Raw genomic sequence first — 63068 nt, forward strand, 5'->3', positions numbered from 1 at the left:
GGCAAAATCTAGCCAAAATTGGCCCGAAAAGATTGAATTGACACAAAATAAAAAGATTTAGAACTAAATTAACAAAAAATTGTTTAGGACTAAATTGACACAAATACAAAAGATTTAAGACTTTTTAAACATTTTTCCCTATAATTTCTTCAAGCAACAGAGCATTGCTTTCTCGGCAAATGCAACAAAGGGACTGAAGAAAAGCGAACCGAATAGTTGAGCATAACGGCACGAATGAAGGAAGTGTCGGTTTCTTATCTGCAGATGGGAGTGGGCGACTGTTAAGGTTCGATGCAGACAATCCCTTCAGCTCGTGAAAAGGACGTGCACGGGAGTTCAACCGCTTATCAATGAATGAACCATGAACCAGCTCAGTAAGTGCATTGACCAAGTGTTCGAGCAGGACTATTGATTTTTCTGTGCATTTGTGGTCAGTCGCATCTCATTGTTTGGATATTTTATGATATGATTGTAAAACTTGTTTCATTTCTTTCTGTAAGAACAATTTTATCCCATCGGATCGGACTTGCGTTGCGGGTGCTCGACACCCTCTATGACAATGATGCATAAAAAAGACTGGTTTCTCTCCTATGGCATCGATTTTTCATCATCTAGTAGGAGTTTGCACATGCTGCCTGCCCCGAATCATTTGCTTTTGATCTTTTCCCCATTCTGCACAAGTGAACAATCAGATCGTCCAGACCTAATGCAGTATGTAGTGATCAGGTGTTCCCCGGTGTCCTCTAGTGAAAGAATGGAGATGAGCGAAGTCTCCTGATTACGACAATGCGAATGATTGAAATATATGAAGGCTCCTTATCACAAATGTTGACCGTTACAAGAAAAGGGTTCCCTTCCCTCTTCCAAATCTGGGCTCATATATACACGATAAGCAAAAATGATAAAAAGAAGCCTATCATAATATTTCGCCCCTCCATTATCTAACATTGAGAAAAAAAATGCGGGAACCACAATCGAAAGGCTGGAAACCGAATGGTGATCAAATAAGCAACCACTATATGTCATCAACCAGGTCCAATGTTTCCACATTCGCCGAATTCTTCAGGCGAGTTGCAGCTTTTTCGACCTGAGACAAGCAGAGAATTAGGTATCAGTGTCCATGTATGACATGAAACCAGATGAGATGAACCATTCAGAACTACAGCTACCTCAGCAGTCCAATTTGTTCTGGCAGTTAATATTATAAGGGCTCCTGTCTGTAGAAGAACCCCAACAATCATTCCCCACCAGATACCCTGAAATGAAGAACACTTACCATGAGCATGTGTGATTATATGAGAGAGAGAGAGAGAGAGAGAGAGATGATTTTACCGCTGCTCCTAAACTAGTTTTGAAACCAAGAACGCATCCGATGGGGAGACCAATTATATAGTAAGTGGCTAGATTGATGTAGGCCACCACGGCTTGCCACCCGCTTCCAATTGCCACACCTGCAAATCAAGTGCAATAGCAGTTAAATACCATTTACTTAATGAGAGATCATTGACTGCTTCGCTAACAGCTATTACAGCATTCATAGCAATAGTTACCTGAGAGTATGGGCTGAATGCCATTGAGGAAAACAGAGATGGCCAACAGAGGAGTTATCTCGGAAACTGCTTCGATAACTTCAGTATCGGATGTGAAGAGTGTGCTCAATCCTACCTTGAATATCAGGATAATCGCTGAAAACACTATACTAATGAGAATGCTGGTTCCAGTTACAACCAAAACCGAAAACTTTGCCACACTAGGATGACCTGCCCCAAGCTCATTGCTTACACGGACACTGCAATGGACAGCCGAATTCATTAGCAAGCCGACATAGTTACTGGAAGTTTATATGAAGATGCACTGTTGTATTGCTTATTGTCGCAGAATGTGCAAATCTGATGGTCATAATTGTTGCAAAAGCATCTCCATATCATTACTACTATTTGGAGCTATGTTTGGAGTGACAAACCTGGCGGCCGCAGCTAGCCCTAGCATAAATTGCATGTCCCAGTTCAAGTAGTTCATACTGAAAGCGAGAAGCATCATCGAGTCAATAAAAAAGCAAATTCGGATTACCGCAACAAAAGAAGAAACAGTTTTGCCAGCATTACCAAATTGATATGGAGTCCAACGCTATGGTGGGATTGGGAAGGAGACCTGAAATGAGCACAAGACCTTGGAAGTACCATATTTCCAAGCTACATGAAGAAGAAAAAAACGTCAGGTCATGGTGGATCAAAGACTTAATGAACATGGTGACCAGTCCTACTCACATACCACAGCATGATGGCAGAAGCAACAGTGAGCTTGAAATAAGGCCAGATTCCCTTAAATGCCCTCATTGACAGGCCGGTCCATGTCTCTTTACAAGAAGGGCTCAGGACAATGTAGAGGCCGCTTAAGATCACGAGGAGCCACCAGGAGAAGCTCAAGGTCAGAGCCGCCCCAATGAGGCCGTAGTCCAACACATAGACCACAATCCACGTGAGAAGGATGTGCAAAGGAATACCCCAACAGACATGTAAGCCAGAGGGTTTACTATGTTCTGTGCCTGGAGGAACCTCTGCATTGGGCACGCAATAGCAAACGCATACAGCTGGGGGATTAGGCCCCGCGCGAAAATCTGGCCTTGCTCTGCAATGCTCTCTGATTGGCCTATCGCTACCAGTGCATCACCGGAAAACCAGTACAAGAATGTGAGCAGGAAAGCCGCTCCCACGTGCAGGACTATGGCTCTTTGGCAAATGATGCCCATCGAGGCTAACTTCTTCGCACCATAGGCTTGCCCACAGACGGTTTGCACGGCACTAGCCATTCCCAACTGTCCATTGGAATCACAAACAAACCTGGGTAAGTGTTCCATAAATGGGAGAGATTATTGCCAGTGAAACAGAGCATAGACAAGGCTCAGTGACCATTGCCAAGATTTTTACTGAATTAACCTATCGTAAATGGCTTGGCACTAGGTCTATTTCGTCACTACATTCCGTGAATGAGTCTAACTCGATAACTTCTCGGCATGTCTCTGCCTGATATTCACACAATCGTTTACTATATTCACGGCATCAAGTCATTTCTATCTATGGACTTTCCCAAAGAAGGCATAGAAAGGCAGAGCATTACAAAATGGTGTACATGCCAGATATGTGCAGGCACAAGAGTTGATACAGCATCATCATCCTAGTACATAACCCAAGAACAAACAACAGGATTTAAACTTGAGATTGTTGCCAACTAAAGAATTGGAACTCGAATCGTGATATCACGAGCAGACATGGATTTCCATCACCGTAACTCCGGTACATACAGCGCGGCAAGTTAAAACAATGAAAGGACACATATGCCTTACCATAATCCCGTAGGCAAGGCCTTGAATGCCCACGCTGGCAATGGAAGCCCCCGCAAGCTCCAGCGAACCCAAGTGCCCAGTGAACATGAGGGTCACAAAGCTGAGCATGTAGTTGAAGATGGACGTCACGATAGACGAGCCCGAGAGCAGCCAGAGCAGCCTCGACTCCCACGCCACGAGGCGCGGCCACCACCGGAGCGCGATGGGGCGGTGCTCGAGGAACTCCTCGATCGCCACCGACGACAGGTCCGGTATCCGGCTGTGAGAGTCGAGCCCGAGCAGCAACGGCTGATACTCCGCCGACCCCATGTCCCTCCGTTTCCGTTTCCTTAGAACTGTTCTAGATGATGCTATGGGACAATTCAGTGGACCACGGGCGCACACACAAGCCTCAAGCGAGAGCGTTTAATGCGAGCGCTCGAGTTTAAGGAGCAAGCGAGTGTACGCGGGTAGTGTGGTTTTGATCTGATACGAGGGCAGTTATTAAGGAACGTAATCTTACTCTCTAACTACCATTCCAGCTCTTGGACCAGACAGGCTACTGCAGTCGGCATTCGCATGTAGGTCTCTGAGAGGGAATATTGGGGATTGTGTTAGATAAATCTAACCCCCCACGAGGCCAACCTAACACCTCGGTTGGGATCTTCAAACGAACCATCTGGACTACTACAATATGCTATAAAGGACAGAATTTTTTATTGCTTTTTATATGGGTTGCATTAAAGAATTGTGAACTTTGCTCTTTCTTTCTTTTTATTGATGGAATTTTCTCAGGGCACGTGATTCCTGCCAGTGCTGGTAATCTGTGCAGATTAGGATATAATTATTTTACTTCATTTATTTAGTATTTCTATAATCCTGGGTAGTCTGTGATTATACATATACATATACAAATACATATATATATATATATATATATATATAATTGAAAGATGGAATTGCCAACTCAACTGTTTTTGCAATCTGACAAAAGAAATTCTCGGTAAGTTTGTGCGGACATAGAATATCAAAATTTCCATAATCCCCCTTTCCTTACAGTTTTGGATCAATTTTTTCGTTCAATTTTTTTATTTCGAATGCGAGCGTGTGCGCTTTGGCTAGTGCAATTGAAGGGTCCTTAGCGAAAAATAAAAAGAAGAAGGAGGAGGAGGAGGAGGAGAGACAAGCCAGACATGGGCCAATGCTCCAACTAAATCTCCGTCGTTGGATTTCCGTCGGATGAAGTGCAGAGCAAATCTCTCGTGGTCCTTGCAACGCACAAGTCAAGAGGAGTGTTCCGCACATTTCACAGCATTCGTGGAGCTACCAACGTCAACGGATTGCACTGAATCGTAGTCCTCTATTTGGAGAAAAAAAAAAAAAAACTAATCAGAAGAAGATAGCCTAGAGATCATCGCAAGTCGAGCGACATTTATGACCATGATCATTGAAGTAAACGTAGCGTGGGTTTGACAACGTTTTCAAACGATGAATTAACAACGACTATTGCCAGCCGTGGAAGGGACGTAGTTCAGCAAAGGTTCCGGCCCCTTTCTTGATTCGAAAAAACAGCGGGGTTTTTAAGGTCGGGGGTCCTTTTCGATTCGACCGTCGAGTCCATCGAAGGCGAGGAAGGATAGAAGAGGAGGAGGGCTCGTTTTTTCTGCTGTTGTGGGGAAGGGGGGCGCGTTAGGTGAAAGCACGTGTAAAGCTAATCTCCCATCTTCGGTACGGTGGCACCGCTCGCTCGATTTAGCATTGACGCCAGGCAAACGAAGAGCTTCGTTAGGGCAAATGGAGGGGTAGCTCTCTCGGGCATCCCGTCCAACAAATCATTGTGATGCCCCCACAACAGGTTGACAATTCAGTAGACTTTGGTAGTTTGAAACTCATGCAAATCTGTGTCTCTCTATCTGCCCGCACGAGAAGCCCGACTTCTTCGCGTAAGACATTAACTCGTAGGATGCAAGCAACCCTTTGTTTGAAACATATCATGTCGGTTTTGACCCCTGGAAAGCTGTCTGTTGCGAGACTCGTGTTCGATCTTTATGAAAGGGCCCCGACTTTACATATTCTTTGTTTTTTATTGTGATTGTTTCCACTTGTCTAAATGAACGGCGGAAAAATCCTATATATGGTATCTTTTCGGTCTCTGCAAGTGCGGAAGGATGACTAATTAGTGCATGCAAAGCACGTGAATGAAGATACTCGCAAAAGGTAAATTCAGCGAGTGGCGCTTGTTAGCAACTTCGTCCGTTTATTTTAATACTTCCTTGTTAAGGGAAAAAAGCAAAAAAAAAAAAAAAAAAAAAGGGCAAAAAAAAAAAAGTCGAAAGAATATTAGAATATTATTAAAAATTGTCCAGTCATGCCACGTATAATGGTTAGCATCTTCCTTGGTGATTTCTAGTTAAAATTGACCGGATAAACTTAATTGACAAAACGTGAAAATGTTTATGATTCAATTGGAAAATTGAAAGGTTTAGTCATTCTAATTGTTCAAATTATAAATCAGACGTTATTTGATAACATTGATTATTATATGCTACATCGGACTTTTAAATATGCTGACTTGACATACCCATCTTTTTATCCGTCTATATTAGAAAAGGAAAAGAAAGTAGATGAGGGACTTTAAATATCTAACGTGGAAATTTTATTTTCTAATTTGAGACGAATTTCTTCTATGGATAATTTATGTGTAACTTTTTTTGGTCTACCATTCAAACTTGAATTAAGAGGTTAAAGGTCATATCGGTAGATTTATCAATGCAATAATGACATTAAGTACTTTCATACAACAAATTGAACAAATAAAAAATTCAAGGACTATATTAAACATTTGCTAATAGTTCAAAGATCATATTGAACAAATTAAAAGTTCAGAGATAATATCGTATATTTAATCAAATTTTATAGACTATTTGTATAATTTTTCTTTCAATATTTTATTTTAGAGTGTTCTATTAAATTTTGAACCCAAGATCATAGGAAAAGAAGCAAACTTCCTTGCAATTTAAGTCAACACTTTATTATCACGTGGGTGGCGCGCACAATACAAGCGTACATTATGGGAGAAAAGACCGGCAACTCTTCATTTCAAATCATCTCGGCACCAAATTTTCCCCAGAGGTTGTTGAATGTAATCATCATATTTTCAAATAATGTTTAATTTTCATTGCGATCAAAATATTGTTAAATAATTTTGCTTACTTTATGTAAATATAGTATGTCTTATACTTGATCATTATCACACTAATAGTAACCTAAAGTGCATAATCCATAAGTAACTATCATACTTATTAAACAAGAGTTCATAAATAATCATCTGAACATCAGTAAAACCATTATAATGTTTGCGACTTATCAACCACGCCAGTACAGTGTCAAAGAAATTGACATGTTGATATATTCTTGACATGCATATAAAGTTAGATTAGTTACGGATGTTGGCAAATAACTACTAAATTTTAAAAGAAGTCCATCAATAACCAATTGAGCGTTAGTATTTTCATCATAATGCTATTTAATTTACAAACAACATTTATCAAGTTTGTGATGCATTAATTCTTTTGCACGTTGGTAAATTCATCATGATATACTAACCATACTTGTAATAAATTTCTAATAAATGGTACTTTGCTAATCACACTTAATAAATTTCAAGGAAACCAGTAGCTTACTAACTGATTGAGATGCCGGGGCAAATTCTTCCTAGCGTCGGTAGTTTAGCGACCACAAGTGTAAATGTGAAAGGAGCTGGTAACTTATTAATTTATCGAGATGTAGGTAAACTCATTGCAGGTTCGTAATTTATGAGCTACACACTCGAAAAATTTGGAAAGGATCCGATACTTTGCTAATTTATTTAAAATGTCGGTAGATTCTCTATAGTGTGGGTGGTCTACTGACCAGACTCATAAAATTCCAAGGAAGTTAGTGATTCACTAATTGAAGGACCAGTCGCAAGCATGTACAATTTTTCTACGACTCAATGCCTTAGGAGAGACAGGGAAACCCACCTCTCTTCGACCAAAATTCCATGATCACACCCCGTTGGGTCGATCAGCCCTGGGTTGAAGAAGCCATTAAGCATCTTCTCTGATATGACCCGCACGAACACTGTGACGCGCAACTCCATGGCCTCTGTTTATGCCGAAAACGGGAAACCCGAGATGCGCGGGAGCTGTTTGACGGAATGCCGCATCGGGAGATGGTTTCTTGGAACACCGTGATTGCTGGGTACCTGCATGACGATCGGATCGAGGGGGCTTATCCGTTGTTTGAGAAAATGCCTAAAAGGAACCGTCATTCCGTGGACTTTGATTATAAGGTGCTCTATAAGGAGTGGGCAGCTTGAGGGAGCAAGGAAGCTGTTTGATTTGGTTCCTGATGAACAAGATGTAGCATTGTGGAATGCCGTGATAGTGGGTTATGCAAAGAAGGGCAAATTCGACATAGCCAAGGTACTTTTTCATGAGATGCCGGTTAAGAATTTAGGCTCCGTCTGTTTCGCGAAAAATGTGACGTTTCTGGAAAATATTTTCCAGAAAAATATAATTATTTTCGATATACGGATGAAACTTAAAAATGAAGTGAAAAATATTTTTCTCTATTCAAAGTAAGGAAAATATTTTCCTTCATATACTCTTTTTCATTTTAATTATTTTTAAAATGGATTTTTCATATTTTTTAAAGATTGATTTTTAATTTTTAAAATCTATATATATTTTTTTTTCATTTTTACTTTATTTTCTTTGTTTTCCATCTCCTTCTTTTTTGGTCGGTCGCCGGCTATAGCGATGGCTTGTGACCAGCCACCGGTGAGCCTCGAGCTTGCCGACGAGCATGAAGCTTGCCGCTCACTAGATTTGTGACGCGAGCGTTGAGCTTGAGGCTCGCCCCGATCGACGAGCGCGAGCTTGAGATCGATGAGCTCGAGATTTGCCTAGTGACGGCCGACGACTAGCCAAGAAAGAAGAAGATAAGAAACAAAGAAAAAAAAAAGAAATTCAAAATAATTCAAATTAAAAAGGAAAAGAAAATTAAAAAAATCATTCAAATAAAAAAAGAAAAGAAGAAGAAGAAATGAGATGAGGAAGTGAGGATTTATAAAAGTGCAAGATAAGAGAGATTAAGTAAGGAAAATGTTTTTCACTTTTCAAAAGTGAAAAATATTTTCCTCAAGGAATTCATTTTCTGTGAAACGAACACCAGAAAATTCGAAAAATGTTTTTTTGAAAATTATTTTCCGCGAAACGAACGAAGCTTAGTTTCATGAAATTCAATGCTTTCGCTTGCAGGGAATACAAACTCAGAAAGTACGTTCGGCATTCTTAATGGGAAATAGTGGGCCGCGACATTGTGTCATGGAAATTAATGCTAGATAAATTTGTTCAGCTGGGTGAAGTGGACTCTGCTAGGGACTTAGAAGGATTCTGGACCCCAATGTTGTTTCTTGGGGGAGTACTTTTTGTGTGGGTTGATGCCAGATGGAAGCTTCCTGGAGGCCAGAAGACTCTTTGACGAGAAGCCTAGTAGAAATACAGTTTCATGAAGCGCATTGATTGCAGGGTATATTAATAACTGCCAAATGGATGAGGCCATCGGCCTGTTTATGGAAATGCCAGCGGCCTGTTTATGGAAATGCCAGAAAGGAATTCCGTGTCACGGACTACTGTGATTAATGGACAGGTTATATATCACGAGGAATATATATCACGAGGAATAGGGTGGAGGGAGTACCTATAAATATAATGATGGGTTTGGCCTGCATTCTTCTAGTAAATCTGCAATGGTAACTCTCCTGTATATCTTGACTGTCGCGACCAATTTTTTCGAAGTGTAAACCACTTAGAGTTTGGCTAATGGATTGTTAAGTCTAGACTTAACTCGGGCTCTCCCAAGCTCATACCAACTTGCGACTTAGAATTAGATCTCTTAACATGCAATTGATTTTCAATTAGGAGTCGCCACTAATCTATTTTTGATGGGTCGATTAGAAATCCAAGTAAAGTAACGGGAGTTTTACTTTACTCCTACGAACCAGAGACTATGGGTACGGGGATTTGGTTACACTAGATTCCTCTAATGCCATTTTGGTACATTTCTTTTTATTTTGAAAAGTGTTTGGCAAGCTATTTGGATTGATTTTAAATTTATTTCCCTAACATGCGAGGTGATCATGCGGGTGCGCAATCCACCAATTTAATACCCAGATAAACAATAAATAAATTGCAAAAACTTACCTCAAAGCAACGAAAGCATCTGCAATGTTAAATTAAAATCCATATTAACAACCCTAGATATGGTTTCTAATTAACACGCAATTTTTATTTTCTTTTTTACTTAATTAATGAAAATCATGCAATATGCAATGCAATATTAATTAAATGACCTAATTCTAATGACATGTAATTTCTAATTAAATGGGCCTAGCGAAAATACTAAATGACATGCATCTCAATGAACCTAACGCTATATGACGTGCCCATGATTTTTTTTATTTTCTTAATAAGCATGCAATCTATCATAATATGTAATGACGTGCAAAGAATGCACTAATTCTATTTTTTTTTTTTTTTTTTATTTCGAAATTCGAAATTAAAATTGCCAAATAATTAAATGTGCAATTTAAGTTAATGAGAAGAAAATATGATATCCTAAATTAATGTTTTTGGTCTTTTTATTTAAGAAATTCGAAATAAATTTCCTATCCTAAACATGCAACATAACCTTAAAACCGGTAATATCCTAACATGCATTTAACCTAACTCAAATAAGTATTTTTGGGCTTTTCTTTTACGGGAGCAATCAAATAGAGGCATCAAGAAAGCACGGCACCAAATCAAGCAATATATCATCCATGTCCATTTAATTTAGGGAAATAAATTGACGAATCGTATTTAGCACATGAGATCGGATTGGCAATTTTTCCATGCGATTGTGAGTCGTATTTCGAACATGAAATCAGACTATCAATCATGTGCACGTTGTGAAATTAGGGAATAAATCCCTAATTTAAAAAGATTTTCGAGAAGATTTGGATTGGATGCATCATAGATTTGAATTTGAACGCAATATCAACAAATTAAGTAAGGAAATTATCAAATTAAATTTGGATAATATCTTTACCTATTTCGTAATATTGTTCCCAAATTTGGACTCATCGGATGATGGGATTGGTGATGGCTTATGGTGAGCTTGATGCAGTGATTCGATTGGGTGTGTCCACGGCTACAGGGCACGCGAGAAGACTGCGTTGCTGGAGGAGTTTATGGTGCTTAATGGTCTTGGACCATAGGGAACACTAGAAAACCTTTTATTCCAAAGGAAGCACCTGCACCCACAGAATACACTTGAAGCTAATCAGACTTTTTACCACTTGTAGTCTCCTTGTTCGCATATGGTCCACGTGCACTCCTCTAGGAAATTTTCACCACTTCATTCATGAATCACACCTGCACGCAAAAAGAAATTTCTTATTTCTTTCTTCTATTTTAACAAAAACCTCCGGTGGACATAACGTGCGAGAATTTCTGCCACAGCTACACACAATCGGAACTTGTCCTAGCGATTGATCGGGTGAACGCAGAGGACCTCAGTCACCAACGGCATGAAGGAACTGCTGGGTCAAGCGAGACATTGACGTCGATCGTGTCGATGGGGCTCGCCAAGGCAGAACCACGGCAAGTGGACTCAAGGATGAACGGCGAAGGGGCTGTTTGCCAATATGGCTCGGCTCAAGAATCGGCAAGTGAATCTCACTTGACAACCTGCAAAACAGAAACTCAACGTTGCTAGTTCGATGGTTGCTGCTTGTGGCACTTGTGGCGAGGATTGTCGTTTGAAGGTTCACGGCTTGGCTGTATAAGAACTCCTCGGCAGCAGTTGGTCATCGGCTAGAAACAATGGCGCTGGGATTGCGAAGTTGGAGGAACCCATGGATTGGGAATCGTGGTGATGGACTCGGCTATGCACCTCCTAATTCTCACCTGTTGCCAAGAAGAGAGTTCCTTCTCTTGTTTCTGAATTTCATGGCCGTATATTCTCCATTGCGTGGCTCCCTTTGAAGCCTCGTGTTGAATACGATGGTGGGTGGTTGCCTTGACTGAGTTGTCTTCTTCCTCTCGGTTCCTTCTCTTTTCACGAATTGTGGCCGTGTATATCAATATGTGTGGCCTTTTTCTTCAAACCCTACGAATCTAATCTATTTATAGGCCACAAGTTAGGGTTTTAATTTTTCCAAATCCGTATCCACGAAAATTCCTTTTTTCAAATGCAATATTTGCTTTTAATTAGGATTGCAAGAGGATTCTTCTAAAATTTGAAATCTCGCACAAATAAATCCGTAAAATCTTTCGAGGACACGAGCTTGGGCCGATTTACTCCCTTCGTGGGTTTAGTCCAATTCACCAAATTAAAGTCCTAAACCATTAATTTGAACCAATTTTTTACCGGCCCAATGTAAATGCAAATAAAAAATAAATGCGCCTAAAACTATATGCTATGCGATTAACTATTTTTTCAGGGATAAAATTAACCTCTAATTTTTTAATACGATAAATGACTAAACGGGTCATCAAAATTTAGATGTTAACATTGACACACTCACTCCCGCGCAGTAATTATGGTCTTCACATTCATTTACATCTGATAGACAGTGACAGGATAACTCAACAAATGTCTAAAAGATGGTGAATAGGTGGATTATAGTGCCATAAAAAGGCTCCAAACGATTCTCTAACTGCTTCAAAACATCTGCTATCACTTTGAAATGATATGTTTCACCGATAATGTCTCTTTAAACAATTTTTGTCATCTTTTAATGTGAAGGATATACAAGTACCGGAGAAGATTACCTTGGCATCCATCTGTAAGGTATGGAAATCCCCTACAGCCATAGCGGCAGGCACATTGAGCGGTCAAGATTTCAGCGAACAGATAAGATAGGGAGTCAGATGGAAAGCCGCAATGGTAATCCAGGGAAGGGTAATCCAATTTAGGATAGTATGTCAATCCAAGCGCGTGGAGAATAGTTGTGTTCAATCCCCAGTCCTGAACAACGAGGTCCAGAACAACAGGGACATATTCCAAGTCCGGTCATAATGTCAGTGGGTTTGTCATTTTGGCCACGAGCCACTGTCTGTCGATGGGAAAAGCATATTTGCAACCCTTTTCTCACCTTTACTGGAATTGCTCCTCCCTATACTCATATTGAACGTGGTGAATTTTATGCAATGAGTTTACATCCAATTTAGTTGTTTTACTTATAAATACTGTAAGTGATTAATATTTTTTGATTCTGCAATTATTCATTATTGACTCTCTCTAACCACGGTGTTCTTTATTTTTATTATTATTTATTTCTCTAGTGATTTTGTATTTATTTAATTACAAGATCCGGTTAGCTTTTCCGTGTTATATTACAACTTGTCTATGTTGTGTGTGATCTGCTCGTTGCTCATGGCACTACAGTTTGTGCAGAGAAAGTTCTTTCTCTAGCACCGTTTTCTAGAAAAGGGACAATAAATATTATACTCTCGGTTTTCCTGGATTCCTTGCAGATGTCACAATGAAATTAGCAAATTGTGGCCAGATGTTGAGGAGCTTCTGCTGTCAAATCTTTTATATCAATACATCATGCTTCACAACAAAAGGTAAAAGACATGAATGGATTGAATTCAATCAGACAAGACATGAGGTTGTTCATACTTCAATACTAAAATCTGATTTCGAATATTTTCAGAAATGACTCTCGTTCTGTGTATGATATCACGTTCTTCATTTAAAAAATAAAGTGTTAGAAGAGCTGAGGCGAGAAGCCCATGAACTCGAATTTCAGATTCAATCTATGTCATTTACCAAAACACCATGGCAGCGCTTGTTTAGGAGAATACTTGGTTTCTGTTGTTATCGCGTTTCATTCATCAAGTGACGATCCTCTGACCATTTCTTCATGGTTTGTCTCTCATCTCAAATGATGTAGAATAATAGAGTTCTGTGGCCTCATCACGAAAGATGCCAATAACCTGTTGTTTATAAGTGGATTCATAGCTATCGCTGCAAGGTAGCTCAGTTGAAGCATGCAAAAATGTCACACAGGGAGATTTTCTGCTTCTACTATGGAAGATAATGAAAGTTCAAATTTATGCGCAGTGTTCTTTCACGTTTTTGTCAATAGCTGTCATAAGTTCGACTCATTCACCAAGATCACGAGGTTTAGCTAAATGACTAATTTCCTTTCTTCACTCGCTTCTGGTATTTCAATGTGCTGATTCCTATGAGTGCTAACCTTGCTTTGCAGGTTAGTGTGCCCCTTATTGCAACAAGAAGGAAAAATTCGGCAGGCAATCAAATGGTTCAAGGTGGAAGCTAAGTCAGGAGCTTGAAAGCTCTGATACCATGAAAGAAGACAAGTGAGAATCAAAGAAGGAGAGGATGACGGAATTTTAGGGAAAATTTTTGTATCTCTCTTTTCTTATTCCCTAAATGTACAATGCTTTGCAAATATAGTACAAGGTGTATAAAATGAAAGGAAAGAATATATCCTATGAATAAATTCTAATATCGTATTGATCCAGTCTAATCCTTGATTGATTTAATAGATCAATCTCAATCTGAATGGATTCTCCCATCTCGGGCATATCTTCCAACAAACTCGCATTTGATGTCGAACCACTTGTTGGAATAACAGTTTTCTCCTATTACAAATGGGAAAGGAATGGCAACGTTTCCACAGTACTAGGAGCAACCGGGCTTTGCTAGAGGCGCCATGGGTTGTTCTGGTGCGTTGTGCAGTAGGAATGTCAGCAAGAGAATGGAGTGGAAAAGCCAAGGGAACACCATTGCCAAAGGCACGTACATGACTTACTTCTTCAGCACCATCATGCAGAAAGAAGGGACTGCAAATAATACTCGTGCAGTTATGAGCTCGAAGACAGGATTCAGGTGGCAGACCAACAGAGTAAGATTACGAGATTGAACTAATCAAATGGATGTTTAATTTTCAGACCTTGAACCAGATGTCTTTTGCTGGACTAATAGAAGATCGACAAAGGATATTATCTGAGTTGTGGCCAGACACTCTTGAGTTTTCAACATTAGTCCGTAAATATACTAAGAATTTCTTGCTCCGCTACAAGAGGAGGGGACTTTAATGGGTGGGGACTTCCATGGGGCAAGGGACAAGATCACTGATATTTTATATACTTAATTCTTTTCTAAAGAAAATTCAGAAAATTTTGAGTAGATGATGACTGACATTATGTGTATAATATTCTCTGTACTTCATGTTGACAAAAAGAAAAGGCTGAAGTCTTGGAAGATTAAGAAGGAGAAGCCCATGAACTTCCATTTGTGGTGTTAACCAAGACGCCATGGATGACCTAGTGACAGGTTATAGTGGAGAAGCTAGGAATTGAGTGCCATATCAGAGGGAAAAAGCAAAAGACAAATGAGGAAACAAAGGGAAAAGTGCCAAAAAAATCTTAAACATTTTGTCATTGTACCAATTTAATCCTAAACATTTTTTTGATGCTGATTTAGTCCTAAATATTTTTTACGTTATGTCAATTCAATCCTTTCCAGTCAATTTTGGCCGGATTTTTCCGACTAGACGCTGGCCGGTTGACGTGGCCTGATTGGCATTGACGTTGACAACTTTTAATAATAATTTAATTTAATTTAATTTAATTTAATTTATTTATTTTCTTTTTCTTTTTCTTCTCCTCTTCTTCCTCCAACCGGTCGTTGGACCTCGGCGACGGCCGGTGAGGTTAAGGTTGACCTCGCCGGCCACCTTGCCAATGGCCGTGAGGGTGGCCTCGCGCGGGGCGATAAGGGCGAGCCCCGCCAGCTCGATGCGAGGAGGCCAGCTCAATTCGATCAGCTCCCGAAGCCGATTCCCGATGGAGTCGACAGTTCTAACCCTAGTTAGATCCACGCGACGCTGCGGGCTGAGTCGATGCTCCCGGAGGATCTCCGACACCTGATGACTCCACCCTCGGAGAGCGCCAGTTCCTTCACAGTGCTCCTCGGGCTTGCCTTGACCCGAGCTATCGAGCTCCTCCACTCGCCTCGCGGCGGCAGGGGTAGCTTCGCTTTTGTCGCAGATTTTGACCTTGAGGCGACGTACCCCGCCTTCTTTGGAGAGAAGAACGACTCCGGAGACAAGTTCGCAGAAGGTGAAGAGCGAGCTGTTGACGAGTCCGACTCGAACTCCAACTCATCATCAAATCCGGCGAGGACGAGCCTTGCCGCCCAAGCCTTGAGGGCGGCCTTGCATCGAGCGGGCGAGGCTCGCCCTCGCTAGCCATGGGCGAGGCCGCCCTCTGGCGAGGTGGCTGGTGAGGTCAACCTAGACCTCACTGGCCGTCGCCTCTGGCCGGTCGCCGAGATTCGGCGATCAGCTAGAGGAAGAAGAGGAGAAAAAGAAAAATATTATTAAAAGTTATCCACGTATCAGCCACGTCAGCCGACGGCGTTAAGTTAGCAAAATCCAGCCAAAATTGGTCGGAAAAGACTGAATTGGCACAATGTAAATATGTTTAGGACTAAATTGACATGAAAAAAGGTTTAGGATTAAATCGGCATAAAGACAAAAGATTTAGGACTTTTTTGACACTTTTCCCAAAAACATATGTCCCGGAAGATGGCAAATACTAGAAATCAATTCTTCTGATCAAGTACAAGATGGCCCTCACTTTTCAGCACCTAAGTTTCACCTCATTAGCCATGGATAGGACGTCCGACAAAAAGAAGATTCCGAATCAATGGAATACATCTGAATCTGTAATTTCGACCAATAATAGAACTTTATTTCTTCCTAAAACTAACAATAACAAACTCAACGCTGGGAAAAGGGCAACCTAGGCATGCAGCCCGCATGTGCATTTGTGCGATGATTCCTCATCAAGATTCAATATCTAGAAGTGGATGAACATCCGGAAATGATATTAGATCCACATCTAGATCTGACCTCATGGATGTCCAAACATCATCCCAGCTGGTTTTGTTGCTTGAAATGTCCACGTCGCCGCAATTTTGTACATCAGGGGAAGGATTTCGCGACATTCTTATCCTTTCCAGCTCCATGGCTACTTCCTTCATTGAAGGTCGTCTCTTCCCCTTGAGGTCTAAGCATCTCTTTGCAACGAAAGCAACTGCCATGATCCCTTCTTCCTTGCCTTGCTTCGAGACGTCAGAATCAACAATATCAACTAAATGGTTCTCCTCCATGGAAAGTATAAAGTATGTTGCCAAACCTCTGTACTCTTCAGGCCTAACCATGGAGATTGGCATTTGACCGGTGAAGAGCTCCGCAAGGACGACATCAAAACTGTAAACATCACTTTTATCAGTAAATTGACATGATTGGAAGTATTCTGGATCAAGGTACCCGAAGGTTCCTTGCACTTGTGTCGTCACATGGGTTTGGTCGATAGCAACAAATTTGGAAATCCCAATGTCCGCTATATTTGCCCTGTACTTCTCATCCAACATTATATTGGTCGACTTGATGTCTCAACAGTAAATTGGTATTGATGCAGAAGAATGCAAGTAAGAAAGAGCCCCAGCAACTTCAGCAGCAATTCTTAAGCGCATCTCCCAGGAGAGCACGAGCTCCTTTTCTGGGTCATGGATTGTGAAAAAGTGTCTTGTTGGGGATAAATTCATAGACAAGCATAGGTAGTTGCATCTCCAGACAATACCCCAATAGCTTGACCACATTTCGATGATTAATCTATGATAGGATGACTAGTTCATTAATGAACTACTCCACTTTCCCACATTGGTGACTATTCCACAAGATTTCTTGAATGCAACAATTCTTCCATCCTCTAGCATTCCATTGTAAACAGTTCCTTGACCACCTTGTCCAAGTATCCTCGCTTTACTAAAATTGTTGATGGCCTTCTTTAATTCCTTAGAGTCGAGCAGTTTTCCTTCCCCTACATGATTGCCTTCACTGGAAGAAAGTTGCTGTTTGAGCAACCATTTCGGTTGAAGAATTTTTCCTTTTACTTTCGCCTCTTCCTCCTCTTCATTACTCTGCATGACCTCCATAGAAGAAGAAGCAAAGCTATTGCAGCAAGGCCAACGCCTATGCCTTATTTGTAGCAAAAAAACCGTTAGTCAGTCAAAATCCTCAGCTGCCCCAAATGTAGTGTGCATTCTGAGATTAAAAAGTCTTCTACATTTCATTATTGTCAAAATTTTCAAAATTCACGAAATCTATATTTATTTATTTATTTATTTATTACTCAGCTATTTCATCATTTTGAGTAATGCACAAAATCACGAATAATTCCATGTCCATCTCAATTTAGTTTAAACTTGGAAAACTTTTCCTATTATTTTTACATTTTTAGAAAGAGCCTATGTTTTCCTTGTTCTCCTGTTGTCCATTGAAGCGTGCCAGAATTTTGTTCTATTTACGTGACAAATTGCAATGCCCTATTAAAGGACTACATGGAACATTAATAGGTAGGGAAAATTGTTCAAAAAATCCAAAATCTATTGCACATTTACCAATTCAGTCCTAAACATTTTCACTTCTTACCAATTGAGTCAATTTAGTCAATTTTGGAAGGAAATTATTGATGTGGACAGCCGGCACCGACCTGATAATCTAGGCGTGCAGCCCAGCCCACGTGCACATTGGTGGGATGATTCCTCACCAAGATTCAATATCTAGAAGTGGATGAACATCCGGAAAAGATATCAGATCCACATCTAGATCTGACCTCATGGATGTCCAAGCATCATCCCAGCCGATGCTGTTGCTTGAAAAGTCTATGTCGCTGTGGTTTTGTACACCACAGGAAGGATTTCGCAACATTCTTATCCTCTCCAGCTCCATAGCTGCTTCCTTCATTGATGGTCGTCTCTTCCCCTTGAGGTCTAACCATCTCTTTGCAAGGAAAACAACTGCCATGATTTCTTCTTCCTTACCTTCAAGAATATCAACTAAATGGTACTCCTCCATGGAAAGTATATAGTATGTTGCCAAACCTCTGTACTCTTCAGGCCTAACCATGGAGATTGGCTTTTGACTGGTCAAGAGCTCCGTAAGGACGACACTAGAACTGTAAACATCACTTTTGTCGGTAAACTGACATGATCGGAAGTTTTTTGGATCAAGGTACCCGAAGGTTCCTTGCACTTGCGTCGTCGCGTGGGTTTGGTCTATGGCAACAAATTTGGAAATCCCAAAGTCCGCTATCTTTGCCTTGTACTTCTCGTCCAACATTATACTGGTCGACTTGATGTCTTGATTGTAAATCGGTATTGATGCAGAAGAATGCATATAAGAAAGAGCCCCGGCAACTTCAGCAGCAATTCTCAAGCGCATCTCCCATGAAAGCATGAGCTCTTTCTTTGGGTCATGGAGATAGTGACTAAGTGTCTTGTTGGGGATAAATTCATGGACAAGTAAGGGGTAGTTGCCTCTTGAGACAATACCCCAATAACTTGACCACATTTCAATATTAACCTGCCACAGGATGATCTGTTCATTAATGAACTACTCCACTTTCCGCACATTTGGCGACTGTTCTGCTAGATTTCTTGACGGCAATAATTTAGCCATGATCTACACATTCGTAGGATCCTGGCCGATTCTCACACATCCAAGGGCAATTGTTCAGTGCTGGATCTTTGCATACGTCGACATCTGCACGGAAGACAATGAAAATTCTGGTCACTCATCAACATGCCTTAACAGGACAACATTTTTGCTAACAAAAATTTAGGCCAATAGAAGACCACATATTTTTAAAGGTAGCTTAGCGGAATGTCGATTCTCTGGCTGGTTAAAACTTTGCAAATACGCTATCCTCCATGCCGTCTTAAGAGTTAACTGAAGACCAACTCTTGAAAACCATGCATCGGTTGGGGCAAAAGCCGACAGGAACACCATCGACATGATTCACAAAATTGTTGTTTGGTCTGCAGAAGATACATCAAGATACATCAAGATACATCTACTAGTAGTGGCCCCTTGCACCGCAACTTCTATGCAGCAACCTTCATTGATCGTTTCAACCGGACCATTGAAAAAGACAAAGCTAATCGCTTACAAACCAAGAAATTTTATCGAGTGAACAATGGAATTTGCGTGTCAGGGATGGAGTCAAGTCAATTCTAAGATCAACTCTCTTCAACAGAAAATTCTCTTCTATTTCGCTGGGTTGGAACACTAAACTCTTCCAATTCCAAGCGAAATCAAAATCTCGTGATGAAGTCTTCAAACTTGATAACGGGTAATCTTCACCAGACAACAGCCTAGGGAGCAGAAGATCAGTTGCAAGCGATCGGAGACAATGTAGATTCAATGACGCACGACGTATCAACAATCAAAGTTGCTTTACCCTGACAATCTGCAAGGTACGCATTCCCGACGTAACCTGGCCTGCAACAACACCTGTGTAATCTCGGCATCGATTCGCCATAATACTCGCAACCGTACGAATCACTTCCGCTCAATCCGATCTCACTCACCATCTCTTTCGAATCCCCCACTCCAGCACTCCAGGCACGAACTCCATCTCTCTCGGCACCCTCAGATCCTTCGAGTCGTTAAACGCTAACCATTCCTTATCCGCCAGGAAAGCGAGCCTGCACTTCTCTCCGACGGCGACAGGGTCGGCGACGCTGATCCGCTTGAACTTCACACCCAACGCCCGGAGCCCCGACGGGATCGAGGTCCTGCAGTAGCCGACGCCGGAGCAGTCGCTGAAGTTCCCGAGGCCGCCTCCGTCGCAGCGCGAGGCGGCCTCCGCCGTCACGGCGAGGTTGTTGCATCCGACAGCGAGCGAAGAAGTTGACGGGCTGGAGCGCAAGCCTCACGTTAGGAGAAGAAAGCCTGGTGCCATCCCATTGGTGGCGGACGACCGGGAGGTGGGTTTTGACCGCGCAGTCGTGGAAGCCGGAGGTGGTCTCCATGGCGGCGGTGGGGTTGACGGAGTAGTGAGCCGGGATGGAAACGTTGAGGACCTGCAAGCGGAGGCTCCGGAGGACCAGGACGGCGGCGCTCCGGCCGCGGACGATCGCGTACCCCGTGTCGAGGGAGCATCGGCCAGGATGGGCCGGGCCGGGCCCAGCCCAAAGGGGAAGGGTAGGGACGTGTTCCCCGCTTGGGTCATACCCGGGCTTTTGCGGTTCGAAATGTGGGCGAGAGAAACAAACAAACGATGTTGGCGGGAGTTCATCGATGGGGTATGTTTATTTTGTGTTCCCATGGAGACAACGGTTGGTGTCAATGGTTGTGTTTACATATGAATTTTTGGAGGTTGATCAGACAGTTCAAACGATAAGGATTTGGCACTGTTAACAAGTACGTCACGAATAATTCATCAAAAATCTTCTAATCTTGGCGTATGTGCCCTTGAAATCAATTAATTCGATTTGATTTATGAGAGTTGATTTTATATGTCATCTCATAAAAAATAAAAACGACATGTCTAGAAAGCTCAAGCCAAAGAAAGTCCCCTTGTGAATGGGGACATTGATTGACCGAGACCCAATTGAGGTATCATTTATTGACATCTTTTGAGGACTAGCACGTCGATAGTTTAACGTTGGAGACTTGGAGAATTATTGTCATTAGCCATAGTCAAGCCAGTTAAGAAAAGGGTGCCCAGAAAAGAAGTTCCGAGCACTTGCATTCGTATACGACAACATAGAAAGAGAATATTTCTAAAACAACTTATTAGGAGTATTCTGGTAAGGGGGCTATTTTCTTGATATAATAGTAAAGCCCAGTGAAGTGTTAAAGCAAACTAATAAGAAATCAAGAGGAGATAATACGGTCAGAACATTATCCAAAATGTCTTAAATTTATTTTATTTTTATTAATTTAGTTCTGAATATTTTCATATTTTACTAATTGAGTCCATTTAGCCGTTCTCACGGCCTTGCCACATAAAATGGTTGACGTCCACGTTAGTGATTTATAATCAAAATTAGCTGGATAAACTCAATTGGTAAAACGTGAAAATGTTTAAGACTTGATTCGCAAAATTAATATAAAGTGCAATAAATTTAGGATTTTGTAGACAATTTTCACAATCTATCACTCATACGAGACATACAAAGAGTAAATCAAAAGGGTTCATGAATCTAGTATATTGTTTCTGGGCACTTCTTAGCATATTAACATTGTTTTGCAACTCAAGTGCAAAAGCAAATAAAGAGATTGCAATACCTCATATTACTGAAATTTGGACAAAGACAACCGAATGCATTTTCATCTCGGTGATAAGAGTGATTGATCCTCCTCCATTGAAGTCAGCTCCACTTCTGCTCCCGATCGCATCAACATGGGAATTGCACCCGAAGCATGGATAGATCCAGTTCTAATGTGATCGATCTCTTCTTCATTTTGCCGAAAGTCCGTGGGATTCCGTTGTGATTGTACTTGCTCCAATTCCATCGCCACTTCCTTCATTGTAGGCCTGTACCTTCCATTAGGGTTTAAGCATCTTTTTGCCAAATTAGACACCACAATAATTTCTTCTTGTTCGCCATGGTCTAATACCTCCTTATCAAGAACATCAAACAAGCGGTTCTCCTCCATCGAAATGACAAAGTACGAGGCTAAATTTCTGTCCTCTTCTGCCCTCAATTGAGAAATTGGCTTTTCTCCGGTTAGTAGCTCAGCAAGGACTACCCCAAACTATAGACATCACTTTTGTCTGTAAATTGACTTGTTTGGTAGTACTCGGGGTCCAAGTATCCAAAGGTTCCTCGCACCATTGTGGTCAAGTGTGTTTGGTCGATTGGAAGGGATTTGGAAGCTCCAAAATCTGCCACTTTGGCTTGATATTTTTCATCCAAAAGTATATTTGACGACTTAATGTCTCGATGATGAATCGGTATGGCAGCAGCAAAGTGCAAATATGAAAGTGCCCCAGCAACTTCGTTGGCAATTCTTAATCGTATTTCCCACAGAAGGGAAATTCCTCATCTGGATCATGGAGATAGTGATAGAGAGTTCCATTGGGAATGAATTCATATACTAGAAGAGGGACTTCACTCTCTAAACAGAAACCTAGTATCTTGACCACATTTCTGTGATTGATTTGAGAGAGAATAACCACCTCATTGACAAATTGTTGGACTTGCCCTACATCAACAGATTTTGATTTCTTGACTGCAATGATCATTCCATCTAATAACATTCCCTTATAAACAGTTCCTTGACCACCCCGACCTAGTATTCGGTTCTCATTAAAATGGTCTGTAGCCGTGTCTATCTCCATTGAGGTGAATAACTTGCCTTTGTCCACATGACTGTCTTCAATAGAAGATAGGTGTTGTTGCAATAGAAGTCCGCCGTTACGTTTGAAAATTGTCGTTTGAGCTTTGCCACTCGCCTTCTTACGATGTATTTGTATAACCCCCAAGAAAGCAAAGGTAATGCTATAGCTCCGATACCCGTGCTCACCCCTGTTTCAAAAAAGTCAACGGGAATTGTGCTAATAAATAATGTTGTGAAAGTTTTTATTCTCTTTGCTTCTCGGTAACCAATTTCACCTTATCGTCAACAAATTAGCTTCCACTAATTTGAACAAGTGCCTCCTTGCTTTGAAGAGAGAAAGACAAAAAGGAGGATTCGCTCAACAAAATAATTCGAAAAATACTTTGCATCATCGATGGGTGAGAAAACTAAAATAAAATCAAATTGTTGAATGCATTGATTAGGAAAACACGATTAAGTAAAAGAATTGTTCAAAGCACGGATTATGAATGTATAATTAAATGGTAATTTTTTTCAGGATCCATGCATATGAAATTGGTGTTTATATAGACAAAAAAAAAAGGAGCAGGCAGTGATGTACCTATAATGGTGATGATCTTATAGTCTATGCAGGTGTATGACCCCGGTCGATTCACACACTTCCCTCGGCAATTGATGTACGGATCTTCTTTGCACTCATCGACATCTAATCAAATATTAAATGATTCATGGGATCAAAGATTGAAGCAAAAAGGACAAGCAGTTAAATATATATAGCAGACTGAACATTTAGCATCCATCATCCGATTTGAACAATATAATTATTCAAATTATGGTCACGGGTTTTTTGTAGGTTAAGAGCTTGCATGTCAACCAACCTGGCTTTGGATAAAGATGAAGGCTAAGATTTAAAATAAAAGTGGACGTTCTAATCTCACCTTGGCATCCATCAGGAAGATAATAATTCCCTTTGTAGCCTTCATTGCAAGAACAATATACTGTCATAGGCGACAAGTCCCAAAAGCAGCCGCCGGAGTTTCCTGTGTGGTTTCTATTACTCAGCAGCTCAAAATCATCGGAGTTGATCCCCCATTCGAGCACCACCGGAACGGCCGAGGGTAGTAAACTGTAGAAATCTGTGTTAAACCACCATGCTTCCTCGACTAAGAAGGCGTAACTGCATCCTGCACCCCTTGTCGCTATGGCTCTGCCATAGGGAGTCTGGAATTCTACACTGTAGCTGGTGATTTGATTGGGGATTGAAGTAAAGCAGCAAGTGGTACCATTAAAGCACCGTGATGATTCGGATTTGCTGGAACAATTGCATCCTACGACCGCCTCGGCGCTGACCATTAAGGCTAGGCTGTCACAACCTTTGGCAACAAAATAATTTCGATGCCGGGAGTAAAAGAAAGTGCCGTTGTTGTGCACTAAGTCCACCGGGGGGTCGTTTTGCTGATTGGCCGTACAATTAGGATGGGAGTAAAATATCGGCTGGCTGACCTTAATGAGGCCTGGGGACAGTGGGGAGTATGAACTATGTGGTAGCGAGATGTCTAGCACCACCGCGCTCAGGTTCTTAAGCACTGGAGTATAGATGCCGCGGGTTTGCTGGCAATCGATCTCGTACTGGGGAGCTAAGAAGCAATTGGGTCCGATTCCAAAAGGAAACGGAATGTGAGTCAGATTGCCACATGTGTCCGGACAGCCCGGCAAGGCCAGACTTTGAGGAGATGATTCTGCTGCAGCAGCAAAAGCAAGCACAAGAATAACGAAAGGCATCTTGGATGCCGGTTTCAGCATCGTTAGGATCATTCTCTCCCGATTCATCCTTGACGGTCTGCTCCTACCGTTTGCTTTTGATTTCCGATTGATGCATCTCAGTCTGGGGTCTCTCTATTACCAATCGACTTGACTCTGCCGTTTGATTTTTTGCTATTAGTCTCTCTCTCTCTCTCTCTCTCTCTCTCTCTCTCTCTCTCTGATTGATGTCTCTCTCAGTTTAGGGTCTCCCTATTCCCGATGATTTTTTCTCCTTAGTGCCTCTCTCTCTCTCTCTCTCTCTGAGATTGATGCCTCTCAATCCGGGTTCCCCTATTACTGATTGACTTGACTCTGCCATTTGATTTTTCCCCCTTAATGCAACCATCGGTGGAGTTTGTATCCATTTCTCTTTATGCATTTCTTCTTGGAAAAATTTCAAAAAGGGATTTCGAATATCCTCATTTTCTCAAATAAATATTTGAAGTAGATCATGTTTCAAATAAAGGCCTAAAATTGTCATAATTATTTCAAATAAAAGTTTGAAATGGCAATATTTATTTCAAATAAAAGTCTTATCTCGTCGGTCATCGACTAGCTTAATTTTCTGATCGATTAAGGGTATTTTCGTCTCTTTTCTTCTTTTCCAACATCAGTTAGTTGCTGCCAGCAAAGGTTGGTAAGGGCTCTGCGACCCTCGTTGGTAGCGAGTGAGGGCTTGGAGACCATCGTCGGAAGTGGGCGAGGGCTGTCGAACCCTTGCTAGCCGCAAGTAAGGGCTTGCAAGCCGACGCTTGCTAGATCTGGCAGGGTGGCCTCGCCTGCGGCCAACGAGGGTTGTTGAGCCCTCGCCAAACTCTATTAATGGCCAACAACTACAAGGGGCAGCCTCCCCTAGGGCGAGGGTCACCTCGCTTAGGTGAGGCCATCCCTCACCGGATCAGGAGAGGGCGACCCTCACCCAGTCCTCTATAGGCATCGCCGATGACTGGTTGGCCACCAAAGAAGAAGGAAGAAGAACTAGAAAAAAAGAAAGAAAAAAGGAAAAATGACGAAAATGTTTTTGACCGCTGGAAAGTCAAGCCTTTATTCAAAACCAATATAACCATTTCGGGCCCTTATTTGAAACAAGATCCACTTCAGGCTTTTATTTAGGAAAGTGATGGCACTTCAAGTTTTTAGTTGGAACAAGATCCACTTTAGGCCTTTGTTTAAGAAAATGATGGCACTTGAAGTCATTTTTCAGAATTTTCTCTCTTTTTCTTTTCTATACATTTTACTATAGAATTGAACTTTTCCTTCTTATATCATTCTTTTACTATTGATCATTACTCATTAGGAATTTTTCGCGTGCTTTGCCTAATTATTTTCAAATGTTAAATGTTATATTAATATTGGAATTTCAACATGGAGTATCAGCCATTGAACCAAAACCAAATTGATCTCATGATACATAAGGGCGCATATATATATTTTTTCCCCAAATTTTAAAGCCTTTCAACAAATCTTCTTAAAAAATAAAAATGATACATTTTTGCCTCAGAAAAATATTAGTGGATGTAATTAAAAGACGAAAAAATCAAATTTGACGGGCACTTTTGTCATTGTATCACATAACTGGGATTTGTAAAACTCTATATAATAGTTCTCAACATTTTTTCCCATAAAAAAGGCAATCAGAAAATATATCATGCAATTCATGTGATCACCTAAAAAATTATCGATATCTCTGTGAAAGTAAAACCATGAACACAAAGTTAATTACAGTGGGTAAAACTCGCAGGGAATTGAGGTCGCATGTGCAAAGCTTTATCCATTAGTTTGCTTTTCAACGGTCACATTAGCAAAAATCAAATCTTTCTAATATTTACACATATTTTGAAATTAACTGTTTAAAAAAGATTATTTATGCATATATATTTTATTGAGGATTATTATGCGATTTTGAAAGATTTTTAATAATGTAGGGATACCTATTATAACATATCTTGTATTTGACCTAGGAGATATTTCTTCAAATATTTACATTTGAAAATTGCACATGAACAAGCACGTAATAATAAAATACTAAGGGCATGTTCTTTTAAATTGAAATATCAAAGATAATTTCCATCACTTTTGTAGTTCATGATGATACTTCTAATTCCAATCAATTTATGGTTGGCAAGGATAAACTTCGAACTAAGAGTTGCAATGAGTTTTTTTAATGAACTTTTGAAGGGGTCTCAACATAGTTTATCTCTTCTACAAGTCTTGAAGAAATTCTCAAAATGAAGTATTCTTCACAAATATCCATCATCAACAAAAGATAAATATCTTTGGTCGATAATGACGATAGGAGCGACCGTTTGGTCGCTAGAAGTCACCACGAGCATGCCTTCGGAGGCGTTCTGACGACCGTTTTCCACGCTTTCGCGGGTCTTCTAACTACCAGTTCCCTCTTCTAGCGACCGTTCTTATTAATATCTTCTACGAATCGTCCATTCTACTCATTCCTCCCAACCAAATAATGGCGCCCCTGGAAAGTCGCTTTCCAGTTTACCAAAGTCGCGATCAGAAGATGAAGGACTGCGGTCTCTACTTCTCAAGATATATCTTTAAATAGTGAGAAAATAAACGGCGAGGTTTGTTAGCTTTGCTTCGTAATTTGTAGTGGTCGCTTTAATTTATTGCGATGCTCGACGACCAGCATGGTCTGGCAACGAGTGTTGCGAAGCTCGTGAAAATCAGTGCAGCGTCATGTAGTAGCTCGAGAGATTCGAGGCAAATGCACTTCATCAATATCAGTACCGAGATGCCCCCAAAAAGCGATTCCACTACGAAGATGCCGTCAAAAATTTGTTGCTGTCTGAAGAGTGAAAAGCTTTTGCTCTGTGGTTGATGCTTTGGCGTTTCTTTATGTCTCTGTCCTTCAGTTCAACCTTTCTGAGAACAGTTTTTCAGAGCTTTCTGCCAGTTGGAGGACCTGGTGAGTTATCTTTAACAAATATGGTCCACAAAGGCTCATATGTGTACAGCTTTTATTCTCTCTAATATCCCCACGAATTCAAGGTGCATAAAAGATATTAACTTAATTTTGAATACAAATCTAAACCGTGTCAAGTGGCCGAGACAAGGCGTCTGGTGGTTGTTTGTGGCGAAACTTCCATATCTAGCTGGCGTGAGGACAGCGACTCTAGTGGTAGTGTCGGACTCCGTAAACGAGCAGTGAAAAAGTCAAGACTTGAAGGGGTAGCAGCAAGAGGCCAATGCAGCTAGCTTGGGAAAGAGTAATTGAGTGACTACCAATACAGCCGGTGTTGTAGCATCAAGCGAACTAGATGTCTAGCTTGTGAAAATAGTTATTGAGTGACACGTCCTATGAGGCTGGCATTGAAAGAAAGCCACCTCCATGAAAAAGCCTCGACTGGGCAACACGGCCGATGTCGTTGGTGTCCGAATATGACCATTGTGGAATAAACTCAACTAGATACTTCCTCATATGAGACTTGCGCGTATTGAGTAAACACTATTGAGCGGCGCAGATGGATTTATTTGGGTGTACACCGAGGTGCACGAATGTGCTTTTGGTACAATTTGGTTGTCGGGAACAGTGGTTCTCATACCAAGAAAACTTATAGGCTTGATACATAATCCGAAGAACAAAATATGATGTTAGTCGGCTACAACACACTTCCATCGTTGTAATATGACAAACCCATGATTATTGAGTTTCTTAACAATTTTGCTTCAACGCAAAGAAATACTAGGATTACTTTTCTCCAAAATGTCTTCTTTTTTTCAGCATGTAAGTGAACTCAATTCAATTAGTTAATTTTGTGTAAGTGCAGATTGGTAACATAAGTTATCTTCATGATATCTAGCAGGACATTAACAAAATAAAAATAAAATAAAAATCATTCCAGTTTGACTAACAATTTTGTAATCATCCAGCTCTTTAAATATTGTCCCAAAGTCCTTGCCACACAAAATATGGTAGAAAAGTAATACATTGGCAACAAAGAGAATGTTATTTCCACATTGTTTTTCGAAAACGTTTCTGAAAAGTGTAAATAGCCGTCCTACATTAATGCTAAGCACCAATTATTTTGTGGATAATAAATGTGAACAATAGAGAAGGACCAGGGTGTAAATGTGCTCGTTGACGAAAACCCGCATAAACAGATAATCCTACATCCATTGGCTGATTCTTATCAAAAGGTGTCGGGTGAGATTGATTTTTCCACAAATTATCTTAGCAGCAAATATATATGTATGGGGGTATAAATTCAGTCTGTCTCGAAGCTTCTAAATAAATTTCTGTTTGCCTTCAAAATCCGAAAACGAAGAAGTATTTTATATGTTCAAAGTTATGGAACAGTATTATGTGATTATCCACATTGATGGTTGCATGGTTTTAAAGATGTCAGGAACAAAAAAAAAAATGAAAATCCGCGTATTTCATTGTAAAAAAATGAGGGTGGGTGACAAATGAGGTCACGCGCCTGTAAAAAAAAAATTCAGATTCTTGCTAAGCCTGTATAATTTAATCATTTGAGCAGCTTGTTTCCAGAAAATGATTTGTTTTCTCCTTCCCCATCTCGATTGTTGGGAATAACGGATCCCCGAAAATCAGATTCGACACTAAATCGAACCCCTAAATCAATGCGGAAGACGAAGCCCGGGAAAAACACGTATCACCGATCGTAAAGCACACCACGGAATTGAGCGTACCTTGTTAGCCACAGATTAGACACCAATGCCGAAGATCGAGGAAGAAATTCTGATCCGATGATGTCAATTCGCCTTGAAAAGGGAAACCGGCGTCGCCTTAAGCGTAATGTTCTTGTTGGAGGGAGAGAGGGAGAGGAACGTACGTTCATTGTTCCAACCATTGTCATCTCTCTCTCTCCTCCCTTTTATACCTTCCCCATCCACAGACCCTATTCCCATGGGCCGGGTCTTTTGGGCCCGGCATGGGCGGACGGCCTTAAGCCCATCACCAATTAAAACCATCATCTCCCACTCGCACATGGTGGGCCGAACAGAGGATTCTCTTTACCTCTCTTCAACATTCATACCGGTGAATAATCCGTGCGACCAGCATACTTTGAGAGCTCGTTACTATACATCTGTTAGGAATATATAACAGCTTATAATGGGCGTCACACTCCGAGTAGATTTAGTATGCAGTACCCTAGATCGATTGATCACATTTATATATCTCTTAATCTTTTTTAAACAATGATATATATATATATATATATATATATATATATATATATATATATATTGTATTCATAATTATGATTATCCCAAAGACAGTCATAATTGGTTAACCGGTGAATACAAAACTACAATGTGATTCTCCAAAATCGATCTTCCTCTTTCCTTCAAACTCTCAATTTCAGTTCAGCTTGCTTTTCTAGAAATGCCCCATTAGATCGAATCAACTCATGACCATTGGCAACACCTAAGATAGCAAACACTAAATAGAAATCTTGAGAATAAGTAAGAGTCATGAGGGGACAAAAAAAATTGAGGAACTCTTTTCCTCAAGAGTCTCTCACACATCATAAAAAGTTGAGATCAAACTTTTTGCCACTCTTATTGGTCGTCTCATGCATACGTAGTATGAAATACGTATTACGGTATTAACTCCTTTCCCATGGAGCGTATGTCTACACTTTCAATACCGTACATATGATAGTTCAGACATACCCAATGTCTAACTTGAGTTCACGTATCTACTCAATCATAAAATTCATCGAACTCACATCGGCATCATAAACAGATAAAGTAAAATATGTGGTTATTTTACTTTCGGACATAGTAAGTATTATGTCCTCATCTTAACACCCATTAAGGCGACATACGTATTTTAAGCTTGAGCTCTCGATTATCACCTAGATAATAAGCTTAAAAACAGTCTCATCTCTATTTATCACACAGTAAATAGATGCGATTACCCGTGTGAGTGGGCTAATCTTATATCTGTCCGACATACTTTCTCAACTTAAAATAATACACTAAGCATTAAGATGCATAAAGATCAAACAAAGATTCATAGGCATTAATGATGAAAAACACAAATTCATCAAATGTGAACACTTTAGGGAAATTATAATCTAGTACATCATCCTCTACGCAATCCTAGATATTTCATATGGCCACAAAACACATCTCTAGGTATTGGCTTTTTCATAGGATCTGCTACCATTCTATGCGTAGTATGTACTCTAAGTTCACATCTTTTCGTGCAATCATATCTTTGACGAAAGTATACTTGGTATCTATATGTTTGGTCTTGACATGATATTTTGGATCTTTAGTGTACGCTTTTGCTGCTTGGTTATTACAGTTAACTAACAATGAATCTGCAGCACTTCAAATAACACCTAAATGATCCAATAATCTCTTAAGCCAAACATCTTCTTTTATTGCTGCTGATAATGCCACAAACTCAGTTTCCATCGTGGACAAGGCTATACACTTTTGTTTCTTACTGCTCCAACATATGGTGCCATTATTCGGTAAGAAAACAAATCCAGAGGTAGATTTTCTTTCATTTAAATCTCCTCCCCAATCAACATCAGAATAGCCTTAGAGTCGTAGATCCTTTCCTTAATAACTCAACGTATGATCATCAGTTCCTTTTAGATACCTTAGTATTCTCTTAATGGCTTTCAAACGTGCTTGACCTGGGTTGGATTGGTATCTACTCACCATTCCAACTGCATAACATATGTCAAGTCTTGTACACATCATAGCGTACATCAAGCTCCCAACAGCACTAGCATAAGGAACATGTTTCATTTCTTCATTCTCTTGTGGAGTCATTGGACACAGTCTATGGCTCAATCCTTCACCTTTTGCAATAGGAGTGTCAATGGGTTTACAATCCCATATCCTTCAATTCAAAATTGGAAGACAACCAACTCTTGACATTATTAACAAACTCAATATTACTTCCGGCAATTAGTATATCATAAACATATAATGATATGATCAAAAATTGATCATTGGATCTTTTGATATATATATACAATGATCCTTTTCTATCATTGTAAAGTCATATGCCATTATGGCATTATGAAAACATATATACCATTGTCTTGACGACTGCTTAAGGCCATATATCGACCCCTAAAGTCGACATACCTTTTCTTCTTGGCCTTTCACTATGAAACCAGCAGGTTGTTCCATATATATTTCTTCCTCTAATTCTCCATTGAGGAAAGCAGTCTTTACATCCATTTGATGTAACTCAAGATCCATACTAAACACTATTGCCAGAATTATGCGAATCAAGGTAAATCTCACTACAGGAGAAAATGTATCTTCATAATCAATATTTTCCTGTTGATTATACCCATTCGCCACAAGGCGAGCCTTATGCCTTCCTATTGAGCCATCAACCTTTCGCTTTATTTTGAGAACCCACTTGTTCCCAATAGCTTTGTGTCCTTTTGGAAGATCAACCAGTTCCCAGACTTGGTTTGACTTCATTGACTCCATCTCCTCTTTCATTGCATTAATCCATTTTTCCTTACTGAGGCAATTCAGAGCCTCATTAATATTTCTTGGCTCATCCTCATCTTGTGGAGCAACCATAAAAGTTTCATCTTCAATGTCGAAACGTCGACGGGGAATACTTTGGCAACTTGTTCGCTATATGGGAGAATGTACACTTAGCACATCATTCCCCATTATGCTCCCACTCGGATTAGATAATGACGATATCATCTCATCATGTGGTTGTAATTGAGAATGAGTTGAATTCAATTCATCACTTCTCATATTACTCCCACTTGGACGAACTCCACTAATATCATTATCTTGATCCAAGGTTTCAAATAGGGGTAATCTTCCCCTATTTCGTCATTCTTAGGAAATTCATCCACTAAGAATGTGACATCCCGCGATTCAAATTCAGTTATACTCCCACTTTCCTGCTCACCTACGAACACATACCCTTTCGAGTGTTCGGAGCATCTCATTAAAATACTCTTATTTCCTTTAGGACCCAATTTCCCAAACTTGTGAGAGGACTCATGAGTATAGACAGTACAATCCCATGGCTTAAGAAAACTTAAGTCCGATTTTCTACTTGTCCATAACTCATATGGAGTGGAACTAACTGATTAGGAAGGCACCCAGTTAAGTATATAGGCAGCAGTTAACAACGCATCACTCCAAAAAGTGATATGTAAGTTAGCATGCGCCATCATGGACCTAACCATTTCCAGTAGAGTTCTGTTTTTTTTCTCTACAACACCATTTTGTTGAGGAGTATATGGAATAGACAACTGTATTTCTATTCCTTTTCATCACATTATTTTCTGAACTCATCAAATAAATATTCTCGACCTCGATCGGATCTCAATGCTTTTATTTTCTTGTCTAATTGATTTTCTACCAAGTTCATAAACCTTTTGAAACAACATAATGCTTCAGATTTATGAGAAATCAAATAGACATATCCGAATCGAGTATAATCATCTATAAAAGTGATGAAGTAAACAGCCACATGCCTTCATCTCACATTCATTGAACCACAGACGTCAGAATGGATTAAATGCAGAGGAAATTAAGCTCTTTTACATTTTCCAAATGGTTTCCTTATCGTTTTCCCTACTAGGCAATGCTAACATCTGGGCAAATCGACTTTTTCAATGTTGCCCAACAAGCCATTTTTGGCTAGTCTATTCATACGTTGTTGGCCAATATGACCAAGTCTAGCATGCCACATAATCACATCATTATCATATGAATTAGGAGACGTGAAATAAATGAATAAAAAATATTGACATCACCACAGTCAACATATAGTACAATGAAACCATCCAGAAAGTGACCACAACTATAGTAGTTTGTATCCAAATACAAATCTACACCTCTATTATGGAAGTTCATATAAAAAACAAGTTTAACCAACACCAAAACAGACGTTAAATTTCGACGAATCTCTAGAGCATATGGAACGTCATGTAGGAACAAGATGCGTCCACCACGCATGTTCAATTGGCAGGTGCCAATCCCTTTAACTTCATTTCTGGAGTTATATCCCACATAGATCCACTTAATTCCAGTCGGTATCGTCGAAATTCCACGAATGATTCTCTATCATTCGCTACATGGTCTGTCGCTCCTGAATCTACAGTCAACAAAGGATTGGATTAAGCTAATAATGCAGAACTTGACACAAAAGTAAAGTTCTCAAATGTACAAGAGGTGTTTACCTTTTTTAGCTCACAACAATCGCGAGCATAGTGACCTTTCTTGTCACAATTGTAACACCTCACCCTTGACATTTTCTTCACTTGAGGACGTTTTCCTCTCTTGTGTTGGTTAACTCTTGATCTCTTGTAATAAGGACTTGATCCTTTGCATTCCCACATATTGAACGAATCAATACGCTTGCGCTTAGAGCTCAAAGCCCTTTCTAAGCTAGAACCAGCATTGCAAATTTCTATTTTCAGCTCACATGCCGTTAAGCGGTCCTCTACCAGCTCAAGGTGGCGCACATCATCCTCAAGATCTTCCATAACATGGTCAAGAGCTTCTAGTGCTTCTTGCTTTTCCAGCACATATTGAATCTTCATATTCAATATTTCACAGTTGTTGCCGTTCACATCAGCAATTACGTTATTAGTTTCTGAATCCATCAATCTGAACACATCAGACATATATGCACGAATAATTAATGCCTATCATTTATGCATCAACTTTGCACAGACCCATCATATCAATGAATAATTTCAAGTAAGGTTTCAGAATCAGAAGGTCACTACGTTTCCAATCATCCTCCAAAAATCCTAACTTAAAACTATTATTAATATAATTGTCTTATGCAAAATAAATTCTGTGAAGTTACAAAAACTTCTATGAACTACCCACACTAACTACCCACAGCAATCAGCAATTAATAGAAAGCAACATATAATTGACATCCAATTAAAATAATAATGCTTTCAATTAATATAACAATCCATTACACTAAGTAATATATCCAAAAAGAAATATCAACATAGAAAGAGATATTCAACACTAAAAAACATCTCAAACTAATCTAAGAAATAAATAGGAAAGTCCCTTCTAATCTATCAGTCAAATTATCTGAGAAATTTTTGAAGGCACATTTGCCAACCATGGAAAAATTTTTGGAGAGCTCTCATGTCGCCACCAAGGCGCATTCACTCTGCGCCATGTGGCGCTCAATCTAAGGGTTGAAGTTTTGGCCAACTCAATCCTATAGTACTCTCTTACAAAAGCTTCCACTAACCCCCTGTAATCCGGGACCACGTTGACCTCCCATAGCCGATCTAACATTGCTTGCCATTCAGGTGGAAGAGTGTTCATCAAAGCCGGCACCTTCTCAAAGTCCGGCATAAGATAACCATTCCAGATAATTTTCTGTATCATCTGATTGACCTTGACCATGTGTGATACTAAATCACCATCAAGCCACCAATAATCAGCTAACTCTTTCATCGGCCTTTTCGTCTAGCTCTTCCTTCGTCCGTTCTCGGGATTGCGGTATCCGTGCATAACGCATCATAATTCCCGCAACAAATGCAAAACTAAAATGGATCACTTTTAATCCATAATAAACAAAATGGAAAATACATAATTTTCCATGATTCATGCAACAAATGCAGAATAAAAAATGGATTACCTCTAACCCACACAGACATAATTGAAAAAGAAACAAATTCCTTTTTTTTTATTTTATTTTTTTTTTTTCGGGTCAACGGTCAAAGTCAACGGTCAACGGTCAAGTCGTCGGGCCGGTCGGGCCGGTTCGCTCGAACCGCCCGCACGTGCCGCGCGCGTGCGCGGGCGACGTCTGCGTGACGTCGCCGGCACGTGCCACGCGCGTGCGCGGGCTGACGTCACGCGGCCGTTAGCCCGCACGTGCGCGCGTGCGGGCGTCCGTGGTTCGGGTCGGGTCGGGTCGCCGGCTGGTGACCGCCCGGCCAACCGGCGTCATTGCGACGTCATCAATGACGTCACCCCGGTGGTACCGACCGTTGGGTGACGTCAGCACGCGTCGGTCCGCTGACCGGCCGCCGGCGCCCACGTGCCAGTTCGTCACCGGCGCGTGTGGCACACGCGCTGGGCGAGCCAGCGCTTCCGGGCGCGTCGCGCCCACACACATCGCCTTCGGCCGCGTGTGTGGGCGCGTGCGGCATCGCCCGGCGGCGCACGACATGTCGACGGACTCACCTCGACGACCACTTTCACCCAGTGCCTTCAGAATTCGATTTTGACTTACGAAAACTCAGAAAAATGGCCGAACAGCGCTCGGGTGTCGGGATTTCGTCCCGATTCGTATGGCCGAAAATTTTCGCGAAAATCAATCAAAAAGCATCAAACAGGTCGGGAAAACGTGAACTAGGGCTCTGATACCAATGTTGGGAATAACGGATCCCCGAAAATCAGATTCGACACTAAATCGAACCCCTAAATCAATGCGGAAGACGAAGCCCGGGAAAAACACGTATCACCGATCGTAAAGCACACCACGGAATTAAGCGTACCTTGTTAGCCACATATTAGACACCAATGCCGAAGATCGAGGAAGAAATTCTGATCCGATGATGTCAATTCGCCTTGAAAAGGGAAACCGGCGTCGCCTTAAGCGTCTTGTTCTTGTTGGAGGGAGAGAGGGAGAGGAACGTACGTTCATTGTTCCAACCATTGTCATCTCTCTCTCTCCTCCCTTTTATACCTTCCCCCATCCACAGGCCCTATTACCGTGGGCCGGGCCTTTTGGGCCCAGCATGGGCGGACGGGCCTTAAGCCCATCACCAATTAAAACCATCATCGATGTTGTATGTCGGATGCTCTCTGTGACTATGTGATAGTTTACGTGAAGGTGGAGTAACCTCTGAGTATTAGATTCTGAAACCAGTTTATTGTGTCAGTGCATTCCAATCTGCCTCGTTTTCAATACTTCTTGTCTGCTCCTCAAAGCCAAGCTGCTGCTACAAACCTTTTTGTGGAGATCTCTTGGACATTTTAGCCTAGGCTTAGCATCAGTTAACAGTATGAGTCCTGAATCTCAAGGGCCTTTTCCATCTTGCATATGCAGATGCATCTGTGGAAGGACAGAAGTTCTAGAAGATGAATCATAGTTCTTACTAATTTCGGACTACGATTATCAATAATCTATGAGGAAGACAGTTATCATTACCTTTCTTCTCTCCAAGTATGCTGATCTCTATATTTGGACCTCAGTTTGGTTTTTTAGATCTTGTTCCTGAAGAGTTAACTCTAGGTCTGGTTCCCATCATTAAGGAGACTGTCTTTCAAGTTCTCCTGAGTCTCTCTCTAACGAGAGGCTTGCTTGCACATGGATGTACAAGGCTCCCGGTCTAAGTTCCCATTTTTGAGGATGGGGTTATAGTGGTCATTGACGCATACAACAGAATACATGTTACAGTAGAAGGACAGGATCGGATCAATATCTACTGTAACTGTGAAAAAATAAATCCTATCTTCTCTGTCCTATTTGAGATAGTTTTACTTATTTGGCAAGAGATAGAACTGATCTACACACACGCAAATGTACGCACTGCACTATGCTTGCGGGCATTCCTGCGTTCCTTTCTTGTTCGTCTGCTTGGCGAAGGTTGAAATCATGTACTCAATTGTAACATTAGGCTAGTGGGCCCCAAAAGAAGTAATAGCAAAAGAAGTTGCAAATGCCCCAAAAGAAGAAACTGAAAAAGAAACCGAAAAGTCATTAAAGCAAAAAGGAGAGGGGGGAGGGTTCGGCTAAACAGAAACTGAGAGTTTCCTCGACCAAAAAGATAAGAAAAAGAAGGAGAAGAAGAAGAAGAGAAAGGGGAAGAAAGGAAAGAAGTTTTGGCACGTGCACGCCTCGGATGCCTGGCCAAGCCGACTCGACTCCATAACCCGGTAAGAGATCAAGCCCCTCATTCATCCAATTGAAGTAATTTTTGAATTTGGAACTCAAATTCGGAATTTTTGGAAAATCGAGCGGCGAAGTCCGATTTTGGAGTCGTTGAGCCACGTATTTTTGTAGGAATGATAGTTTAGGGTGTTGTGGAGCCATGAGATTTTACGGATTGTGATTTGAGCTTATGGTTTGTTCGAAACAAAATTTCAAAGTTGCCCGTGTGCAGTGAATAGTACGCGTCCAGCAGCTTTGGGCCGTATTTTTGTCATTTTTCGGCTTGATTTTGGGATGGCCAATTTGGGATTCTTGTAATATGTGTCAAGGGCTCTCTATTGACTATAACTACGTTCAGATCGGGGTTCGGAAGAGAAAGTTAAGGCTCAATCAAGTTTTGCGCTTAAACTTCATGTTGCGAATGGCTTAAACAATCGCTTTGGTTATGCGACTTGTTAGCGCACAGAAGTCCTTTTGTTAGGGTTAAGGCGTAACTGAGTCATTTTGTAGTCGAGATAGAATTTTATTAGATTTTAACATTATTCTTCGGTTATTTGATAGGGCCTTGAGTTCGACGATACAAGTATCGTTTGTCGTTTGATCGTAAACGACAAGGTGAGTGGTACTATATCTTATTTGGTTTTATAAAATCATGTCTTGAAGTATGTATGTATATATATTGAATCAAGAAGAGCATTTTTATTGCATAAAAGCCAGATCGAGCAATTGCTATCCTTTGGTTGATTGTGAATCTTTGAAAAGCACATTATACAAGGTTTGTGGAGAAACATATATGAAATTGCTTTGTGACTGATTTATAAAAAGGTTTATGATGATTTGAGAAACGGATATGAAATGGATGATGGGCTATGTTGCAAAATATTATTTGTTTGGTTTAAGATATTGATTTTTGGATTGAATTTCTGGTATTGGAGAATGGTCATTTATGCTCAATATGATTGTGAACCCAGTGAGGGGTTTTTTGGGTATGCATACCAGGTTTAGGATATCCTTCTAGGCCTAGCCACCGGCTTTGTAGGTGGAGACCTTACCAAGGGGAGAATCTTGGTCGCCTTGTCACAAGGCGTTGTGTCGTGACCATGGTTAGTTATTGAGCAAAAGATTGATCAATGGATAGACCATTGATATGTGTTTTTGATGGAGATTATTCAATGGATTCGATCATTGATACTTGACTTTTGATGGCGATTCAAATGAGTTTTCCATATTAGTATAAATTTTTGATGATAAGAAATAACGTTTATATGATTCGATATGTATTTTATATATTGAATTGGTGTTATGAAATTTGGTATTGCTTTGTATACATGCATAGTGGTTGTTTGATCTGCTTAGAAGATATGTACTACTCATTGAGCTGTGGTTGCTCATCCCATTCCTCCTTTGATCTTTTCAGGTTCCTCAGCTAGTGGCGAATAGAGCGAGTGCGCCGTCGTGGGAAACTTTTGGGGAGTTCTATTTTGTTTTTGGTATGGTTTAAGGAAGTGGTGCAAAATGATCCTTACTAGTGGTTGGATCGTCTGAGTTTTAAACGTATATCTCTTTTCTCTTTTTGATGGATTATAGAAACTCTGATGTTGCAATCAATTTGAAGGTTTATCTGATATTTATAAATATAAGTTAATATCAGTTTGTTGGTTGTGTTTGAAGCTGCGTCCTTTGTAAAAAGGACGGCCGTGTCATCCCCATTCTTTGTAGTTTTTGGGGTGTGACATCAATTGCATAGACGCCTTCTCCTTTCCTGGATGAAAGGAATCCATTCTTTTTGTTGTTTCGGGAACTCCAAAGTCACGATTCATTCTTGTTCTAACAGTCGATTGGAAGTGCATATTGCTCTTTTCTTCTTACATGCAAATGGACCTAGTCCTAATACCCGATCAGAGAAAGAACAGATTCGGGATTACAACTGCCGCTTCTCCCGTCGACTTGGTTTGTGCTGCCAGCCACTTAAGTTTATACTTAAATGAGGGAAAATATTGCGAGATTTGAAATCTTTGTAAGATTGTTTATACTAATTTGGAGAGATTTATTAGTATGGAGTTCTTAATCTTTGCATTTGTTCATCTATAGAATATTGGGAGCAATCATGTTTTGTTAAGAGCTAGGAAGCATGGACACTCTCTAAGAGCTTAGTATCGGTGTTCGATGATTTAATAAAATAGTATCATCTAAGCATGGATGGACGATTGAAAGTGCATATTTCTCTTTTCTTCTTACATGCAAATGGACTTAATCTTGAAACCCGATCAGAGTAAGAATGTAAGATCGTTTATGATATTGACAAAATAATAAATCAAGGATATTTTGGGAAAAGAAAAAAAAAAGGTTGCGATCTCTTAAAAGTAGCAGGTCTTATTTACACGATGTAATTCAAAAAGTGAAGAGGACATATCCGAGAAACAAAATTAACGGAAAAAAGGAATTAAGCTGTTCTTGACCTGAGAGAACACAAATGAACTTCCTTCCAAGCTAACAGAAGCTTTGGTATTTCCCACACCGCTGCAGTTCGAGTATATGATCGGAGATTGGACGCGAACGATGCCTTATTTTTCGCGAATGATGTCTTGTTCTTTTTCATAAGTCGCCAGAGTGACCTGCAGGACGTCCAAGCCCACGCTTGCCAGGAACGGGCGCTCAAACTCGCCTTTGATCTGGAACCAACTGTAGAGATAACAGTTTTCTCCTATTCCAAATGGGAAAGGAATGGCAACGTTTCCACGGCACTGGGAGCAACGGGGCTTTGCTAGAGGCGCCATGGGTTGTGCTGGTGCGTTGTGCAGTAGGAATGTCAGCAAGAAAATGGGGTGGAATTGCCAAGGGACCACTCTTGCCAAAGGCACATACATGAGTTACTTCTACCGCACCATCATATAGAAGGGAGGGACTACATATAATACTTGTGCAGTTATGAGCTCGAAGATGGGATTTGGGCAGCAAACAACAGAGTTAGATTACAAGATTGGACTAGTCAAATGGTTGTTTAGCCTTCAGAGCTTGAGCCAGATGTCTTTTGCTGGACAGATAGAAGATTGACAAAAGAAATTAAATAAGTTGTGGCTAAGACACTCTGGAGTTTTCAACATCAGTCCGCCAATATATTAAGAACTTCTTGCTCCGCTGCAAGAGGAGGAGACTTGAATGGGTGAGTTCCATGGGGCAAGATACAAGATTACCGATATTTGAAGTACTTGATTCTTTTCTAACGAAAATTCAGATAACTTCTGAGTAGATGATGACTGACGTTATGTATATAGTATTCTCTGTTCTTAATGTTGACAAAAAGAAAAGGCTGAAGTCTTGGAAAAGTGAGGAGGAGAAGCCCGCGTGGAAAACAAAACACCATGGATGACCCAGTGACAGTGGCAATTGACCTAAACTTTACCTTAAGAAGCTAGGAATTGAGTGCCATATCAGAGGGAAAAGCAAAAGACAGATGAGAAAACAGATGTCCCCGAAAATGGCAAATACCAGGAATCTATTCTTCGGATCAAGTACAAGCTGGCCCTTACTTTTCAGCACGTAAATTTCACCTCATTAGACAAGGATAGGACATCCGAAGAAAAGAAGATTCCTAATCAATGGAATGCATGTGAATCTCTAATTTCAACCAATACTACAACTTTATTTCTTCCTAAAAACTAACAATAACGACCTTAACGCCAGGAAAAGGACAATCTAGGGCTGCAGCCCACCTGCGCATTGGTGGGATGATTCCTCGCCAAGATTCAATATCTAGAAGGGGATGAACATCCGGAAAAGATATCAGATCCACGTCTAGATCTGACCTCATGGATGTCCAAACATCATCCCAGTCAACGCTGTTGCTTGAAAAGTCTATGTCGCTGTGGTTTTGTACACCACAGGAAGGATTTTGCAACATTCTTATCCTCTGCAGCTCTATAGCTACTTCCTTCATTGATGGTCGTCTCTTCCCCTTGAGGTCTAAGCATCTCTTTGCAAGGAAAACAACTGCCATGATCTCTTCTTCCTTACCTTGCTTCGAGACGTCAGAATCAAGAATATCAACTAAATGGTTCTCCTCCATGGAAGTTTGCCAAACCTCTGTACTCTTCGGGCCTAACCATGGAGATTGGCTTTTGACCGGTCAAAAGCTCCACAAGGACGACACTAGAACTGTAAACATCACTTTTGTTGGTAAACTGACATGATCAGAAGTATTCTGGATCAAGGTACCCAAATGTTCCTCACACTTGCGTCATCGTGTGGGTTTGGTCTATGGCAACAAATTTGGAAATCCCAAAGTCCTCTATCTTTTCCCTGTACTTCTCGTCCAGCATTATATTTGTGGACTTGATGTCTTGATGGTAAATCGGTATTGATGCAGAAGAATGCAAGTAAGAGAGAGCCCCGGCAACTTCAGCAGCAATTCTAAAGCGTATCTCCCATGAAAACACAGCTCTTTCTTTGGGTCATGGAGATAGTGACTAAGTGTCTTGTTGAGGATAAATTCATGGACAAGTAAGGGGTAGTTGCATCTCAAGACAATACCCCAAGAACTTGACCACATTTCAAAATTAACCTGCCACAGGATGATCGGTTCATTAATGAACTATTCCACTTTCTGCACATTTGGCGACTGTTCCACTAGATTTCTTACGGCAACAATTCTTCCCTCCTCCAGCATTCCCGTGCAAATGGTTCCTTGATCACCTTGTCCCAGTAACCTTGCCTCACTAAAATTGTTGGTTAGAGTTGAACAGTTCTCCTTTCCCTACACGATTGCCGCCTTCACTGGAAGAAAGTTGCTGTTTCAGTAATATACCATTTCGCTCTAGGAATCTTTCCTTTTACTTTCGCCTCTTCCTCCTCTTCATTACTCTGCATAACCTCCATAGAAGAACAAGCAAAGCTACTGCAACAAGGCCCACGCCTATGCCTTATTTTGAAGGAAAAAAAAAAAAAAAAAAAAAACCCATCAGTCAAAATATTCACTCGCCCAAATTTAGAGTCCATTATGCAATAAAAAAGCCGTTTTACATTTCATTATGGTCAAAAGTTTAAAGATTTTTGTGAAAACTGTTCCTTCTGATCGATTAATTTTAGTGCTCAACTATTTTATCATTTTGAGCAATGCACAAAATCACAAATAATACCATCCTCGTCTCAAGCAAAGAGCCTACGTTTTCCTTGGTCTCCTGTTGTCCATTGCAGAGTGCCAGAATTTTGTTCTATTTACATGACAAGATGCAATGCACCTTTTGAAAGACTATACAGAACATCCTTCAACATGATGCACACGTAATATTAATTCATCTAGAAGGATTTTAAAAGTTTCTAGTATGTGATGGAATACCGATAGCGACAAATCTAACCATCCAGTCGTGATCTACACATTCATAGGATCATGGCCAATTCTCACACATCCAAGGGCAATTGTTCAGTGCTGGATCTTTGCATACGTCGACATCTTCACGGAAGACAGTGAAAATTCTGGTCACTCGTCAACATGCCTTAACAGGACAACATCATTTTTGCTACCAAAAATTTAGGCCAACAGAAGACCACATCTTTTAAAGGTAGCTTAGCAGAATGTCGATTCTCTGGCTAGTTAAAACTTTGTAAATAAGCTATCCTCCTCGTTGTCTTACAAGTTAACTGAAAGACCAACTCTTGAAAACCATGTATCGGTTGGGGCAAAAGCCTACGGGAACGCTGTCAACATGATTCACAAAATTGTCGTTTGGTCTGCAGAAGATACATCAAGATACTTCTACTAGTAGTGGTCCTTTGCACCGCAACTTCTACGCAGCAACCTTCGTTGATTGTTTCAACCGGACCATTGAAAAAGACAAAGCTAATCGCTTACAAACCAAGAAATTTTATCACATGAACAATGGAATTTGCATATCTGGGATGGAGTCAAGTCAACTCAAACATCAACTCTCTTCAACAGAAAATACTCTTCTATTTCGCTGGGTTGGAACACTAAACTTTCCAATTCCAAGCAAAATCAAAATCTCATGATGAAGTCTTCAAACTTTATAACGGGTAATCTTCGCCTGGCAACAGCCTAGGGAGCAGAAGATCAGTTGCAAGCGATCGGAGACAATGTAGATTCAATGACGCACGATGTATCAACAATCAAAGTAGCTTTACCCTGACAATCTGCAAGGTACGCATTCCCGACGTAACCTGGCCTGCAACAACACCTGTACAATCTCGGCATCGATTCGCCATAATACTCGCAACCATACGAATCCCTTCCTCTCAATCCGATCCCACTCACCATCTCTTTCGAATCCCCCACTCCAGCACTCCAGGCACGAACTCCATCTCTCTCGGCACCCTCAGATCCTTCGAGTCGTTAAACGATAACCATTCCGAACGCGAGCCTGCACTCCTCTCCGGCGGCGACAGCGTCGGGACGCTGATCCGCTTGAACTTCACACCCAACGCCGGGAGCCCCGACGGGAGCGAGGTCCCGCAGCAGCCGACGCCGGAACAGTCGCTGAAGTTCCCGAGGCCTCCTCCGTCGCAGCGGGAGGATGCATCCGACTACGGTGGAGACGGCCTCCGCCGTCACGGCGAGGTTGTTGCATCCGGCGACGGCGAAGGAGTTGCCGGCACTGGAGCGCGCGATCTCACGTTAGGAGGAGACGGCCCGGCGACACCGCATTGGTGGCGGACGACCGGGAGGTGGGCTTTGACCGCGCCATTGTGGAGGTCGTAGGTGGTCTCCAACGCGGCGGTGGGGTTGATGGAGCAGTAGGCCGGGACGGAAACGTTGAGGACCTGCAAGCGGCGGTTCCGGAGAATTGGGACGGCGGTGCTCTGGCCGCAGACGATCGCGAACCGCTCGTCGGGGAAGCATCGGGCCGGGCCGGGCCGGGCCGAGCCCAAAGGGAAGGTTACGGACATGTTCCCGCGCTTGGGCGCGTATCCGGGCTTTTGCGCTTCGAATTGTGGGCGAGGGACAAACAAACGATGATGGCGAGAGTTCATCGATGGGGCTTTTTCTTTTTTGGTTCCTACGGAGATAACGGTTAGGGTCAATGGTTGTGTTTACATATGAATTTTTGGAGGTTAAACAGACAGTCCAAATGATAAGGGTTTTGCACTTTTAACAAGTACGTCACGAATAATTCATCAAAAATCTTCTAATCTTGGCATTGGCATATGTGCCCTATATCAGACCGAGTTGAAATAGATCAATTCGATTCGATTTGTAAAAGTTGATTTTATATGTCATTTCATGAAGAAAAAAAACTACATTTCTAGGAAAAGGGTGCCCACAGAAAAAGTTCCATTTTTTTGGGTCATTATGTATCATTGATTGACATATTTTGAGGACTGCTATCCCAACAGATAATGTTGGAGACTTGTAGAATTATTGTCATTAGCCATAGTCAAGTCAGCTTAGAAAAGGGTGCCCACAGAAAAAGTTCCAAGCACTTGCATTCATATACGACAACATAGAAAGATAGAATATTTCTAAAACGACTAATTAGGGGTATTCTGTTATAATAGTAAATACCAGTGAAAAGCTAAAGTAAACTAACAAGAAATTAAGAGGATATAATATAGTCATCATTGGGAAAATTATCCAAAAAGTAATAGACCTATTGCACTTTTACCCGTTCAGTCTTAAATTTTTTATGATTTTGCCAATTGAGTCCTAAATATTTTCACGTTTTGCCAACTGAGTTGATCCAATGTAGGACAATTGAATTTCCATTTAAAATTGGCTAAATAAACTCAATTGACAAAATTAATAAGTTAAGCAATAGGTTTAGGGCTTTTTAGACAATTTTCTCAATCATCACTGATATGAGAAATACAAAGAGTAAATCAAAAGGGTTCATGAATTTAGTACATTGTTTTTGGGCACTTCTTAGCATAATCAACATTATTCTGCAACTCACATGCAAAGGCAAATATAGAGATTGTAATGTCTCATATTACAGAAATTTGGACAAGACAACCGAATGCATCTTCATCTCGGCGATAAGAGTGATTGATCCACCTCCATTGAAGTCAGCTCCACTTCTGCTCCCGATTGCATCAACATGGGAATCGCACCCGAAGCATGGATAGATCCAGTTCTAACGCGATGAATCTCTTCTTCATTTTGCCTGATGATTGTGGGATTCCGTAGTGATTGTACTCGCTCCAATTCCATCGCCACTTCCTTCATTGTAGGCCGGTACCTTCCATTAGGGTTTAAGCATCTTTTCGCCAAATTAGACACTGCAATAATTTCTTCTTTTTCACCATGGTCTAATACCTCCTTATCAAGAACATCGAATAAGCAGTTCTCCTCCATCGAAATGATGAAGTACGAAGCTAGATTTCTGCCCTCTTCCACCCTTAGTTGAGAAATTGGCTTTTCTCCGGCCAGTAGTTCGACAAGGACAACTCCAAAGCTATAGACATCGCTCTTGTCTGTAAATTGACTTGTTTGGTAGTACTCCGGGTCCAAGTATCCAAAGGTTCCTCTCACCATTGTGGTCAAGTGAGTTTGGTCGATGGTAATTACTTTAGAAGCTCCAAAATCTGCCACTTTCGCTCGATATTTTTCGTCCAAAAGTATATTCGATGACTTAATATCCCGATGATACACCGGTTTGGCCACAGCAAAGTGCAAATACGAGAGAGCCCCAGCAACTTCATTGGCAATTCTTAGACGCGCCTCCCAAGAGACGGGAAATTCTCTAGCTGGACCATGAAGATATTGATAAAGAGTTCCATTGGGGATAAATTCATATACCAAAAGAGGCATTTCACTCTCCAAACAGAATCCTAACAGTTTGACCACATTTCTGTGATTGATTTGAGAGAGAATAACAATCTCATTGATAAACTGTTCGACTTGTCCTGTATCAACAGATTTTAATTTCTTGACTGCAATGATCATTCCATCCGTCAACATTCCCTTGTAAACAGTTCCTTGACCACCTTGACCCAATATTCGATTCTCGTTAAAATGGTCTGTAGCCGTGTCTAACTCCGTTGAGGTGAATAACTTGCCTTTCTCTGCATGATTGTCTTCAATAGAAGATAAGCATTGTTGCAGCAAAAGTCCGCCATTCCGTTTGAAGAATATTTGTTTGAGCTTTGCCTTCCGCCTTCTTTTGGTGTACAACCACGAAGAAAGCAATAGTGATACTGTGAGTCCGATAGCCGTGCCCCCAACTGTGTCAAAAAGAGTCAACGGGAATTGCTCATGGATAATGTTGTGAATGTTTTTATATACTCTATGGTTCAGCGTAACTAATTTCACCTTCATCGTCAATAAATTAGCTTCCACCAATTTGAGCAAGTGCCTTCATTCTTTGAAGAGAGAAAGACGGAAAGGAGGATTCACTCGACAAAAGAATTCGAAAATATCGTGCATAATTTATGGGTGAGAAACAAATATACAATCAATTTGGTAAATGCATAGACTAGGAAAATACAATTAAGTTAAAAGCATAGTCGAATGCACGGATTACGAAAGTATCGCTAAATTGAGTAGAAAACATAATACTTTTTTATGCGTTCATGCAAATAAAATTGCAATAAATAGACAGAAAAGAAGCAGGTAGTGTACGTACGTATTACGGCGACGGCCTGAATTTCTATGCAAATGTATGACCCCGGTCGATTCACACAGATCCCTGGACAGTAGATTTTGGATCTTTGCACTCATCGATATCTGCTCGATATTAAATACTGGATGGGATCATATAATAGAAAGAAGCAAAAACAACAAGCAGTTTCAATATATATGATATCAGGCTAAATATTCAACAATCAAATTCGGTCTGGATTCTTCAGTGTTACTAATTTGTTAGCATCCATCACCTGGTTTGAACAACATAATTATTCGAGCTATATTCACGGGCTTTTCGTAGGATCAGAGCTCACACGGCTTTGGATAAAGATGAAGGCTAAGTTATAAATTAGAAGTGCACGTTCTAATCTCACCTTGGCATCCCTGGGGAAGATAAAAATTCCCACTATAGCCTTCACTGCAATGACATTGAGGATTATGAATAGGCCACGTGACCTCATCGCAGGTGCCGGAGCTGTCTGGGCGGTTTGTTAACCACGACCGATAAGGCCCAATAGCAGGTACCCCCCATTCGAGCACCACCGGAACGGCCGGTAGTAGTAAACTGGATAAATGATTGTATTTCCACCACTTTCTGTCGACCAAGAAGCCGTAGCTGCATTCGGCATCCCCTGTGGCTATGGCTTTGCCATCGAGATTCTTAAATTCTACACTGTATCTGACGATTCCATCAGGGATCGAAGTAGCACAACAAGAGGTACCATTACTGCAAGATGGTGATTTGGATTCGCGGGAAGAGTTGCATCCTAAGACCGCCTCGGTGCTGACCATGAAGGCCATGCTGTGACAACCTCCGGCAACAAAAATATTTCTACTCTGGGAGTAAAAGAAAGTGCCGGAAGTGTCCATTAAGTCCACCGGGGTGTCGTTTTGTTGGCTCGTGGTACAATTAGGATGGGAGTAGAATATCGGCTGCCAGACCTTAATGAAGCCTGGGTCGGATGGACTTTGTGGTAGCGAGATCTTTAACACCACCACACTGAAATTCTTAAGTACTGGAGTATAGCTGTTATGGGTTCGCTGGCAATCGATCTCGTACAAGGGAGCCAAGAAGCAGTTGCGTCCGATTCCAAAAGGAAACGGAATGTCAGTGAGACTGCCACATTTGGCTGACAGTCCGGTAAGGCCAGACTCTGAGAAGGTGATTTTGCTTCAGCTGCTAAAACAAGCAAGAGAATAACAAATGCCACCTCAGATACCGGTTTCAGCTTTGCTAGGACCATTCTCTCCCCATTCATCCTTGGCAGTCTGCTCCTACAGTTTGCTATTGCTAGAAAAAGAAGCTCTCTCTCTCTCTCTCTCTCTCTCTCTCTCTCTCTGAGAGTTGGGTCTCCCCGCTACTAATTGACTTGACTTTGCTATTTAATGCAACCATTGGTGGAGTTTATATCCTTTTCTCTTCATGCAATGTCTCCTTTTTTTTTCATAGAATTGAACTTTTCTGTTTTATATCATTCTTTTACTATTGATCATTACTCATTAGGAATTTCTTTTGCGTTCCTACTTTCCAATTTACTTTAATCAAGAGGAGCATCTTTTTGAAAAGTACCATCCACGGGACTTCAACTAAATTGCTAACCAATCAGGAGTCGGTTTTAATAATCTCTTATTGATGTAGTTTCCAACGATGAATATCCTCCTCTTTACTCCTCCCTCAACTAAACAACCTAGACGGCCTACAATTGAATCCTAAATGTTTTCCCATATGGAAATATTTTATGAAATTTTAATTTACGCTACCATTTTCACATGCTTTGCCTGATTATTTTCAAACGTTATATTAATATTAGAATGTTAACATGGAATGTTAGCCAATGAACCCAAACTAAATTGACCTCATAATATATATGGGCGTATATAAAAATAAAAAAAATTCCCAACTTTCAAAGCCTGAATTTTCAACAAATATTCTTTAAAAAAAGGGTTAATACCCTGAAAAACCCAAAACTGATACACCTATGACAAATTTATCCCAAACTATTTTTTTTACCATGAAAAACCCAAAACTGGTATATTTGTGACAAATTTATCCCGACCGACTACAAAAACCCTAAATTAGTACATTTATGACAAATTTACCCTTAACTAATTTATTTGACCGCAAAAAAAATCCCAAAATTGTACACATGTGACAAATATACCCTCCGCTAAATTAGATTAATACCACAAAAAAAAATCACAAAAATTGTAAACTGTGACAAATGGAACGTAAAATTCCAAATTGGTATACCAATCAACTGTCACATGTCATTTAACTTAATAATTTAATTGTAAAATTTAATAAAAACTAGCGAACGGTAAATTTGTTACAACTGTACCGGTTTGGGGTAAATTTGTCAAAGATATACCGGTTTGGAGTTTTTGGGGATCAAAAATAATTTGGGGTAAATTTGTTACGGGTGTACCTAGTTTTTTTTCAGAGTATTAACCCTTAAAAAAAAGATGATACATTTTTGCCATAAAAGAAAAATATTAGCGGGTGTAAATACAAGGGAAAAAAATAAAGGGCAGTTTTGTCATTACCTTACATAAATGGGGCTTGCAAAAATTTATATAATAGTTCTTAAAAAAATTCAAAGAAATAGCAATTGGAAAACATATTGTGCAATTCATTCGATCACCTCAAAACTATCTATATCTTTGTAAAAGAACAACGATGAAGGTAAAGTTAATAACTATGGGTAAAAAACACGTACAAGATTGAGCCACATGGCATGTTCGCGTAATGGTCACATTAGCAACCATCAAATATTAGCAAAACACTAGTTTTTTTTTTTTTTCTAATTCTTATGCATATTTTGAAAATAACTGTTTCAAAATGATTAATTATGTAAATATAAATTTAATGTTGATTATTACGTGATTTTGAAAGATTCTTAACAATATAGCAGTACTTATTATAACATAATATCTTATAGTTGACTTAGCAGATATTTCTCCAAATATTTACATTTGAAAATTGCATGGGAACAAGCATGTAATAAATAAGGGCGTGTTATGTTAATTGAATTATCAAACATAATTCCCATCACCTTTATAATTTATGATGACAAGTCCATTCAATTTATAGTTGGTAAGGATAAAATTTGAAGTAAGAATTACAACAAGCTTTTTAATGCACTTTTGAAGGGTTCACAGCATAATATGTCTCTTCTAGAAGTCTTGAAGAAATTCCCATAGTGAAGTACTCTTCACAAGTACATGACATTAAAGTATCCATAAAATATAATCCATCATCGACAACAAATTAATAGCACATATTTTATTAATAAATGAATATTACCATATCAACAAAATAAAAATAATTTCTTCCTGGTGTTTCCAAAAACAAAAAGTTATCCGAGAAAAATATGCACTCATATTTCAACATCAAGAAAAATGAGGTAAATAAATACTATATTGGCGTATAATCAACTTAGCAACTTGTAGGAATGCTAATTAAAACTTTAAGTTGTTAATTTTCAAAACAGGTGTTGCTTCACCAAGAAATATCCAATGAGTATGTGTCACTGTTATCAATGTGTTTGCCAATATTCTTATTCTGAAAATAAATTAAGGGAATCCTAGATATACATAATACTAAGGATTTTTCCATAATACAAATTGAATTCTGCATATTTCAACAAAATGCTCAACTATTCTCTTTGTGATGCATTTTCTTGGATGATCAACTCTTGCCAAAACAAAAGGATGGACATCAAATGGTTACTAAAAATATAGGGAGGATTTCTGTAAAAGACAAAATCGAAATATACGGAATCACAAGATGATAGACATTATCTCTAGCTCTCTATAAATGGAGAGAAATAGAGGAGAGAAAAGAAACCGTTTTGAAGGTTCAACACAAGTAGCTTGCTTGACTTTTCTACACCAAGTATATGGCACAAGAAGGGAATTTACTTTCTCTTTCAATTGGACCATCAATGGTTGTGCATAGCTAAAAGAAGTATAGACATTTGTTAATACGTTAATAAAAATAACAAACTGCAAAAGAACTTTTGTCAATGTAATAGTGAAGAGCATAAAGCAACACAACCATCACCCAAGAAAAATCCCTCATAATGTGCCAAATCGTCTTTTCGATGGCAAAGTGATGGGAGAGATGGTAGACCCAATAACTGAAATAATATAAGTTAAGGTGACGTATGGATGCATTGGCCCAATAACTGAAGTCACAAATCAATAGGAATGCGTTCTGAATTTGAAGCGAAACATGGATAAATGCACCTCGCCAAGAGGATCCTCCGAAATGCATTGGCAATAGAAGGATCGATGCCAACCATATCAAACTCCATGTCTTCATGGCTGATTCTGGTGACTTGGACTCTAAAGCTGTTAATCATCAAAACTTGCTTACTTTATGCGGTCAATTTTTGTTGCTCAACTTTTCTCTAACAAGTTTATTGATTGCGTTGACCGATAGCATAGTGATTTCGCAACAGCTATTGTGTAGCTCGTGAAAATCGTTGGGCTGCTCGAGAGATTAAAGTAAATGCACTTTTGTCAACATCATATAGGAGATGTCCCCAAAAAAGAGATTCCACCATGAACATGTCGCCAAAAATTTGGTTGCTCTGGGGCAAAAGTGAAAGCTTTTCTTCTGTGGCAGCTGCTTTAGCATTGCTTTAGCTGAAGATGAAGTGTGAATGGAATCCTTTCTTCTTTACATTTGCCTTTTAATTCAATCTTTCCAGAACTGATTAATTTTGCAATTTTTTTTTTCATTTTTATGATTTTTTCATTTTTCTTTTTTTCTTTTTCTTTTCTTTTAGTGCTGGCATGTGGCCTGTCTAGGCAATGGCCAGCAAACTGCCACAAACTAGGGCCGGTGAGGCAAAAGAGGGGTGGTCGGTGAGGGAGGGCCAGCTGCCGGCCATTGCTGGAGACCATCTAGAGGCCAAGAGAAAAAGAAAAAAGGAAAAAAAATAAAAAAATCATAATATATATATATATATATATATATATATATATATATATCAACGATTTCTAACCAAAATTAATTAAAAATAACTAAATCGACAAATCGTCAAAAAATTTATGACTCAATTAGCATATCGTTTCAACAAAAAAAAATTGGAAATTTTTTAAAAGATTTAGGACTAAGTTGATATAATTGAACATTTATGATTGAATTGATCAGCTATAATAGGATTTGTCTCGTAACTATGCTTATTGCAAAAACCAAAGAAATATCATATAAGAAAATTGTGAATGCTTTATGTGGTATTGGTTATTCCATGTTAATTCAGCACATATATTCTTTCAACATTGTTGCTGCGAATTGAACTCTACATTCATTAGCTGATTCTTATCAAAAGGTATCGGGTGAGATTAATTTTTCCATAAATTTGCTCAGCAGCAATTATACATGTTTAGAGCTATCTATTTGACTAGACTCTATATGCTAAGTGCATTTATAGAATATCCTCACTAGAAGTTAAAAGCATTGTCTGGATTTAAAAACCCAAAACTGAAAACCAAAGCTCGTGATTTTCATTCAGTCTGCGCCGAAACTTCTAGAGATATTTTGTTTTCCCCTTCAACCTGAAAAACAAAAAAAGCGTTTTATATGTCGACTGTTTATTGAAAAGCATCGTAAAATGCACATTGACCTTTGCATGTTTTTAAAATGTCAGGGACCCAAAAGAAGAACTAAAAATGAAAGACAAAAATTCATTTCAGACATATTTTAAATCCGCGTACTTCCTTGTAAAACGATTTTACTGGGGCAATGCACTTTCAATCTGTCATTTCAACACTTACCATCTACTCCTCAAAACCGATCGACATAAAATGAAGCTCACCAGCTGAAGGCAAAAAGCCCGGAACCGGAAGACGATTCATCGACAGCAACGGAAGTTACAAGAAAATTAAAGAGGAAGATGACGGGGAAGTTCAGGAATTAGGGATCGAAATTGGTGGCGAGCAAGGTTCTCACTCTCCTCTAATTACAGGAAAAAAGATGCATGCCTCAATACAATCGTAACCATTTATTACGAAAAATCTTACGTGATAGTATTGATTATGCATAAGTTAGTGGATCTAACCATAAAATAATCCAAAAGCACAAATACTAAAAATTTAGAGAATTAAAATTGTACTCAACGCTTAAAAATAAAAATATAGAACTATGAAATGAATCTTGTTAATAAGTACTTTCGAGCCAACTATTATATATGAGAGAAAGACAATGACCGAGTTGAAAATGGGGACAAAGTTGGTGGTGATGATCGCTACTGCTACGGTGACGGAGCAATGAAGGTGGTGATGGAGGAGTAGAGGTCGGACTATGCGGTGATAAATGGTGCCACGGTGGTAAAGTCGCAACTTAACAACCCAAAAATGTAACTAGCAATCAATGAAATCTGGCACTGAAATTTGCTGATTGAATTATTGCTTAGAACGCAAGTAATTTCAAATTTTCTTTTGGGCAAATTGTAAGCCGGAGCTGAGTCTTGTAAAATCTTAGAGCTTTATAATACTTTAAAATAATAATCTCCCGTAACTTCGAAAATTCATTTCGAGACAAATCGTAAGTTAGAATCGAATCTTGTAAAATTCTACGGCTTTACAATACTCGAACTAATAATCCCGTAACTTCTCAACTTAACAACTCCTAAATTGGACCCACCAGTTCATAATTTCCAAGGCTCCGAAATTAGAACTCCATTTCGAAAATTTATCCTATTAGATGAATGGAGGGTGAACGTTCACCAAGCAAAGACTTGGCCGCCCCCCCCCCGGTGGCGTGTAGCACAAAAGCCATCTTCACCCTTTTCCCTTTCTTGTCCTTTCTCCTTTTTCTTTTTCTTTTTCTTCTTCCTTTCTTTGATTTCACTTTCTCCCTTTCATGCGTGCCCCCTTTTTTATCTGAGGTGGGACGTCCACTTTCTCCTTTTGTTTTTCTTTCTTTGGTCGGTACTTTCTCCTTTTGTTGACTAGTTAAACTTTCTTTTGTTTTTGTTAATTTTACCCACACTTTGACCCGTTCAATATTATAATATCTACTGTAACTGTGAAAAATAAATCCTATCTTCCCTGCCCTATTTGAGATAATTTTGCTTATTTATCGAGAGATAGAACTGATCAACACCACACACACATATGCGCAATGCACTGTGCTTGCGGGCATTCTCGTCGAGTTCCTTTCTCGTTCATCTGCTCGGCGAAGGTTGGAATCGCACGCTCAATTGCATAGATGCCTTCTCCTTTCCCAGATGAAAAGGAATCCACCGTCAAGTCATCAGTCATTTCGGAAACTCCAAAGTCACGATTCATTCGTGTATTCTAGGAGCGGATCTTCGGGACTCCCATGTTTCTCAGGGGCGACCCTCGCTGCATTGCTTCGGTCACCGCTTTCTCTCGTCCCGCCCGTGGTTTTCGTTTCGTCTCTTTGCTCTTGTTCAAATCGTGGGTAAAGAAACACCAAAATGGCCGGGCTTTTTCTTTCTTATCTGATGAGCCGAAACGAATTGAAGCTTCAGCTCAGCCTCACGGGTCAGTTTAGCTAATGGGCTATTGGACCCATCGGAATTAAACGGCAAATGGGCTTGGGGAATGAAGGCCGGACTGGGGTTTTTAAATTTCTTTTGATTTATTTATTATTATTGCTACTATATTTTTTATATTTTGTATCTTTTTGTTTATATTTACCAATTTTATATTTTTGCAAAAGGGCACTTGAAAGGTCAACAAAATTCATGTGTCAACAAGTCTTTCTTTTGCCAAAAAAAAAAAAAAAATGAATACCAAGATATGAACTGTGATCATATAGTAGTATCCCAAAATTGACGGTGGATGATTAGGTTATAATTTTGATGTTGGAGACTTTATCTATATTCGAACCATTTTTACTAAAAGCCAAAATTATTCAGTGATAAAAAATTTAAGAAACCCAGTGCAAAGCGACTTTGTCGTAACTTTTGTTTGATAAAGAATTATGGATGACACGATGATATTTTTTGTTATATTGTTAATTTGGATATTCATTTTCAAAATTCCTTTGTAATTCTAGAACTTTTAATGTATTCATCCATGAATATAACTGTAACAGAAAGAGAAGCAGAAAAGGCAGCCCTCGTTCATCGTCCACCATCGCCTGCCGTCACTTGCCATCGAAGAGGGTCATCTGTCCGTTGTCCGAGTCGTCGCCATCAAACGACCCTTACGCGAGTCACCCTCGAGGCTGTGCCATTGAAGTTGCAAAGTTAGAGGCGGAAGCATTGCGTACATTGAGGTCTGCAGAGGCAGACCTTGTCGAGGATGTGCGGCCTCCGCCGGGCCGCCACTGTCGAGTCACTCGTCGACGGGATCTAAAATTTTCGTCCGGCCAGGTCAAGCCAAGGCTGCAGGACTTTGGATTTTGCCCAAGCAGATTTTAGCTTACAGCGACTCAATAATATTTGCCCCACACATCATAACTTTTACGGACTTTAAAGGGTCAAATCTACTTATAAAGCGTTCAAACACACACGGTGAGTATCACATAGGGTGCATCGTTATAGTATTAAAAAATCCGAAAGTTACTTTCCATCTTTGATTAGTACAATAAGAAGACAAGCACTTGGCTAAAACTTATGATATGTCCACGACAGTAAACCCCAGCAAAAGCTAAATTAGATTAACAAGAAATTAAGAAGAGATAATATAGTCTTTAGTAATACTAGTTATACAAAGAGTATATCAACAGGGTGCATCAATTTAGTATATCATTTATGTGCACCTGTTAGGATAATCAACATTATTCCATTACACACATTTAAAGGAAAGGGAAGAGATTGCGATATTTCATATCATAGAAAATTAGATGCCGACAACAAAATTGTATCTTCATCTCGGCAAATCGTAGAGGAGTGATTGATCCTCCTCCCACGAAGTCATCTCTACATCTGCTTTTGATAGCATCAATGTGGAGACCGCACCTGAAGCACGAATAGATCCATTTCTAATGCAATCGATCTCTTCATCTTTTGTCGGAAAAAGTACCAAAAAAGTCCTAATCTATTTATTGACGGGTACCAATTAAGTCATAAACTTTTCAATTGGACCAATTCAGTCCTAAACCTTTTAATATTGGTACTAATTCAGTCCATCCAGGCTAATTTTGGCCGGCCGGGCGCTAATGTGGACATCGGCCGGTGGCCGAACGCCGACGTGGCAATTTTTATGATTTTTTTGAATTTTTTTATGATTTTTTTTTATTAATTTTTTTATTTTTTATTTTTTTGCTTTCTTCTTGCGATTCTTGGAGAGACCTCCGGTGAGGCTCGCCACCGGGCAAGGGCCGCGAAGCCCTCGCCGCCGCCGGCGAGGTCGCGGCCCTGCCGGCCTCCCGAGCCGCGGCGAGGCGCTTCGCCGGATCTAGGCGAGGCCATGGCGGCCATCGCCGGGCGGAGGCGAGGGCCACGAAGCCCTCCACAGCCACCGGTGAGGGTCGCGACCCTCGCTCGGCCTCGCCCGGCCTTGCCCCGAGTCCCTTGCGACTCCTCCGCCTGCCGACCCGGAGCTTCTCAACCTCGTCACCGCCGCCCTCACCTCCATGAGATCCCAATTCGAGGCCCCGTCCCCACCTCCCGTGACTCATGCCGCCGCTCCTCCGCCCGATCTTCGCCTCCAAACCCTAGCCCGCTGCCCCAACACTCTCCTCTCCTTCTTCCGAGGCCGGCCTCGCCACGGCCTGGCGAGGCCGAGCGAGGCCGTGGCCCTCGCCTTCGCCCTCGTGATGGCCGCCATGGCCTCACCAGCCACGGGCTGGCTGGCCTCACCCGGATCCTCGGCGAAGCCACCTCGCCAGCCACGGGCGGGCTGCTCGCCCGGATCCAAGCGAGTCGCCTCGCCGCGGCTAGGGAGAGGCCGGGCGGGCGTGACCTCGCCGGTGGCGGTGAGGGCTTCGCGGCCCTCACCTGGTGCTGTGAGCCTCACTAGAGGCTTCTCGGCGGCGAAGAAGAAAGCAGAAAAAAAATTAATAAAAAATCATTAAAAAAATTCGAAAAATCATAAAAATTGCCACGTCAGCATCCGGCCATCAGCCGACGTCCACGTCAGTGCCGGCCGGCCAAAATTGGCCGGATGGACTGAATTGGTACCAATATTAAAAGGTTTAGGACTGAATTGGTCCAATTGAAAAGTTTATGGCTGAATTGGTACCAATGCAATAGGTTTAGGACTTTTGGTACTTTTCCCTCTTTTTTGTCAAACGACCACAAGATTTTGCAATGATCTTACTCTTTCCAATTCCATCGCCACTTCCTTCATTGTAGTCCTATACCTTCCACGAGGATTTAAGCATCTTTTCACCAAGTTAGACACCGTAATGATTTCTTTCTTGCCATGGTCTAATATCTCCTTATCAAGAACATCGAACATGTTGTTCTCCTCCATCGAAATGACAAAGTACATGGCTAGATTTTTACCCCCTTCCACCCTCCCTTGAGAAATTGGCTTTTCTATGATTAGTAGCTCAACAAGGACAACCACAAACTATAGACATCACTCTTGTATGAAATTGACTCATTTGGCAGTACTCCAAGTCCAAGTATCCAAAGGTTCCTCTCACCATTGTGGTCAAGTGAGTTTGGTCAATAGTAATTGATTTGGAAGCTCCAAAATCTGCCACTTTGGCTCCATATTTTTCGTCCAAAAGTATATTCGATGACTTGATATCACAATGATAAATCAGTGTGGCAGAAGCAAAGTGCAAATATGACAAATCCCCTGCAACTTCATTGGCAATTCTTAACCGCATCTCCCATAAGATAGGAAATTCTTGGTTTTGGATCATGGAGATATTGATAGAGAGTTTCACTGGGAACAAATTTATAAACAGCAAAGGAGCTTCACTCTCTAGACAAAATCTTAATAGCTTAACCATATTTTTCTGATTGATTTCAGAGAGAATAATGACCTCATTGACAAACTGTTTGACATGTCCTACATTTACAACCTTAGATTTATTGACCGCAATGATTGTTCCGTCCATCAACATTTCCTTGTAAACAGTTCCTTGACCACCACGACCCAATATTCTTCTCTTGTTAAAATGGTCTGTAGCCGTTTCTAACTCCATTAAGGTGAATAGCTTGTCTTTCTCCATGTGATTGTCTTGAATATTAGGGAGGCGTTGTTGCAATACGAGTCCACCGTTACATTTGAAGAATTTTGCTTGAGCTTTGCCTCTCGCCTTCTCTTGATGAATTTGTACAACCACCAAAAAAGAAAAAGAAATAGTATGTCTCCGCGCCCGTGCCCATGCCTGTGTAAGAAAAGAGTCGACCGCAATTGCCTTAGGAACTTAGTAGAAAATATTCTTAGTTTTCTTCACTCCTGGACTTACGTAATCAATTTCACCTTCATCGTACAAATTAGCTCCCATCAATTTGAACGAATGCCTTCTTGATTTGAAGAGAAGGGAAAAAGAAAAAGAAAAGAAGGATTCGCTCAGCAAAATAATTCGAAAGACCCTCGAAAATATGCATCAGTTGTGGATGAGAAGATACAATCAAATTGTTATATGCATGGACTAGGAACATGCAATTAAGTTAAAACCATTGTTGAATGCACAGATTATGAAAGCACAAGTAAATTTAGCAGATACAATAAATAAAAAAATTCTGCAAATGGAATTGGTGTATATATAAACAATCACATTCCATGACCCGTAAAAAACGGAGCAAGTAGTGAGGTACCTATTGTGGCCTTTATCTTGTTGTCAATGCAGTCATATGACCCCGGTCGATTCACACACTTCCCTCGGCAGTTGAGGTCCGCTCTGTCTTTGCACTCATCGACATCTAATTGATATGAAATGATGGATGGGATCAAAGAAAGAAGAAAAAAGAACAAGCAGTTTCAATCTATATGATATTAGACTGAAGATTCAGCAATCAAAATTCTCTCTCGGACTCTCCTGTGTTGGCGATTTGTTAAAATCCATCATTTAATTCGAACAATTTAATTATTCCAACTATACTCGTGGGCTTTTTGTTGGTTTCGAGCTCGCATAACGTCCTACCTGGCTTTGGATAAAGATGAAGGCTAAGATACAAAATAAAAGTGGACGTTCCAATTTCACCTTCGCATCCCTGGGGAAGAAAATAATTCCCTCTGTAGCCTTGATTGCATGACCAATACGTTAGGCTCGGAACCCCGGGCTTCGAGTACGTACGGCAGGACGCGGAGTTGTCATTGCCGCCCCTATGCTTTGGTCGCTCATCAGTTCATCCTCATAGTCGGTGATTGCCCCATTCGAGCACCACCGGAACGTCTAGCGGTAAATTGTGCAAATCAGCTTTATACCACCAAGTTCTCTCCACCAAGAAGGCGTACCTGCATTCTGCATGCCTTGGCCCCATGGCTTTGCCATCGAGAGTTTTGAATTCCACGTTATATTCACTGATTTCATCAGGGATCGAAGTCATACAGCATCCGATACCACTAGAACACTGGTCGAATCCGAGAGTCCTGTTTCTGCTACAGGAGGACTCGCATTTTACAACTGCCCAGGATACTGGCGTCGGCCATCAAGGCCAAGCTGTCACAACCTTCAGGGACAAAATAGTTTTTGACTCTCGGAGTACCTGAAAACGTTGTTAATAGCCCTGAAGTCCACCGGGCGTCGTTTTGCTCGTTGGTCGAACAATTAAGATGCGAGTACGATATTGGCTGGCTGACCCTAATAAGGCCTGGGGATTCTGAACTACCTGGTAGCGAGACATCTAACACCACCACGCTCAAATTCTTAGGTACCGGACTGTTGGTTCCCTGGCAATCAATCTCGTACCTGGGATCCAAGAAGCAGCCGGGTCCGATTCCAAAGGGATACGAAATGTCTGTCAGATTGCCACATGCGTCCGGACAACCAGGCCAGGCCAAACTCTGAGGAGGCGATTCTGCTGCGCCAGATGACCCATTCGCCTCGAAGACAAGCACGACAATAAGGAAAGCCATCTTGGATGCCGGTTTCAGCGTCGCCAGGATCATCTTCGCCAGGATCATCCCAATTCATCCTCCGCAGTCTGTTGCTAGAAAATAAATTTCCTTCTTCAACATTGGTAACTCCCACTTGAAAATGTTCAAGATTGGCGGCTCTGCATTCTGCGCGTGTCGCGGAATTTGGAAATGTCTAAGTACCGAAGTTATAAAACTTTTGCCTCATGCATTTTAAGTCTTTAATTGACTTAATCTATGTTTTTTGAATCACAGTCATCTCAATCAACCATTAAATATGTGGATTTTATCCTAAGATCCAAATAATAAACGATTCAACTAAACTTGCTTTACATGATCTATAAACCACATAATGATCTTTGATATTGCCCTACTTAACTCTACTTGGGACTTCCACGTCATCCATAATAAGTCGCCCCCTTAATTTTTATCATAGTCCTTGCCACACCCGACCTCACCAAATAAGAATATGCAGAAGATAATTTAATTAATTATTGTGCATTAGAAGATAGCTATCTAAGGTAAGGAGATATTAGATTATGAATTACAATCAATTACGATGAGTAATAAATACGTACAATCAGTGGAGATAGTGCACAATCTTAAGAGATGTGGAAAATTGAAAGAAATATGGAAGATTTCCTAATTATCTCCACCACCGCCGGACCTAATCCGCATGTCTCTCTCTCTCCGTGTTTTTTACCTATTCTCTCCTCCTTGTGCAGTCCAGATCCCGCTGTAGTTTTTCCACCATTTTCTTGCTAAATATGGAGGCAGATTTACATCATATTATTCCATCAAACATACGTTAGGCATGATCATAGCCTATTTTACATGTAATTTGAGATGGGGCTTACGCCAACACGCGTATTTGGAGATTATAATGTGGATAAAATCATGGAAATGTCCCAATAACTTCATGTACCCCTTAATTGATGGCTTGACCCGTTGCATAACAGTATTGGTTTAAGATATCCACCAAACTTTGGCATTCCTTGACCATTCCATCCATAAAATATATAGCATCATCAACAAATAAAAGGTGTGACAGTGTAGGGCAATACCTGTTAAGAGTGATTCCTCTAAGGCTTCCATCCGCTATGGCTTTATGCAACATCCATAATAGAACATTTGCCATAATTATGAATAGATAAGGGGATAGTGGATCGCCTTGTCTGATTTCACGTGAGGGTTGACAATATTGTGTGGGTTCTCCGTGTACTTTCACACTAAACAATACAGTCGAGACGCAATGCATGATTAAATTGACCCATCGCTCACAAAAACCCATTTTCAGCATAGATGGTCTTAAGAAGTCCCATTCTACCCTGTTGTACGCCTTTTGCATGTCCAATTTAAGTATGGCTTGGAACTTCTTCTTTCTCTTCCTTACCCTCAACTGATACAATACTTCCTGGACTACAAAGATGTTGTCTTGAATCTGACGACCCTGGACGAAGGCACTTTGTTCTATTGAAATCAATTCATGGAGCCATGGTTTCATCCCATTAGTCATCACTTTTGAAATTAATTTATAGCTGAAGTTGCAAAGGCTTATAGCTCTAAACTGACTTATTTCTTCCGGGTTCTTAATCTTTGGAATAAGAGCAATATGGGTTTTGTTTAAAGCTGGATCGAGAATACCTATATTGAAGAAAATTTGGATTAGCTGAAGTACATCCTCCCTGAAATGCCGATGAAATTGCCCATTCAAGCTATCAGGTCTTGGGTGCTTTAGATGCCCCTAGCTAAAAAAACTACTTCTTTGACTTCCCACATCGTAACATTTTCCATCAAGCTATCATTGATGTCGTCATTAATGGGTTCAAGCACTACTCTAAGATGGGTTGGAAGTTTCGAGGCCCTACCAAATTATAAAGGTTTCGGTAGAAGTCCCCTATGTGCTTTTTCAAAGTGTATGGTTCTCTAGACCAAGTTTCTTCATCAATCTACTGCATAGTTATCCTGTTTTGATGCCTCTTTTAAACGGGTGTAGAGTGAAAGTATTTTGTACTTTTGTCCCCCCCCACGGTAACCATTCAATTCGAGATCTCATCCCCCAATAATTCTCATCTTGCCTCCACAGTTTTTCCATTTGTGCCACTATTTTCTGAATTTTTGCTTTGCTAGTGTTTGCCCCAAGCTGTTATTTATCGCCGTTAATTTCCTTTTTAGCCCTTTAATTTGGTGTGCTACATTGGAAAACTTTCCCCAACTCCATAATGAAATTTGAACTCCTTGGACTTTTTCTGAAAACTCATGGGTTGGAGTTGTTCCTCTTGCCATGTCCTTTTGATAATCTCCCACATTCCTGTTCTTTCAAGCCAGTAAGCCTCAAACTTAAATTCTTTCTTCCTCTTGTTCTGAAAAGGATGCAAATAAAGTATGAGTGGGCTGTGATATGAGCCCACGGCAGATAGTGTCACAACCTCTACGTTTGGAAAGGCTACCTCCATTCCATTGTACATATCACTCTATCTAATTTCTTCTTTTACTAGAGCATCCCCTTCCATGTTGTTTGTCCACATGAAGGCACATCATTTACTCTCCATATCCATGAAAGAATAGTCGTTCTTGAATTCACAAAAGCCACTATTCTATAGTGGTCAGCCTCTCTTTGCCTACCTTCTCACAGTTGTATAATATCTCATTAAAACCATCCATACATATCTATGGGAGTTGATTAGTTACCTGGATGCCACGTATTTGTTGCCAAAGCACTTCCACCGTTGACGGTGTCGATAACTTCTAAATTTTGGCTTACTCTATGTCATTCCCACAGCTATAGTGATTGTTTCCTTGGTAAATTGTTTGTTTCGATTGCTCAAGGGATGTTTTCGAGGGTCTACTGAGTAACTGGCTCGTCGTCTGGTCGTTAATGGAAAGGAGCTCTTGTCCATAGTTATGAGGAATACTATACTCTCTCATAATCTACAATTATTATTATTATTATTATTATTTTTATTTTATTTTTTGGTGAGTCTTGACAAGTCTTGGCCATATACACGTTGCGAACATGTGAGGTCTGTTTGTCGTGCCTCAGGAGTGAAACCTCCGTGTCAAGAGTTTGTCGTACGTAAGTTCGTGTTTTCGATACAAAGTCTTATAAAATTGCAAATGCTATCATTTTATACTGATTTTCACTGTGGACGGATCTGTTTCATCACAAAAAGACATGAGAATATCGTGAATCTCTGAATACGTTATAAGCTAATCACTATGAATTTCACGTTGAAATACGATGAATGACTTAATTTACAGCGGCATCAGGGGGCATAGATCACGGGTCTCTCCACACTTC

General features: G+C 40.5%; 6 protein-coding genes and 1 pseudogene across 6 annotated transcripts; all 7 read right to left on the minus strand.

Annotated features, from left to right (window-relative positions):
* Positions 1-778: 778 nt before the first annotated feature.
* Positions 779-3805, minus strand: LOC104442476 (protein DETOXIFICATION 41-like). The gene is given in 9 exon segments (XM_010055908.3): positions 779-1087; positions 1170-1256; positions 1333-1451; positions 1551-1789; positions 1964-2020; positions 2106-2192; positions 2272-2497; positions 2500-2815; positions 3344-3805. Coding segments are annotated over 9 exon segments (1512 nt in total). The 5' UTR covers positions 3653-3805; the 3' UTR covers positions 779-1015.
* A 12299-nt stretch (positions 3806-16104) lies between these two features.
* LOC120286727 lies at positions 16105-17370 on the minus strand (annotated as a pseudogene).
* A 629-nt stretch (positions 17371-17999) lies between these two features.
* Positions 18000-18677, minus strand: LOC104457392 (wall-associated receptor kinase-like 22). Its single transcript, XM_010072343.3, has one exon. It carries the CDS (start codon positions 18675-18677, stop codon positions 18000-18002), a length of 678 nt encoding a protein of 225 aa, XP_010070645.3.
* Positions 18678-21850: 3173 nt separating this feature from the next.
* Positions 21851-23155, minus strand: LOC120292156 (wall-associated receptor kinase-like 2). The gene is given in 2 exon segments (XM_039310190.1): positions 21851-22281; positions 22284-23155. Coding segments are annotated over 2 exon segments (594 nt in total). The 5' UTR covers positions 22588-23155; the 3' UTR covers positions 21851-21991.
* Positions 22602-24511, minus strand: LOC104457401 (wall-associated receptor kinase-like 17; the record flags this gene model as incomplete). The annotated part of the gene is made up of 3 exons (XM_018876347.2): positions 23504-24511; positions 23167-23271; positions 22602-22774 (listed from the first exon to the last, which is right to left on the minus strand). Coding segments are annotated over exons 1-3 (1170 nt in total), but the record flags the coding sequence as incomplete, so codon positions are not given.
* Positions 24512-40879: 16368 nt separating this feature from the next.
* LOC120286735 (wall-associated receptor kinase-like 22) lies at positions 40880-41293 on the minus strand. Its single transcript, XM_039299193.1, has one exon. The coding sequence runs from the start codon at positions 41291-41293 to the stop codon at positions 40880-40882; it is 414 nt and encodes a 137-aa protein (XP_039155127.1).
* Positions 41294-44985: 3692 nt separating this feature from the next.
* On the minus strand, positions 44986-47602 carry LOC120286738 (wall-associated receptor kinase-like 1). Its single transcript, XM_039299199.1, has 3 exons — positions 47176-47602; positions 46803-46892; positions 44986-46401 (listed from the first exon to the last, which is right to left on the minus strand). The coding sequence occupies exons 1-3, from the start codon at positions 47600-47602 to the stop codon at positions 45203-45205; spliced, it is 1716 nt and encodes a 571-aa protein (XP_039155133.1). The 3' UTR covers positions 44986-45202.
* Positions 47603-63068: the final 15466 nt, after the last annotated feature.

Source organism: Eucalyptus grandis, chromosome 1 (genome assembly GCF_016545825.1).
Source record: "Eucalyptus grandis isolate ANBG69807.140 chromosome 1, ASM1654582v1, whole genome shotgun sequence".
NCBI classification, from domain to species: Eukaryota; Viridiplantae; Streptophyta; class Magnoliopsida; order Myrtales; family Myrtaceae; genus Eucalyptus; species Eucalyptus grandis.

Coding starts and splice junctions, on each gene's coding strand:
- LOC120286735 (XM_039299193.1), bottom strand. CDS start 41,293: ATGGAGGAGAACCATTTAGTTGATATTCTTGATTCTGACGTCTCGAAG.
- LOC104457392 (XM_010072343.3), bottom strand. CDS start 18,677: ATGCGCTTGAGAATTGCTGCTGAAGTTGCCGGGGCTCTTTCTTATATG.
- LOC120286738 (XM_039299199.1), bottom strand. CDS start 47,602: ATGGCCTTCATGGTCAGCACCGAGGCGGTCTTAGGATGCAACTCTTCC. Junction 46,893..47,175: donor TCTTCCCCAGGGATGCCAAG/GTGAGATTAGAA, acceptor GATATCGATGAG/TGCAAAGATCCAAAATCTAC. Junction 46,402..46,802: donor TCAGGCCGTCGCCGTAATAC/GTACGTACACTA, acceptor TTTTTGACACAG/TTGGGGGCACGGCTATCGGA.